Here is a 67517-nt window from a genome sequence, read left to right as displayed (position 1 = left end):
CCAACTGTCACGCTGTCACTGGGGTGGCCTGAGTTCTTTTCAGAGACTCCCACTCAGGCTGAACTGGGATCTGTGGTTTCTACTCAAAAAATAACTTTAGGACGAACTAATATGTAGCAGGGCTGGAGATATTATAAACAGGAAGAAAGTGGGGACTGGAGAGATGGTTCAGCCATTATGTGCACTTGCTGCTCTTCCAGAGAACCTAGATTCAGTTCTTAGCACCCATGCTGGGCAGCTCATAGCCACCTGTAACACCAGCTCCAGGGTATCTGATACTCTCTTCTGGCATCCATGGGGTACCATACTCACACACATACATGTACATGCACATATAAGTAAGCAATAAAATAAATATTTTTTTAAATGGAAAAAGACAAGGAGGAAAAGATGGCTTAGTTAGTAAGGACCAGAGTTTGGATTCCCAACATCTACATAAAAAGCCAAGTGAAATTCAGGCTTGGTGTGGTGGTGCACACTTTTAATCCCAGAACTCTAGAGGCAGAGGCAGGCGAATCTCTGTGAGTTCGAGGCCAGCCTGGTCTACAGAGAGAATTCCAGGACAGCCAGAGCTACATAGTGAGACTGTGCTACAAAAACCAAAACAGTCAACACAACAGTGTGCCTGCAATCTCAGTACTGGGAGGCAGAGATGGGGCCCTGGAATCGATGGCCAGTCTAAGCAAGTCAGTATCTCTAGGTTCAGTGGGAGACCTTGTCTCAAAAAAATAGGGCAGAGAGCAACTGAGAATGAAACCTAACTTCATACCTGGCCTCTGTACACACATGTACACATATGCATGCATACCGCTAGACACAGCTACTCACACAGATGTACATACCTGTGCATGAAAATACCCACACCGACACACAAAAATGAAATTAAAATTAAAAAATAGAAGAAAAGTATCTACAAAATGGAAAAAGTACCTAACAGTGGGGCTGCAGGCTTCCCAAAGAGCAGCTTCACCCATGTCCTAAATGAACCAAGAACCTTGAGAATCCTGGGCTTAGGGCTTTGTTCTCAGAAGGCTGGCACAAGCAAGTACACAGCCATACTTTAATGACATGGTGGTTTCTCTAAGTAGCTTTAATGTCTGTCCTGGAACTAGCTCTTGTAGCCCAGGCTGGCCTTTAACTCACAGAGATCTGCCTGCCTCTGCCTCCCAAGTGCTGGGATTAAAGGCGTGCGCCACCACCAGCACCGGCCAGAGCTGGTGCTCTTAACCACTGATTCGTCTCTCTGGCCCCAAGATATATATGTTAAAGACAGAGATTAACTATGTGACGCTAGCTAGTCTGGAATTGACTATGTAGAATAGGCTGGCCTCAAATTCAGAGATCCACCTGCCTCTGCCTCCTGGGTGCTGGAATTAAAGACATGTGCCACCACTGCCCAGCTAAGATTTTTAAAATGTAAAAATGAAGTGGCCAGAGGTTTTGTTAACATGTTTATTATTACCATTCTTTGAAATTCCATATTGTTTCTAGACATAAAATAGTGGCCATGAACACACGTGACACAGCTTCATGAAACCTGAGTGCACCCAGTGAAAACACCAGGCTGTCTCCTAGAGATGGTGCACAGGTTCAGTGGCCTGAGTGCACCCAGTGAAAACACCAGGCTGTCTCCTAGAGATGGTGCACAGGTTCAGTGGCATTAAAGATAGTCAGCAGCCTGACATGAGGAGTTAGCACACTCAACCCAGGGGCATGCCCTCGCAGACGGAAAGAAATTTCGTCATGGATGTCATTGGAAGGCAAAGGTTTTTTTTGTTGTTGTTGTTTATTTGTTTTTGTTTTTCGAGGCAGAGTTTATGTATCACTGACTGTACCAAAACTCACTCTGTAGACCAGGCTGGCCTCGAACTCACAGAGGTCCACCTGCCTCTGCCTGAGTGCTGGGCTTAAAGGCATGTGATGTGGGACTCACCTCTGTATGCTCTAAATACCACTGGTTAATAAAGAAGCTGTTTTGGGCCTGTGATAGGGTAGGCAGAGCTAGGGGGGGGGGGCGGGGGTGGGGAGTGGAAACTAAAATGAATGCTGGAGAAAGAGGTCAGAGTAAGGAGAAGCCATGGAGCCACCGGAGACAGACATGTTGGAACCTTGCTGGTAGGCCATGCCCCTCGTGATAAAATATAAAATAATGGAAATGGGTTAAATTAAGATGCAAAAGCTAGCCAATAAGAAGTTAGAGCTGATAGGCTAAGCAGTGACTTAATCAATACAGTTTCTATGTGGTTATTTCAGGAGTCTGGGTGGCTAGGAAATGAACAAGCAGCCTCATACAACAGGCATGCACCACCACTGTCCAGTTTAAGCCAAAAGTTTTAATTAAATTTTTTTTATTGTTTTATTTTGTGTGTATGTGTGTTTTGCCTGCATCTATGAACCATGATCAAGTAATGCTCCCAGAGACCAGAAGAGGGCTCCCTGAAACTGGAGCTTCAGACAGTTGTGAGCCAACACGTGGGTGCTGAAATGGTATCTCTAAAGGCGCAGCCCTTGCTCTGAACTGCTGAGCCATCATTGCTCCGATCCTCCAACTGTTAAATCGATTGTTTTGAGTATAGAATCTTACTATAAAGCTGTCATTTTGTTTGTGTGTGTGTATATATATATATATACACTCTTGTATACCAGGCTGACCTCGAACTCACAAAGATCCACCTGCCTCTGTCTCCTGAATGCTGGGATTAAAGGCATGTGCCACCATAGTTCGACTTTGATTTTTTTTTTAATTTGTAGCAAAACTTGGTTGTATTTTCTGTGTGTTGCTGGTAAATATAAAAGAGAAAAAGGAAGCTGGGTGTGGTGGCACAGGTCTTTAGTTCTAGCACTCAGAGGCAAAGGTAGGTGGATCTCTGTGAGTTCGAGGCCAGCCTGCTCTTCAGAGTGAGCTCCAGGACAGCCAGGACTACACAGAGAAACCCTGTCTCAAAAAAATTGAGAGAGAGAGAGAGAGAGAGAGAGAGAGAGAGAGAGAGAGAGAGAGAAAGAAAGAGAGAGAGGAGAGGAAGAAGAAAACAGCCAAAGACACCCACTTTGACCAGGCAGCACCAGCCTGACTTGAGTCCCTGAACTAGACATCACAGGCCTCTTCAACATAGTCATTTTCTTGCCATCTGAGTGTCCCTAAAGTCAGGGTGGCTAATTTCCTTCCAGGTGGCTTTGAGACCTTCCCAACCTGGATCAGACATCATCAGGCAATCCAGTATAGAGTGTAAAGACATACGCACAAAGAGGCTGGGCTTCCAAGCACTTATGAAATAAGATCTCCCCAAGTTTACATTTACTCCTTTCCGCCTTGAAAGTAATATAAGTAACTTCAGAATTAAAGAAGGGGAAATCAGAGCCCCACAAGGAGACAACAAGCTGCTACAGAACTGGAAAGAGGCCAGCAAAACATCCTTTGAGGATGTTAGCTTCAGGAAGGGCAGTTTGAGTAGCAGCTAGCTTGTCCTTATGTAGCAGATGGGAAAACCAACACTAAGTTCTTTTGGAAAGCAGAGAGGTGGGAACTTGATCTCCTATCAAGAGAGAGCATGGTGGGTGGGGAGCTGGAGAGATGGCTCAGTGCTTAAGAGTACATACATCTCCTCTTGAGGACCTGAGTTCTGTTACCAGCACCCAATTGTCTGTAACCCCAGCTGGAGATGGGGTAGGGGATCTGACCCCTCTGTAGGCACTTGTATTCGTGGGCATATACACACATCCATGCACATAATTAAAATAATAAAAACAAATTTTTCAAAAGAGAGAGAGCATAGAAAGCCCATACCATGTGTTTCTTGAGTCCAGGGAATGCTGCTTGGGGTAACTTCTTCAGCTTTAACCATAAGCAAGGTTGGTCTTTCCCTGGCTAATCATATATTATTCCATTTCAATCAGGAACAGGATATGAAGTTCTAGCCATGGTGTCTGTGACTATCATCAGGTAGTAAGTGGATCGTTGGCTAGAAAATGAAAGCAGGGGCTGGAGAGATGGCTCAGCGGTTAAGAGCATTGCCTGCTCTTCCAAAGGTCCTGAGTTCAATTCCCAGCAACCACATGGTGGCTCACAACCATTTGAAATGAGATCTGGTGCCCTCTTCTGGCCTGCAAACAGACACACAGACAGAATATTGTATACATAATAAATAAATATTTAAAAAAAGAAAATGAAAGCAAAGAAACCAACTATTTTGTAAGCAACAGTAGATGAAGAGGCAGCAGTTGTCGAGAAATTGCTCTGACAACCCTATATGAGCCCTCAAAAAGATTTCAGTGCTGGGCGGTGGTGGCACACGACTTTAATCCCAGCACTGAGGAGGCAGAGAAAGGTGGATCTCTGTGAGTTCGAGGCCAGCCTGGTCTACAGAGCTAGTTCCAGGACAGCTAGGGAGGGTTGTTGCAGAGAAACCCTGCCTCAAAAAAACAAAACAAAACAAAACAAAACGAACATAAAAAACAACAAAAAGGAACCTTCTTTTGCTTTTTGAGACAGGGTTTCTCTGTAGCTTTGGAGCTTGTCCTGAAACTAGCTTTGTAGACCAGGCTGGCCTCGAACTCACAAAGATCCACCTGCCTCTGCCTCCCAAGTGCTGGGATTAAAGGCATGCACCACCCGGCCAGGAACCTTTTCTTTTCTTTCCTTTTTAAATTTATTTATTATATATATAGGGTTCTGGGCACCAGATCTCATTATAGATGGGTGTGAGCCATCATGTGGTTGCTGGGAATTGAACTCAGGACCTCCGGAACAGCAGTCAGTTCTTCTAATCTCTGAGCCATCTCTCCAGCCCAAACCTTTTCTTTTATTAATCTCTAAGTTATGAGGGAGTTGTGGAAAATGACAGATGAGAGGTTACATGTCATTTGAGCCCTAAGTAAACACGACTGCCTTTGGATGGCTTCTTTGTGTCTGGAGGCAACCCTGCCTGTCACAGTATTCGAAGGTTCCTGGCTCTGTGATAGCCCCAAGGAAAGGCAAGCACATTCCAGAGGAAAGGGCGCCCTTCCCTCCGTGCTGTCCCTACTGTCTTACTTAAGTTTTTCCAGCCTCAGTATCTGGAGATGCTGCAGCTGCTTTGTGACCGTGAGGTCAGAAGCACAGAGACGAATGACAGCACAGCAAGGCTGATGCTGGGTTCTAGACTGGGCAATCGGTACAATGCAGGAAATGCACTGTAGGTTCGATTGGTTTTGAAAATGTATGTGTATGAGTGTTTTTGTCTGCATATATGTATGTGCACCACACGCATGTATAATGCCCTTGGAAGCTAGTGTGAACTGAGCTTGGAACAAGCACTGGTTTTTGTTTGTTTGTTTTGTGTGTGTTTGTTTGTTTTTGTTTTTGTTTTTTCAAGACATGTTTTCTCTGTGTAGCCCTGGCTGTCCTGGAACTCGCTCTGTAGACCAGGCTGGTCTTGAACTCACAGAGATCCACCTGCCTCTGCCTCTTGAGTGCTGGGATTAAAGGCCACCACTGCCAGGCTCAGAGAAAGTGTTTTTAGTGTTTTTAACTGCTGAGCCATCTCTCCAATCCCATGACTTGTTTTTTGTTGTTGTTGTTTAGCTGAACATTTCCAACAGTGGCGGTTCATGCCTTTAATCCCAGCATTTCCAGCACTTGGGAGGCAGAGGCAGGCAGATTTCTGTGAGTTCAAAGTCAGCCTGTTCTACAAAGTGATTGTCAGGACAGCCAGAGCTACAAAAAGAAACACTGTCTCAAAAAACAAAAACAAAACAAAACAAAAACCAGCTGAACACACCTAACACAGACCTAAGTGATGAAGATCCTTGATTCCTCTTTGCTCCACGTCAGCCAGAAGGGTATTTATTTAAAAGCTCATTTCATTTTCATTTTCTTTTATTTTTTTAAAGATTTATTTATTTAATGTATGAGTGCTCTACCTGTATGTACACCTTTATGACAGAAGAGGGTGCCAGATCTCACTATAGATGGTTGTGAGCCACTCTGTGGGTGGGAATTGAACTGCTGGAGGAGCAGCCAGTGCTCTTAACTGCTGAGCCATCTCTCCAGGTTGGCGTGGCTTATGTAGCCCCTAGCTCCAAACCTAACACTGAGAATGGGAACATAGGTCCTGATGCTTATGTAGCCTGCGTCTTAACCACTGACCCATTATCCCAGTCCCATAAAGAGCTTTCTAAAACCTCAAGAAGATCACGTTTTCCCTGCTCAGAAATCCTTGGTGCACGTCCGCACTGGAGCTGAAATTCGAGGACGTCAGCGCAGCCCTTGCTCAGCTGTCTCTCTGTGCACCAACTGTTCTGTTCTTCCCATCAAACCAGCGTGCTGTCTCAGGGCCTTTGTGCTTCCTGCTCTACCTCCAGGCCATGCCCCTTTTCTAGATCATTTCAGTTTACTCTTCCTACATTCCATCCTGTGTTCTCTAGTAAAACCCAAGCTCTTTTCCCCAATCCAAAGAAAGGGTGAAGCATGGATGGAATGCTCACCATTACGTTCATATTAGGAGAATGGGAGGACATGCAACAGCGGAGGCCTCAGCAATGATGCAATCCCAAGAGCATGCATTTCCGAGGCCCCTTCCTTGCCCCTTCCCAGTGGAACTGGATTTGCCTTCCAGGAAGATGCTTCCCCCATTCGGTTTTCCTCAGGATCAACTCTGCTGTGAGAGCACAGGTGTTTGGAATTCCTCTGCCCAAACAGGTTTGGGACTCACAGCCATAGGCTCTGGAGTCCTTAGCGACAAAGTTCCCTCAGGAATTTGGGGAGTGTTCTTTCCAGTAAGTTCTGCTTGTGACCACACCTTCCCTAATATGGATTCGCAGCAGCTTCACTGCTTCGTCCTGTGTCTCTGTCTCAATGGACTACACTGAGAGAGGGGCTGTGGAGTGCGTTTGATCCCTGCTGGTGTGGTGGTGGGGTGGAAGCGTCTGCCCACAGCCCCTGGGAACTGTCCTGGGCTCTTTGCAGCTGAATCCTTTACAATCTTATTGAGTGTTCTTTGAAGTTTGCTAAGGTTGGATTGGAATATGGAGTATCTTCCAAAGGCTGGGATATGCAAGATATGATCTCCAGTTGATGGTGCTCTTGAGAGTGGTAGGACCTTTAAGTGGTGGAGCCTAGTGGAAGTTAGGTCACTGATGCTGTGACATTGAAAGCAAAGTCTCCAACCATTCCATATTGTTATTTTCTGGCCTTGAAGAGAATGTTACATTAATATGTTTCCTGCCATTGCCACGTAGGACCCTAGCAGAGGCCAGAAAGCAACGAGTCTACATCATGATTTTGGACTTTTAAAACCATGAGCTAAAATAAGCCATGGTTTACAAGTTAATTATCTCAGTGGAAATCGAACATGGAGGCTCCCTTTCCAACACTGGGAGGCCAAACGCTCCCTACCCTCTTCTTGTTTACACACTGTAACCTGCATGAATTGCACACCCACTCACTCATCCATCTACTCATTTATCCTCCTCTCAGTCTATCCATCCTTTTGTCCATTTATCTACCTGTTCATTCCCTCATCCATCCACTTACTCTTCTGTTCATCCACCCAGCTATTTCCCATCTGTCAACCTATCTACTCACTTGTCCATCCATCCATTCATCTATCTGTCCAGCCATCTACCCATCACTTAATCCAACAGGTATTTTGTGCATTCTGTATATGCTGGACACTGATCTAGATGCTGTGATGTATCAGTTAAGAGAAAGAGAAACAAAGTGAGTTGTGTAGTGCTTGCCTACAATCAAAGCACTTGGGAAGCTGAGGCAGAAGGACCAAGAATTAAAAGGCCCCAATAACAAAGCAATTTTGAGCCCCCCCCCCCCCCGAAAAAATATTGCAAGACTGTCACAAACTATGAAACAAAAGGAAAACAAAACACAGAAGATAGAATACAAGCTTCCACTGCTGGGGGCTGGGGATTTCATCCTAGCAGAAAGAGACAATGGATTGGATAACAAAGAAGACAAAAGAAATTATACATTGTATTAAGAAGAAATTAAGACTTGAGAAATGCAGAGCAGGGTACGGGAGTCAGGAGAGGAGGCTGTAGCAACTTAAATGAGGGTGGAAGGATGACAAGCAAGTCTCACTGAGAAGGAAACAGCTGGGCACAGACCTGAAGGTGTGGATGGAACTACGGCCATACATGGCTCTTTCTACACCACAGAGGAAACAGCATGAACAAAGACTCCAAGGCAAAACAGGAGGTCGTTTCTGGGAATGGGAACTGGGATGGAACAGTAATGGGAGAGAAGGTCAGAGACAGTGGAAGGCCTCTAGGTTACTTAGGCACATTATGTATGTGAGGGGACAAAGCATCCTTTAGACCCTACCCCCTCCCCGCGTCCCTCCCTTAGACAAGGTATCATTACGTCTGTCATCAACCTCACACAGATCCACCTGTCTCTGCCTCCTGAATGTTGGGACTAAAATTGTGTGCCACCACACCCCAGACTCCTGTCCTTTAAGAAAATCACCTAGGTCCTCAGATGGGAGCTGTGCTCACATGTATACATGGACCGTCTCTCTACAGAGTTTCAGTGTGTGTACCTTCCTGGGACTTTCTCCTGGCACTAGCATAGCCCAGGAAGATGGAGTCTCATCTGTCTTAGGTACCTGGCTATTCACTGGTGCTCCCTGGACCTGAGGAAAGCGAAGGATCCCCACAACCTGCAAGAGGCTGATGGACAGTTATGGGTTGAATTTGAAATGACTCAGGGTCCCATTTTGAAAACTTGGAACCTTGGTGGTATCACCGTTTTTTGCAGGCTGTGTGCGTGACTTGGCTGGTGGAAACTGGGCACTGGGAGTCAAGGAGCACATGCAGGGCAGTAAACACGGAACTGGTGGGAGACCGGGCTGGTGAAATCTGGAGAATGGCATGGGATCCGAGTGTTCAGCCCCTCGCTGTGCGGATGAGGAGGCGGCTCCCTGGTGTTCACACTGCCATGAGCTGCCATGGCTTCTTCACCATGGTGAGCTGAACCCTGTGAAACCGTGAGTCAAAAGAAATCTTTCTCCTGTTGTTTCTCTAAGGTATTATGGTCACAGTGATGAAAAAGGCTGATATCTATGCGATGGCCTGCTTTCCTGAGTTCACACTTATTTTCCATAGCCAACAGATAATACATCAAAACTCTGATTCTCCAAGAGGATCTCAAATTTGAGGACAGTCTGAGCAACATGGTATGATCCTATTTCCTTTCTGTGGGAGACTCATTCCTCCTCTCATCAGCTCCACAGTATGCCTGGATGGAATTCTCCTGTTTCTTCTGCAGGGAGCAGAACAAATCTTCAAGATTCTTTAAGAACAAATCTGCCAGGCTCTTGGTCAGGCCTTGTAGACCCCACCCCCCTTAAACCACACATTTATCAAATCTCACCAATCAGATCTCTGCCTAACTCCATGCTCCCTGGCTCAGGTGTGCTCCCTGGACCCTGAAGATAAACTGCTCTGAACAACAAAGCTGCAACTTTGGTAGTGCTGGAGTCTGGGCTGGGGTTGCACTGACAGTGAGTGAGCTGATTCCCCCTTTTGGGGCCTGTCTTGGAGGCCCCTTAGTCCTGGCTTTCTGTTAAGCAGAGAGGATGCCAGCGATGGAACCAAGAGCCTTATGTACGCCGAGAAAATGTTCTACCCGTCAGGCTTTGCCGTACCAGAAGACTAGCATCACTGCCCACATTGTGTCCTGCTTAACCTGATTATCTGGGCTGCCCACTGCACATCAGAAGGGGCTGCTGGCCTGTAACCCACACTCGCCAGAGCCTTAGCCAGTAAATCCTCAATTAGTTTCTGTTAGTGGGGCAGGGAGGCAAAAGGAGTCTCTTTGCTCTGAGGGTGTTTTGGTGGGGATAACAGTGATGCATTCTTGGAATTTGTTCAGCAGGGCAACCCCTTAGCAACTGTGTGTGTGTGTGATTATGGTGCTGGAGGGCTCTGCCCGCCAGCCTCAGTGGAACAACCTGAGTAGTTCTGAGCTTTTTTTTTTTTTTTTTTTTTTTGAGATAGGGTTTGTGTAGCTTTGGCTGTCCTGGAACTCTATAGATCAGGCTGGCCTTGAACTCACAGAGATCTGCCTGTTCTGCCTCCCAAGTGCTGGGACTAAAGGCGTGCACCACCACTTAACAGCTGAGTGTTTTAATGTTTTTGTAAGTTCTCTGCCCTAAATCCTACATTGTTTTCCTGTGCTGGCTAACATCACTGCCGGTAGCCGGACTGACTTCCTAGAAATAGCTGCCTAAAGCTGAGAACATGCGATTGCTGATCAGTTTCCACCAAGTTGGAACTCAGGAATGATCCCATTGCTGGAAAAATAGACCCCTGAAAACTCACATGTGGTACAATGTGTGCCAGAACGAGCATGCACTGTTGCTCAACCCCCAGTAGAGGTGAAAGGTGGGACCTTTAAGAGGTTTCAGCCCTTGGGCATGGGTTAATCATTACTACACTGCTACTGTAATGTGTGTCCCCTTGCTCTTCTGCTGCCTGCCACAAACGGTGCAGCAAGAAGCCAGGTGTGATCCCTGACCTTAGACTCTCTAGCCTGGGGAATCCTAGAAGCAAACCTGTTCTTTATAGAATGTCCAGCCCTGGTTCTGCTGTGACGTCATATAGTAGACTAATATACAAGTGCTGTGACGATCACCTGTTTTGCCTCAAAGACCCGAGGCCACCACCTGCGGCTCTAGTCAGAGCCTCCCAGCTGGCTCGGGGTGTAGTGACTGGGGACCATACTGAAGACCGACAGAAAGACCATCAACTATTCATCCCGAGGCACTGAAAGAGAACCAGAGAACACCAATTTGACAACCAGAAAAGCATCTTTAATATCTTGAAGCCATAGGACACAGCTGAAATCCCTAAATGTGATCCTGGAGGTTGCAGTCAAAAGCTCAGCCCACAGCTGCACAGGATCTCGTGTACGAAATGTAGGGCATTGAGCTGGAAGTAGGACCCTGAGTAGAAGGACTTGTGGGAGGCCTTGAGCCAACCCAAGTCCTGATCTGAGGAACAATAGGTGAGTGGCCTGGTGCTCCAGGGGAGTGTTCCTGTTCTCAAGCCAGACTTCTGGATGTTGGCCATGTACCTTATAATTCAAGACAGAGCCCTATCTCAGTCCTTCAAAGGAATAAGGGAATTGCTAAAAACTTTATGTATTGTTTCCCAAAGTAGACATCTGATCACAAGAGCTGGGAACCATCTAGAGGACAGGGATTAGTTTTGGATCCTGGGCTGTCTAGCTGTATGGGTTGCAGGCTGGTGACTCCCCCAATCTGACCCTGTCCCTTCATCTGCAGAACAGGTCCAAGAACTGGTGTCTCTTGGGATTTTCATGAGAATTAAAGTAAAACCACTTTAGGGCCTGCAGTGTATACTAGCTACCCAAGCCCTGGTGGGTTAGGTCCCATTTAAGAGGAGCTGGCATGAGCAGATTCCCTGTGTTCTTGTTTTGGAAAACTTGCACTGCTCCTGTGTTTACCAATGTTGGGCCAAGAATCCCCAAATGACCAACTTCAGGGCAAAGGGCAGCTCATGTATCAGAGGCTAGTGTGGGACCATGACCTCTTCTAGGAATCCCTATAAAGCTGTTGCCCAGGCAATGAGGAGTAGGGATCCCAATGCTAGTTACCACTATTGTGCTGGGAGACCCGTCAGGCCAGGGGAGCCTTCAGAGCTTAGGCTCTCCTGAAGTGGCGGGTCCCACTATGCAGGTAGTACTGAGGACCAAGAAACAGGCTGGACACCAGGGAGGACCGCTTCCTACACAATCTATCTCTTCCCCATTCCTTCACTCTGGGGCTCCCTGACCTCACCTGTGCCTTAGTCTTTTATCAGTTACCAACAGGATCATGCAATCTGTTCAAAAGTCAGAAAAATGAGGGGGATGTAGGTCCCAAGACCAGCCTTGGCCCAGATACTACTGGTGGCAGATTGAGTAGGAAAGGCACATGAGTTACTGCCTGTGTAGACTGGGCAAGGAAGAGAAACCCCAGGGTAAAAACCGACCACAGCACAGACCCACTGAAGGAACATGAAGCCGAGCGACCAGTGGCTAACCATGGACTCCTGGAGTGAGCCGGGACACGGAGCAGGTGGGATGGAGAGGCAGATGGGTAGCACCAGAGTGGCCCAGTTGGGCAGTATTGGTTGGCCAAGAGGAAGAGGCAGAGATATGGTTATTGCTACACCGCAAGGCTGGGAAGCCTCCAGGACATGGGCAGTGGGACTTTAAGGCTGCCAAGGCAGTGAGGATGCCCAGGCCACCTGCAGGGACTTGAAACAAGTTCACCAAGGAAGCCTAGCCACTCTTCTTGGGTCCACATGAGTCAGGGACCCTCATTCAAGTAGTGTGGTAGACACACTGCCCTCATAGCTGGCAGAATACTGTCAGCAATGTCTTCCTAGAGGCCCAGGGTTTGTCTGGACCCGGAAGAGTTCCTGGCAGACAGAGAAGGGCAGGGGAGCTATGTTGGGTTATCCCGGAGTTCTAGGAGGCTGGAAAAGGAGCATCAAGAACAGGGTAAGAGTCAGGGGTGCAAGAGGTAGGGAGATGCTGAGGGTGGGGACCATGAAGATCCATGCCATGACTGCAGAGGTGAGTGAGGCTCAAGGGTTCTGAGCTTAAGGATTCCCAGTCAGGATGCATGGTCTCCTGCTACAGGTTTCAGCACTCCTGCAGAGTGGGAAGGTGGCTGGAGTGGCTAAGCAGCAGTGGAGATGACCAGAAGCCAGGAACACAAGAGAGGATACAAAATGGATTTTGTGTGCCACCTTCCCACCCATCTCCAAGGTGACCTTCAAGAAAGGCCTGGTAGTGCTGCTGGAAGGTCAGAGAGGGCCGAGGATACTGCACTGCTCAGCAGACCAATGCTGTCCTTTGAACTGACTCCAGCAGTTGAATCCATGGGAAAGCAGACCCTCAGCTAAGGATCGTGTTTCGCTGCAGAACCCACATGAGAAGCCAGGCAGTGTGGGTAACCAAGGAGAGGAAGGCATTCACCGTCACCTGCCCCGTCTCTGTGCTCATGTGCTGGTGTGCATGCCCACGGATGGGTCGGGGCCACAGTTCTCACACACCAGGAACACGTTCTCTGCTGCCATCCACTGCCTGTGCCAGGGCGCACAAGTCTGAGAAAGAGAAAGGGTTACACTGGTAGTGGCTAAGGCTTGGCATCCCCTCCTTGGGAAGCTGGCACATAGGGTTCCTGTTGTTCTTCTTGGCTCCAGGAACACCCTCCTCATTTGCAGGAAGGACACAGCTCCAGGACGTGGTGGCGGGGACTCTACCTCACCCTCTTGCTGATCTGAGCAGGGACCCAGTAGCCAGGCTAGATGGGATGTGCGGCTGGTGGAAAAAGGACCTCAGCAAAGCCAGAGGACCTCTGTAGGAAGGTCTTGGCCACTTGGCCTGCTCTTCATTCCACTCTGGATATCCACACATCCTCAGCCAGCAGCTGGTCCCCAGAATTCTGGACGAGGGCTGCAGATGAGTGTCCTTGCAAAAATAACTCTGAGCCTGTCCCCATGGGAACAGGTTCCTGAGAGCACATGAGCTGGCTGAGGCCCACGTGGAAGGCCCACAGGGTGCACTCCTGCACACAGTGGCCAGGGTCATGGCTGTAGGCGCTCCAGGTACTGCGGCAGGGGGTTTTCCTTGACGTATTTCTGGATGTACCAGCAGGTGAGGTGAGCCTTCAGGTCTTCCTCCACCACGAAGTCCAGGGCAGCCTGGACCAGCAGAGGAGAACAGTTGTTAAGAGTCGCAGCTTACTGAGGCCCACTGTGGTCCATGACTGGGGGCCATCAGCGTTCTCTGTTATTTCCCCAGGTTCCCCATGTGGCTACCTTCCCATTTTGCCTAGCTCAGGGTCTCGAGGTCTTTCCCTGGTAATTGGGTTAACTCACAGACCAGCTTGTGACCAGGTCTTGTATGTAAGGGCACAAGGCCCAGAAGGCCCCACAGTAAGGGAAGAGGCCTCCAATCTAGGAGAGTAAGGGAGTAAGGGAGCAGAGAGGGGAAGAGAGAGACACAGGATTGGGAAACCAGCAGAGGGCTTCACTAGAAACACAGGGGTGGGGGCTGCACCCAAAAAGCATTCTTTGTCTCACCTGTACTTTGTTCCCAGGCAGCCTGGGATTTTGAAGTGTTGGAAAGGCAGGTGGAGTTGGATTACCCGGGCATGCACCTACTGACTGGGACATTCATTTACTCTGCATCATCAGGGCTTACTAAACAAGTCCTGAGTGCCAAGTCCTGGTCTCAAGGTGGAATCAGGCTATAGGGACCCTATACTCAAAACAGTTGTCACCTGCCACAGAAGGCCTAGGAGCACACAATAAGCAGTTTCCAGAGTTCTCCCACTGCTAACTGCAAACTCTTGGCCAGATGGGCCTGTGAAGCTGTGGCCTAGACACTAACTAGAGTTAGCCACCAGTCGATCTTCCCTGCAAGGGGAGAGTGACAGCTGTGTCCTGGTCTGCTGTCCATCATACCTTGGCCAGGTGCTTGGCAATGCCACGCCCACGGTAAGCATCTGGAACCTCTGTGTGCTGCAGGTCTACAATCCGCTTGCCCACATACTCATAGAGCAGGACAGCCCGGTCATGACATCCTGGAGAAGGGGATAGGAAGAGCTGAGGCATGGACTCCAGGGGGTCCTCGGAGCTTCACAGGTGTGGAGGATAGGGTAAAGAATGGTATCTGGAGCCAGACCACCAGTGTGCTACAAGAGCTGAATTTTGAATAACCCCTGTACCTCGGTTTCTGTATCCCCAGAGTAAGGAGCATGATGGCATTCCTCAGAGGGCTGTGTGTATAGAATGCCTCAGAGGGGCATTCTCTGCTCAATGTGGTTGCTACTGTCATTCCAGGGACCCCAACCCTGTGTCCTCAGCTAATCCCTGCCTTAAGGTCTAGCATGGGACACAACAGAGCCTAATAAACCCATGACTTCAGTGGAGGGAGGATCAGGAGGCACTATCAGTCAGAGCACAAACCCTGCCCATCCCCCAGCCAAGACTCAAGCTGAATCAGACTCCACAAGACATCAACATTAGGCACAGGAAGCAGGAACAAATCGTTATCTACCCTCCCTGCCCTGCCAGGACAAGAGTTCACCAGTCTGCTAAAATCCTGCTGGAAATGTTCCTGGGGAAGCTGCTTCAAATCACAATGTGTAGTTCTCTGACTGCCTAGCCACTCATCCACCCAATGTTTATCAAGTCGCAAACAATTCTCAGGTGCTGAGAACACAGAAGGAAACAAGGATTTGCCCTCATGACTAAGGGGAGCAAAGGGAAGCAGGAAAAGCAGGTAGCGTGTAACGTATCAGCCGATGCTGGTGTGGCTAGCTAGAATGGACCAAGGGAGTGGGAAGTGACAGGGGCAGGTGCCTTCTTGGCTATCATGAACTAGGTCCTTAGTAGAGGGATGGAAGGTAACTCATAGTTTCACAGAATCTAGGGCAAAAGAGTCCAACGCAGCAGCCTACCTTAGTCCTGGTGGGAAGAGGAGGCCAGGCTACTCCAGAGGTGTCTACTCTGGAGGACTTGATGGCAGCTGAGGGATGCTCAAAGACAAAAGAAGCCAAAGGCAAACCCAACATTTTTTATTCGAAGGGACTGTCTGTGTGAAAGAAATGCTCAAGCTGGCACCGGGGAGAGGCAGAGTCATTATGGCAGGGGTTGCCAGGGGGCTCTCAGGACAAAGCCTGTCATCTGGGAAGGGTGCAGTTGTCAGAAAGAGGGGATCTGGCTTTTGTGCAAAAGACCTGAAGGAATGGGGGGACACAAGGCCCACTGAGGTGGTGAGCACAGCAGAAGCAAAGTCCTCATGATGCTTAGAACAACAACAAGGTCAGAATGGCTGGCCTGAGTGTGTCAGGGACAGACAGTGTAGGGAACCAGGTGTCAGGGATCCTAGGGCCACCAAAAGACCAGCTTATGCTCCCAGCAGTCTTGGGAGGCAGGGGCTGAGCTCTTGCAAACTTGCTAGTGTCTTCAGTCTCTTTTTGTTCTCAATTCCATGGAACCTACTTAGCCTATGGGCAACCCTGGAATAGTGCAGTGATTCTCTGCCTAGGCCTTTGGTGTTTTTTTCTTTTTCTTTTCTGAGACAGGGTTTCTCTGTAGTTTTTGGAGCCTGTTCCAGAACTAGCGCTTGTAGACCAGGCTGGCCTCGAACTCACAAGATCCACCTGCCTCCTCCTCCCGAGTGCTGGGATTAAAGGCGTGCGCCACCACAGCCCGGTGGCCTTTGGTGTCTTGTGGTCAGGACAATCACCACCTTCTCCCCATAGCCCCCAGAGTAGACACCCAGGAAAAGTCTGTCAAAAACCTACTTCTTCCCACCAGATGCATGAGACTAGAGGTGGACTAGTTGTATATGGAGCCCCGAGGCCTGGCCCCTGAACCTTCAGTGGGATCCCCAGAGAATAGCCAAGTCTCCAGCAGGTGTCTGCTTAGGCCTGCAGAAGTACACGGGCTTGCTTTCAGATATGCCAGCAGGTTCCAGCCACACCCTAACTGCAGCCCCTCCCTACAGCAGCCACTAAGTGTTTGATTAGCTGCTTGCTGGTCTTCCCACTTGCCACATCTATACTCAGAGCCTCCCAGGTGGGCACCGCCTTCTCATTCCAGGTGTTTCCTCATTAGGGGCTTCTCCTGACTGCCCACCGTCACAGGACACAATGTTCATGTGACACTGTCAGCTACAACAATCCCCAACACCCAGGCAATGGATGGACCACCTGGACTCAGTCTAGGCGAGGCTCTGAGTGACCCAGATCTCTGATGACAAGCATGTTGGGGACAATGATGGGCACCCAGAAACTGGAGGAATCAGCTGGGCTCAGTTCTAGCACTGTCTTCCTACTTGCAAAGTAGGGGGTAGAAAGATTCAGGGAGGGATCTAAGTGGGCCTTTTTGCCACTAGTAGCTGTCCCAGAGGTGGAGCGCTAGCTCAGCAGTGAAGAGGGCTTTCTGCTTTCACAGGGAACCCTCAGTTCTTAGCACTCATGCCTGGCAGCTCACACCTGCCTGTAACACCAGATGCAGGATCTGATGCCCTCTTTTGACCTCTACAGGCACTGGAATACATGGCATGTGTGTGTGCGTGCACGCACACACACACAAAACAAATCTTTAAACCACATATACACAGACTTGAGTGGCTGACCCTGGATGAGGTAAGGAAAGAGAAGGCAAGGAAGGGGCTGGAGGCAGGGGCCTTATCTAACTTCGTCCAACCTTTAGATGACAAACCCTCAGAAGACAGCCTGAGGTTCCATTCTGGACTAGCTGTTCACCAGCCTCCTGCCTTGATCTCCCACCTAGGAAACAGTGGCCACACATCCTGTATTTCAGAACTTCAGTTTGGGGGTCATATATACCTGAGTTCTGGTCTCCTCTCATATTCCATATCAGCAAGTTCTTGCCATTTCCTGCCACTTCTGCTCAGGACTTAGACATTTCTTCCACCCCTGCTCACACCGCGTGGACCAGGATAGTAGCCAGCTCCCTGCTCTATCATGCCCCACAGTGTGTTCCTCACTAGCCCAGCCTTAGGGTTCCTGATCCATGTCATCTGTTCTCTTTTCAGGGTCAAAGCCAAACTCATACAAACCAACATTTTCAGGCCCTATACTATTTGCCCCCTATGAGCTCAGTCTCACCATACACGCCCATAGTCGCCATGCTCCCCTATCCAGGCACTGCTCCTGGCTGCTCTGAACACACAATGGGGACTGCAGGATCTCTGCTCTCAACGGCTTCTTTTGTCCAGTGTCACTTCTCCCAAGGGCCTTTGTTTTATAAGACATTATGTAATTTATTTGAGACCCACTTCTCCCTATAGACTGTCAGCCCCACAAGTCCTGGGCACCGTGAAGGGTGCTGGTAAACAGTAGGTACTTAGTAAATACTAGTGGAATGAACCGTAGTTGGCCTAGGCTGTGCAGGAGGAGCGGAGGAGGGGCTGCCAGCCTTTAGGCACCTTGTTCCCCTAGGGCACCATTTGTGGTTAGCAACAGGGCAGCAGGTTCCACAAGGTTCAAGTTTAAAGCTGTAGTCTGCTCACAGCCAGCATTAGAGTGCTGTCCTTTTGACTGGACCCATTTGTGGAGAAAGGGGAAAAGAAGCCCAAGAGATCCCTGTTTTTCTCTTTGTGGATCTAATGGGTCTCCGGAATCACCTGGAGAATCATACACAGCCTCCCTGGAACTCAGAAAATTTCAGAAAAGAGATTCTGGGGAAAAAAAAACCCAACAAACAAAATCCAGACAAGGCCTGTCAAGTGACCAGGGCCAAGTGTCACTGCCAGCTGAGCCACCACCAGCATGATGACAGGATTTGTTTCTCTATGGAAAGAACATGACAGCATAGGGGCAGCTGGACCCAGATTTGAATATGACTCTGGTCTTGCTAAGGCTGGGCAAGTCACTTCCGGAGCCCCAGCCTCAGTTTACCCATGTGTAATGTGGGGCAGTATGTCACAACAAGGAAGTGACAGCTGCCTCCACTGTAGGTAGGAGGCACAAATGGGAGGCCAGGCCTCTTTTGCTTGTGACCAAGTGCAAGTCACAGAAGATTGGCTCAGAAACGCAGGACAGGTTACTCCATACCTTCTCTGCCGCACAACTCACTGGCGGACCTCACACAAGTGTGTCCTTTCATTGGCGCAGTGGCCTCTAAGTTAGGTCACAGACGAGCCCAGGGGGCCCAGATGGGAGGGGTGGGCTACAAAAAACTCAAGGTCCCATATTTCATAATCGTTTCCAGTCCCTAGGATCAATGGGAGTGTGGGTCTGCTGGGACAAAAGCTACAGAAGATTAGGCCTTGACCTAGCTCTCGGGTTAGAAAAGTAGCCATTTACCTATGTTTATCAGTACTCGCCGTGCACCGAATGTGTCATTCTGAACCTTTACTGCCACACTATCTCATCTCACTGCCAGCCAAAGCGGTGTTCACTACAGCTATCCCCACTGCAGATTCTGAGTGGCCGAAGCACACATCGACTGGGCAAGTTGGCTTAACTAATATCTTAGAGCCACCTACCCGCCTCCTCCTCCAGGCCATAAGTTCCCGGGGTTAAGCCCCAGGCCTGCGCAGGCTCCTCCAGGGCGGCAGGAAGCAACCGAACACTCGGGGTGGGGGGGTGGGGATGAGTGACAGGCCACCAGCGACCTGCTCTCTAGGATCCAGGGTGGCAGCCCTCCGTCCGCGATGCCGGAAGCCGGCAGCGTTAGCAGGTGCGGGCTGCCGGGGCGGGCGCGCTCCGGTAGTGCCTATTGGGGTTCGGGAGCCCTCCCGCCCCGGGATCCGTCCGCCCGCAGGTCCCGCCCCGTCCCGCCCGCGCGCGCGCAAACAAAGGCAGCGCGGTACCGTTGAGGCGCACGGAGAACTGGCGGCGTTGGCGGTCGTGTTCCACGCGGATGGGGCCGCCCTGCTCCAGCGCGCTCGGCGGGGTCGCGTGAGCCATCGCGCGCGCCGAGGCTGAGGACCGCGGACCGCAGCGAACTGACTCTCGGGCGGCGCGGGTCGGAGAAGGGGGCGGGGCCGGAAATCAGCTGTGAGTCACGTGCGCCGCGCGCACGGTCTGTTTGGATACATTCCTGGCGTCTCTTAAAGAGGTCGCGCCGCGCGTTTATCTGGCGGCCGCAACAATGATGGGCTGGCCCCTCAAAGATGCCGATTGTTCTCGGGTTTGCCCCAGGTTCATCTGTAGGACCTACATGGACCCATCTGAAAAACACGTAACTTCGACCCGTGGGGCACTGGCTTCACTGGCAAGCACAGATACCCAGACCCTGTTTTACTGGGACGGGCGTCAAAAGACATACCTAGTCTCCAGCTGGAACTCTGCTGGGACTGGCGCTGCGCAGTTCATCCACCTGAGGCAGTTGAAGCTACTGTTGAGAGATTACCCCCAGGCGTGTTTGGGACTGGGTGAAAAGTCACCTCTCCCAAAAGAAAGGCAGATTTACGAGGTCCCTGGGGGACGAGCTACCCAGGAACCAGTGTATCCCTAGAAACCACAGTATTTGTAACGACTCCTCAGCAAATAGTATTTGGAAAGCTTGCCATGGATGTTCACAGAATCACATTCTGTTAATTAAGGTGCAAATTTGATGTCCACATTTATAAGACCACCATACAGAAAGCTTGGTGTACCTCAGTGGTTAGAGTGCTTGAAGGTTATGTGTTCAAACCAACACAAAGTGTACGTCGGTGGTGGTGGTGGTGACGATAAGGAAGCACTTAGCAGCTAAAAAGAGATCTCCATGGGTCTGCTGCCAATTGGTGTCTTCCTTTGAATGGAACTATGCTCCTTGATTTTCAGCACTATTGACTGAACAGGTTTTTCCAAGAACATCCTATACAATGGAACTGCACAATATTGATCTTTTAGTATCTAGTTCATTTCTTTTCCCTGACCGTCCAGGAAACTGCTGAGTAGACCAGGCTGACCTTGAACTCAGAGACCCGCCTGCCTCTGCCTCCCAAGTACTGGGATTAAAGGCGTGTGCCACCACTCCCTAGTTTAGTATTTAGTTTCTTTCTTGGCATCCACTTGTGATCAGCCATGTTGTTGCTGCTATCATGTTCATCGCTGTGTCAGGTATTCCACGGTGAGCATGTACCAGTTTATCCATCACATGTTAATGGGTTGTTGTGTTGTTTTGGTTTGGGGCTGCTATGAGTAACATGTTGTGGATATCCTCTGGCCAGTATTCCCCTGGGGTAGTTCTAAGGAATGTGTTGCTGGGTTGTATAGCCGGTGTATGTTTAGTTTTGTGAAAAACTACAGGATCCTTTTCTAAATGTGCAGTTTTACATTGCTACTGATAATTTTGGAAGTTGCAATGGACATTTCATTATTAGTAGCAGAATTGGCTCTTGAACCTTTTCCCAGGCTGCCAGGCTGATGCCATTTGCACATCCATTTAATGAACACTTTTTTTGTCTGGTTTTGTGCCCACTAAATTTTCATTTCGATTTCTTCTGATCCTTCATATTGTTTGGTTAGAGGTCAGATGCATTACTGAGAGTGTCTTTTCTGAGCAAATAATTTCCTTAACAAGTGTGTGCTGAACCACAGCATTTGTAAACAAAAGCTGAGGTGGGTCATTCCATGCAAATGGGATCATGTGATAGGAGAGGGCTAGAGCTTGGCTGAGTCAGGGCTGGAGGCAACTGTGAACTAGGAAGATAAGGCCTGTGAGTCTCAGGTGACCTCACTCCCCAAGAATGTGAGTGGAGAGGGCCAGAGTACGTTCCTGAACAGTGTCTGAGCAGACCACTCATCTGCACACCACTGTGCCTTTGCATGACTGCCCTAGTGCCACTTCCTGGAGAAGCCCTCGTCTGCTCATGTCTACTGACAAGACGTCCCACCAGCCAGACTAGGGGAGAGTCTGGCCTGATGCAGGTCAGACAAGGGCACATGACAAGCTCACTTCTCTTGGACTCTTTTTCTTCCCTACGTGCTGGGGTCTGTGAGCCCTGCAGAAATCCATCTTGGAAGTTAGGCATAGTGTTGGCCTGTACTCCTCGCACTTGGGAGGTGGAGGTGGGCGTTCAAGGCAATACTCAGCTACATCCTCAGCTTGAGCTATGGGCAACCCTGCCCACCCAAACCAAAGAAGTAAAGTCCTTTCCAGAAAACAAAAGAATAAAATGAGTGCCGGGCGGTGGTGACCCCACGCCTTTAATCCCAGCACTCAGGGAGGCAGAGGCAGGTGGGTCTCTGTGAGTTCAAGGCCAGGCTGGTCTACAGTGCAAATTCCACCACAGTCTCCAAAACTATACAGAGAAACCCTGTCTCAGAAAACAAAACAAAACACAAAAACCTGAGCAATGAATGTTTGCTGGAGTCACTGAATGTCTGGATGACTCAGCGCTGGAAGCTGCTCATGGCCATGCCTGCCCGGGTTGCATGAGGACTGGAGTAGGGGTGGATCTGATTTATCTGGGTGCTCTTTAGTCTGCCAAGCATGTACTGAACATCTCCTGTGGGGCGGGGACTGTTGTGAGGACACAAATGAGCAAAGCAGATGAACCCCCCTGTCCCCACAGCACAGCTCCACAGCGGTGGTGCACTGACATCAAAGAAGGAAGGAGTGGGTTGATGGTGCCAGTGCTCCCCAATCCAGCTGGTTCTGGGTCAGTGCGCTCCTGGAGGCAGGCTGGCTTCAGGCAGGCTTCAGCTGAGATAGAGGCTTTTAAAGAAAGACTTGAAGGAAGTAAAGGAATGAGCTGGGTGGGAGAGGGAGAGCAGTCTAGGCAGCGGCGAGAAGGGCAGAGGCATGGGGTTAAAGAGCACTGGTGGGACCAGGCGGTGGAGGGGCAGACCGCTAATTCTAGTACTAAGGGAGCAAGAGGCAGGCGGATCTCTGTGAATTTGTGGCCAGCCTGGTCTACAGAGTGAGTTGCAGGACAGTCAGAGCTACACAGAGAAAACCTATCTTGAAAAACAAAACAAAAGCACTGTTGGGAAGCCACTGACTGCCACCGGGTCGCATCCGTACAGCAAGGACCCCTGACATGAGCTGGGAAGGAGCCCGGGGGGAGGGGTTGGGGGAGGGCTTGGGCATGATTTTATTTGTTGTTTTGAAAATTTTCCACATTTGTAGATAGAATAGTAAGTAAAATACAGTCCTACTTACCTGCCCAATTGCTGTTTGTCTTCATTTAACACACTTTAGAGGGGTGTTTACATTCAGTAAGAACCCCTTCTTGGAGCAGGTATTTTACAAGCCACTGAGCCACCACCCCCTCAGTCCAAAACAATGTCCTGCCCTGATACTTCTTTCAACCCCTTACCCACCCACCTGGCCAGTTTGCAGTCCTTGTCCTTTTGCCTTTGCTAGAGTGTCATCTAGGAACCTTGCAGCTTGTGACCTTTTGGCCTGCCCCCCATCATTCTGATGCCTTTGCAATTGACTAATACATTGTCCCTTCACGGCTATGTAAGATCTGAGAAATGGTTTTAAGTGCCCCTCTGCTAACTGCATGAGGATGGCCCAGAAGTGAAACAGGGATTAGGGACTCTGTAATGCTCCCAAGGACAACATAGCGGGGTTGTTCAGTCTCAAACTCTGCCATTTTAGTGACAGGAAGGAACGTTCCAGCCTCCACCCCCACCCTGTCTGTTGCCATGACTAAGAGGTCTTCTCAGCGCCCTGAACATTATGGATACTTTGTCTCTTTGCTGTGGTACTGTAACTGTCTGGGAAGGAATGAAGAGTTCTGAAGACACTGTTGTGACTATCAGACTGTTGAAACAATGTGCCCCAAAGAAATGGGAATTTCCCCAGAAATCTGCTGGGAGAAGGAAAGGCACTACCTACAGGGGAACCTGTTTCCCTGAAAGATTTCACACAGGTCACAAGCCGGGTCAGAGCACCTTACAGGATGAGGCTGAAGTCCTGACAGTGACGGTCAAGGATGTGCAGGACCCCCTTGACTGACACTGCTTAGATGTGCTCTTTCTCCGCCCTCAATTTAAATCTTGCTCTCACTTCAGGATTCCAAAAACTTGGGGGTTTTCTGGAATTGTTTCTCTCTCTCTCTCTTCGCAGTGTGGCCACATTATTTTTTTCCCCTCAAGACAGGATTTCTCTGTGTAACCACTCTGGCTGTCCTGGAACTCTCTCTATAGACCAGGTTGACCTTGAACTCACAGAGCTCTGTCTGCCTCTGCCTTCTGAGTGCTGGGACTAAAGGTGTGCAGCATCACCACTGGGCCATGGCAACATACTTTTTTAAAAACAATATTTATTTATTTATTTGTTTATTTATTATGCTACAATATTCTGCCTGCATGTCTGCCTGCAGGTCAGAAGAGGGCACCAGACCTCATTACAGATGGTTGTGAGCCACCACGTGATTGCTGGGAACTGAACTCAGGACCTTTGGAAGTGCAGTCAAATGCTCTTAACCGCTGAGCCATCTCTCCAGCCCCTGAATACTTTTTGTTGTTGTTGTTCTTTTCCGATTTCTATTTTTAATTTGGCTCCTTTGGTTGACTTTTTGAGGAGGAGTGGCCAGACCTTCCTTGGAGCACAGGTTGTGACCCCCAAGTTTGATAACAGCAAACAGAGGACACAACCCCAGGGAGGTAGACCTGATGTTGGAATCTGAACGAGCTGAAAACTCCCCTTGTCTTGCACAAGTCACTTGACTTTGTTGGATTCTAGAGTCCAATCACAAAGGAGGAGTCGCCCCAAGAGACCATCTCTCACACCACAGTTGATGTAAAAGCATGAGGATTTTTATTAATTCTATCATGACAGGGTCTTTTCAGCATTTGAGAGGTCAGAAAGACCCTGAATGGCTGGTACAGGCTACTTTTAAAGGAAAAAGCCACAGAAACAAGGTGGGTGTCTGGGGGTTGTTCTTTAACTATTATGATTGGCTTAATTAAAAGGGCTATTACCAATAATTGGCTGGAGAGCAGTTGCCATATCAGGTGAGGTAAGAGGGAACATCTGAGGATCACTTTGCCCCTTACCCAGGAATTGAGTCAAAATACCAGGAACTGAGTCAACACCTAAAGGTTATCTTGCCTCTATTTAATAGAACATTCACAAGGACTTAGGGAGATGATGGAAAGTTCCCAACATTTCAGTACATGCATGTGTAGGTCCTTGGTTCCTGGGATGGGGGCACTACTGCTGAGAGGCCTCAAAATTGGCCTCAGAGTTGTCAGAAATAGCTTTAGAGTTATTTTAGAGTTCTACAACTTGATGTGGGTATCATCATCCAGTCATAGGAGGGAGCTGAAGTTCCACCAGGAGAGGTGCCCACCAGAGGTGAGTACCGGGTCTTGAATGGACTCCTGGGTCTATTTGTCTCTAGTATCCCCAGTTCGTACTCCCAGGGCTTCAGTTTTCCTTCATTTGTGAAATGGGGCTGAGGCATATAAACTTGTCTGGTGTCCAGACATCTTGATGTTGGAGAGTAAGGATTGAACAAGACTGGCTCATCATGTTTCTGGCCTGCTGTGTGGTCTCAAGTCAGTCACAGGCTACCTCTGGGTCTTATTACTCCTTCACCAGGCTCCTGCAGACCTGGCTGTCTGCATTCCCCAGCTCTTGTCCTGGAACTCCCACCCCTCTCTCCTCCTAGGGCACACACCTCGGTTGGGCCTAAGAGACATGGGCATGCCAGGGATGGCAGAGTCCTGTCTGCCTGCTCAGCAACTCACTATTTTTCCAGTGAGCCCCTCACCCCCACTGCACCTCTCAATTCTACAACTATTTTCATTTTCTGATTAGACGCATGGGAGATGCTCATTTTAAAAGCTCATAAAAAAAGTAGGAAAATATTAAGAAGAAAGAAGTCTCTCTTGAATCCACCAGCAAGCCCGATGTGGCCCCATGTCTTTAGAGAGCAGCCTGGCCTTGTCACCCATCGCTTCACTTGATCCGCTCCCACTTGTGCTTTCTGAGCTGCAACTGCATGTCTGGACCAGGGGTGCAGTCCTCTGAGCTGCAACTGTGTGCTCTGGACCACGGATGCAGTCAAAAATGAGGCAAAGTGCCTGCTCACACAGAGACTTTGTCACGAATATTTTTTCCAAAAATGTAATCAAGTCCTATTGATTTTGCTGAGTTTTCTGTTTTTGTTACTTTGGCTTGGTTTTTGAGACAGGCTCTCTATAAAACCCAGGCTGGCCTTAAACTTGCAACCCTGCCTCAGCCCTCGAGTGCTCAGATCATAAGTATGAATTACAATGCCCGACTCATATTTGCTGTTTTACACCCTGCTGTTTTTCCATTTAACAATATACTGTGAGCATCTAACATTTATTTATTTATTTATTGAGTTTCTCTGTGTAGCCTTGGCTGTCCTGGAACTCACTTTGTAGACCGGGCTGACCTTGAACTCACAGAGGTCCATCTGCCTCTGTCCCTTAGGCACTGGGATTAAAGGCATGTGCTACCACACCCGACTTTCAATACCATTTTAATGAGGTCACTGCTATAGTTTAGATTTGAAGTGTCCCCTCCAAGGCCCACAGGCTGGAAGTCAGTCACCAGTTTGACATCATTGGGAGTTGGTGGACCTTTCAGGAGGCAGGGCCTATTAAAAGAAGGTTAAGTCACTGGGATGTGCCCTTGAAGAGGACTGTGAAGCCCTGGCTCTTTCTATTACTTTTTGGCCATGAGATGAGTGACATCCCCACAGTATACTGTCCCAGGCCCCAGATGAGGGGCCTCCACACCCAACCTCTTCTCTTCATATGCCGATTATCCCAGGCATTCTGTCACACCAGCGGAAAGCTGGCTAGCAGAGCAACAAAGTCATATTTCTTTTTTTAAAAAGATTTATTGTTTTTATTTTATGTGTATGAGTATTTTGCCTGCACGTATGTCTGTGTACCATGTCTGAGCCTGTTTGATGTTTGTGGAAGGCAAAAGAGTGCTTTGGATCCTCTTTGGAACATGGTCCAAGAATGGAGTCGTGTGAGACTTCTGAATGCTTGTAAGAAAATTCCAAGAAACCAAGGCAAGACTCTTGTGACTTCAATTTCTTCAAAACCACGGAACTGTTATTGGATTCTGCTTTCACATCCACCATGTGAAGCTTGCCCTTGTGATTGTACACTCTACTCATGAGACTCTTTTTAACCCTCAGAGTGTAAATTGTCGGATGCTCTGAATAAAGCTGACTGCTGTAAGAGACTTTAGTCTGCCTCACTTATTGACCCCACATTCCTCCATCTCAGAATCTCTAGAGCAGTAAACAGATCCCCTGGTACTGGAGTTAAAATGGGTGTGAGCCACCATGTGGTGCTGGGAATCAAACCCAGGCTGTCTGCAAGAACAGCCAGTGCTCTTAATCGCTGAGCCATCTCTCCAGCCCCCACAAAGTCATATTTCAAAAAATAAAACATTGCCATTTCTTATCTGTGAGGCATTGGCACAAATACTCCCTTGTAGACACCATGCCCACAAAGCCAATCTAACTGAGGCAGTACCTCTCAGATGACTTTAGGCTGTGTCAAACTGACAGTCAACGCTAACTATGATAGACCTCATATTTGCATAAAAATCTACCTTATAATAGAGATGATTTGTAATCCCTGGCATAGTGTAAATGTTTCAGAAATAGCTGCTGTGTTGTCCTTTTAGGAAAGAATATCAAGAAAAAAAATCTCTGTACATGCTCAGCACAGATGTCATGTCTTTGTCATGTGTGTGTGTGAGGGGGGTTGGGGCTGGAACCTAGGGCTGTATGGGCACTAACCAGGGCTCTACAACTGAACTACAGCCAGCCCCTGAATGTTTCTGGCCTACGGTTGGCTAGAAACACAAATCTGGAATTTATGTTCATAACAGTTCTGCAAGGTTCAGAACTGAGGAAAACCTCCCTCCCATTTTGTCTGTCATCTGCTTAGCTCTCCCTAAATACACACAATGAAATTTTTTTAAACCTCTTCCTTACATATTCTTCCAGAATGTTATACCCATACGTACAAGTTAGTACAAACCTATATTTGTTCCTCATTTTTCAACTTAACATTTAGTATATAATCATAAAGTGAAACCCACCCCTTAGCAGTCTTTCGTGGAGCTGCCCGAAGCACCACTGCCTTCATGTCCCCATTCTTCCATTGCTGTGAAGTGCTCCATACAACGTGGCCATCAGAGGCTGGCAAGGCTCCAGTCATTCATTTGAACAGGCTCCAATGGACAGCAGCTTGGGTCATGTCTAAATACAGCATCTCACTGGGTCTGGTGGGGCAGGCAGGCCTGTCATCCTAGCGACTTGGGAGGCTGAAGTAAGAGAAACACAAGGCTGGCATCAAATTAAAGAAATTAAAGAGGGCTGGAGATGTGGTTTAGTTAACAGAGCATGTGCACAGCCCACAGGAAAGCCTAGTGGGCTTTATTACAGTATTAAAACAACACATACATAAATAAATACATTTAAACATTATAAAGTAGAACATCTTTGTCTTAACTGTAAATTCTAGGTCACCCCCTAATTCGCACATCTCTGAGTGACTATGTTGCTATGTTTTCTTTTCCTCTCTTGAGAAGGTAGTAGAAACAGCATTGAGTCAGCGCTTCTCATGCTTAGCTTCCCATGTGCTACCTGATCAGCTCTGTTTGCCTACCGCAGAGTTTGGGGTCACGAAAGGAGGGTCATGGCCCGAGAGCCACTGAAGACTTTCCACAGGCCTCTTGGTGGCAGTGGGGACATGACCCCAGAGAGACCAAGTCCAGAATCTGACACCTTGAACAAGCATTGACATCAAGCAGCTGGCCTGTCCCAACATTCCTTGGCAAGAGCAGCATCTAAGGATAGAGAAGGACCTGGGTCCTGGGTAAAGGTGAGGTGCTGCTCAGAGGAGGGCAACATCTGAGGATCCAACAAGAAGAGCCATGTGGTCCTGTGAGGCTGCCAGCCTTGCGTGGGATCTGGTCACTGCTGCTGATTGTCCCATGCAGACTGTTCCAGTTCTTCACTGCCAACAGGAACTGGAAAGCAAGCTTTGGTATGGACTTTTTGTGCGTACACAGTGGCAATAACAACACAGCATGGTCCACATCGTGGCAGCTGAAGGAGGGGCAATGCCTGCTGGTGCCTCAAGCAACAAGGAGGCTATTCATTTGCCACACACACAAACCTTCTTTGGGGGATGTATCTGTTCAAATCCTTCATGTGGTTTCATTGCCTGGATACACGTTCTCACTCTCCAGTTGTAGGAGGTTTTTCACTTATTCTTCTTTTTCAATAATTTTTATTTTATGTGCATTGGTGTTTTGCTTGCATGTACTCCAGATCTTGGAATTACAGACAGAACTGCCATGTGGGTGCTGGGAATTGAACCTGGGTTCTCCAGAAGAGCAGCCAATGCTCTTAACCACTGAACCATCTCTCTAGCCCCATTTTTTTTTCACATATTCTAATACAAGTCCTGCATTTGAAATGTTTTGTGAAGACTTTTTTTCTCAGCTTGCTTTGAATATTAAACAAGGCCATTAGCACTTACTTAGTAAGTGGGTGCTGTTATCACAGTCAATATTGCCACAATTAGTTCATTGCTCCATTAAGACACTGTGGCTAGGGGCATGAGCCCTCAGCTTGGAGCTGCCAGAGGCATCTGCCCATCAGTTCTTCTTGGCGCCCCCCCCCCCCCAAACCTGTCACTCATGTTCCTCTAGCTAGACCTTCTTGAGGAAGCCAACAGCCTCCAGTGGAGCCTAAGGCCGTGGTTGTTTATGATATTCATTTATCAAAACCTGTCAGCTGGCCCAGGCTGATGGCTGGAGCTGTTCATGGGAGGAAAGGGAGGTCCTGAAACATTGCCCTCCCCATCCTCCCGCTCTGCCTGAGACATAAAGTCACAGTCTTCTCCAACTTTTAGCCCACACTGGCAGCCTGCCTTTGCTGGGTGCCCGAAGATAGGTCTTCTCATCAGAGCCCTGTCTTGCTCATTTCTGATTCCTGTTTGCTACAGGAGATCACTGAGGCTAAAATGTGGCGATACAAATTCCTAAAGCCCAGGGTACGGGACCAAGGTCTGCTCCAGGCACTATCACTGGTGGCATCATTCTCATTACTCCCACCCCTACATACTCCAGCCTAGCCATATAGAGACCCACTTTGGGTGAACACAACTGCAGGACGCCTGGCAGGCACCACACAGCAGACTCTTCCAGAACCATCACATACCAGGGAAGTTCCTGTCCTTGTGATTCTTCTGTCTGACAGACTAAAAGGTGGAGGGCTAGAGACCCAGAGCTTGACTGCTGGTTCATATGGGACCTGCCACGTACAACCCACAGTCTCAGAGGTGCCAGGCAGGGTATGGGTGCATATTTAGTCGTCATCACAACTGTCCCCAAGTCCCCAAGCCTCCATGACAGCCCCTATTATCAGTGCTGTATGCTGTCCTCCCCTATCCAAATCTCCCAGGATGGGTGCTTGTGTGGAGGGCAGTTTGACCTGATCTGTCTCTGTTCTGATGCAAAGGAGCTTTGCCCTAACCAGCCCCTTTCCAGGGTTGTCTTCCTGGGATGCACTCCCATGTTGTGAGGAGGGAATGTCTGCACAAGGACAGTCACTGTCACTGCAAGTTACTGGAGCCACCCAGATGCTGGCTAAACACACCACAGAGAGCTATCTACTACAATGTTAACAGTGGGGCCCCTGGGATTCTTGCCCCAGTTGCTGGATGTTCAGATGATGGGGCCTTTGGATAAATCCCAGTGGTACTTTGGACTTTGGGGGATAGAATAGACCCACCCTATTATACTAGCTGTTTTTGCTTGTTTTCTTTGAGACAGGGTCTCCCTGTATAGAACAGGCTGGCCTTAAACTCAAACTCACAGAGGTCTGCCTGCCTCTGTCTCCTGAATGCTGGCATTAGGAGTGTGCACAGCCATGCCTGGCTCTACCAGCTGTTTTGTGTTACCAAATGTAGTCTGTTTTGTACCAGGAAAGAGCATAAGCTAGGCAGTGACTTGAGAAACTCTCCCTCCTCATCATTTTTCCTTAACTAACAGACAGACGCCTGCTGTGACCTGTCAGAGACCGAAGCTGTTGGGGCAGCACTGGTTTAGAACCTGGTTTGGGTCAAACCCTAGCCTACAGTTCACCCTGCACAATAAAATAAGGGCAACACTATAATCAGGAACCATTTGCTTTGATCCCATCTTCTTCCTCCATATCCAATAGATACCATTTGAGTCTGGGGTTTTGAATCACTGAAAGAGATCTTTAAAGTCCCTTTTGGGTCCAACCTGCCTTTGAAGATCTTGGGTTGGTGATCCAGGAAGGCCACGTGGAAGGGATAGATTTGAGCTATACAGAATAGGCAGACTTAATTCATGTTTCATATATTTATGTTAAAGTACTATTAACATTATTTATATTAATCAGTTATGTTGATATTTAAATCCCAACTACCTGAAATATTCTGAAAATATTACATATTTCTTGCAGAAACAGCTGATGGATAAAGCTGAAAGAGAAATCACCAGGATGTGGTTTAGGGCTGGTTGGTGCTACAATGTGAGACTTTGTCTTTAAATGAAAGGAAAAACAAAAGGTAGGGAGCTATTAAGGAAGATAGCCAATGCTGACCTCTGACCTCCACATGTGTGTGCACATGCATGCATGCACACATGCACACACATAGACACAACTGTTGCGGCTGAGCTGCAACCTTTTTCTGTTTCTACCAGGCAGCCTCACCTTCCACAGCCTGTGGCCAGCTCCTCTGGCTTTAGTGGAGAAGACACTAGCTGGTGAAAGAGAGAGACGGATCATCCGCCAAAGAACTTCTGGCTAGTCGGTGAGGTGGAACACGCCTTTCTTGGGAGGTAGATTCAAGCCCAGTCAGGTCAATGCACTGAGCTCCAGGGCAGCCAGGACTCTGTAGAGAGACCTTTTCTTAAAAAAAAAAATGACTTCGGGCTGGAGAGATGGCTCAGCGGTTAAGAGCATTGCCTGTTCTTCCAAAGGTCCTGAGTTCAATTCCCAGCAACCACATGGTGGTTCACAACCCTCTGTAATGAGGCCTGGTGCTCTCTTCTGGACTGAAGAAAGAATACTGTATACATAATAAGCAAATAAATAAATATTTTAAAAAAATGACTTCATGGGTATAACTTTTGTCAGCTATCAACTCTCCAGCCTCTGAAGGATCCCTCCCTGCCTCCCTGTTATCACAGTGGCCCTTCTGCTCCTGGTATCAGCCCCTCCCTGGAGGTGTGGCTCTACCTAGAGGGGTAGTGACAGCATTTGTTCCTAAAACCTGTCAGTTCTTAGCTCTCAAAATTCTCAAAATAACAAACTCAGACTTTGGACAGCCCTCAGTACCTCAGTACAACAGATAAACAGTGTAAATCAGGAGGGCAAGGTGGGTGCTGCTCTCAGTATACCTAAGTCCTCTTAGCTACTCAGCTGATGAATGTCTCCACTCATCTGAGCCCTGTGTCCAGGAGAGAAAATTCATTTCCATAGAGACTTCCACCAGCCCCCAATCCAGAGGAGTTCTTCTCTCAGAACCATATGCATCCAAAGGCCAAACATGAGAACACGCTTCTTCCCTGACACAAGAAAGAACAACCCCGCCCTGTTGCCTGAGACCTGGATCCCAGGCAAGAGGAAGGCCCAGGGCTGGTGCACTGGGCAAAGAGATGGGGGTTTCAAGGTCTCCTCTCAGCAGAGGCAGTAGAAGATGCTTAGAGAAACCCCAGGAACTGATGTCACTTCTCCTTTAGTGCTTGCCTGGGTCATCGGGTACTCACTCCCAAGACAGATCTGTGACTTGACCTTGGGGTGTGTTTAGCTAGCTCTCTGACTTTGATATCCCTGTGAGACCCATCCCCCCAAGACCTCCAAGGCCTGGCTAGCAAGGCTGACTCTCTATGATTTAGGTCCAAGGTCATGTTCCCAGTTAAAGTTGAGGGGTGTAACTGGGAACCCTTTGGGCAGCTCCTTCTGACCGCCTGGCTCAGATTCCTCTTAGAAGGATGCTCTGCTGGGGAGGCTGGGTACCAGGGATACAGTGTTTCCTAACCTACTTTGGTACTGGGATGCAACCAGTGATATGCTTGGGATGGCCACCTGGCTAGAGGTGTGACTAGGTGGTTACAGCTAGTCACCTTGGCTCAAAGTGCAGAGCCCAAAGTAGTGATGGCATCTTCACCCATGCGGCTTTGCTGAGAAGCTTGTGGCTCTTCTGTTAAAGTTGCTTCTTAGTGTTAGTATACTTGAAGCTATATTTGTGCTAGATTTTATGTTCACTTGATACAAGCCAGAGTCATTTGTGAGAGAACCTCTGTTGAGAAAATGCTCCCATAAGATCAGGCTGTAGGGGGGCTGGAGAGATGGCTCAGCGGTTAAGAGCATTGCCTGTTCTTCCAATGGTCCTGAGTTCAATTCCCAGCAACCACATGGTGGCTCACAACCATCTATAATGAGGTCTGGTGCCCTCTTCTGGCCTTCAGGCATACACACAGACAGAATATTGTATACATAATAAATAAATAAATATTTTTTTTTTTAAAAAAAGATCAGGCTGTAGGCAGTTAAATCTATAGGGCCTTTTTAAAATTAGTGACTGATGGAGGAGGGCCCAACCTACTGTGAGTGGTGCCATCCCTGGGCTGGCGGTTCTGGGTCCTATATGAAATTAGGCTGAACAAGACAGTAAGCAACATTCCTCCATGGCCTCTGCATTAGCTTCTGCCTCCAGCTTCCTGCCCTGACTTTCTTCAGTAATGAACAGTGATGTGGAAGTGTAAGCCGCATAAACCTTCTCCTCCCTAACTTTGCTTTGGTCATGGTGTTTCATCACAGCAACAGTGACTCCAACTAAGACAATATTATAAGCATTTTTCCTGTGTTCATTTTTTTTTCTAGACAGAGCTTTTCTGTGTAGCCCTGGCTGTCCTGGAACTCACTCTGTAGGCCAGGCTGGCCTCAAACTCACAGAGATTCCCCTGCCTCTGCCTTGAGCGTGGGGATAAAGGTGCGTACCCCACCCCCAAGCCTGATACTCACTTTGTAAATGAAAAAGCACTGGGTTGGGCAACAATGCTCCCTGAGTAGCAGCAGATGGGCTTTCCCTTGATGCCCTGAGCAAAAGGACTGCTAGTCTAACAGCCAAGCAGGCTACCCTATGCCAGTACCAGCCATCTTGAATGCTTCACAGACACCCAGACCAAACTATATAGAGAGCATGGGTAACTGCCTTGGCTCCTGAAGGTGCGGCCATATTCAGGGATGTTTGGAACAGTCTGTGTCAGACCTCCCCTTATTATAATATATTATATTATTTTTATTTTATATGCATTTGTATCCCCTGGAACTGGAGTCACAGACAGTTGTGAACTGCCATATGGGTGCTAGGAATCGAACCCTGGTCTAGTGCTCTTAAGTGCTGAGCCATCTCTCCAGCCTCATCCAGACCCTTTTGTTTGGAGACAGGATCTCTAGCTCAGAATGACCTCATACGATCTTGAATTTCAGCTCTTCCTTGCCTCCATCTCCTAAACACTGGGATTAAAGGCCTGTGCCACCATCCCTCGTGCTGGGGACCGAACCTAGGGCTTCCTGCATGACGGACAAGCGTTCTACTGAACTACAACTACAAGTTGAACTACAATTTGAACTACAAGTTGAACTACAAGTCTCTGTACAGACTGCAATCCTTAGTGCTGCGGAGCACTCTATGATTCTTCAGTCATTCTCACTCTGGCCAGAAGGGGCGCAATGCCCTCGGTTTTCTCCTGGGGGGGGGGGACTGCGGAGGCTGGTAAGATTGGTCCAAACAAACGGCCCTGATTGGCTCAACTACGGGCAGGCTGCTTAGGCTCTCCAGACAAGTCTCCTGTGCAACCACCATCCCTGGCGTTAAAATCGGACCCAAGAAAAGGTTTCTTTCACGTGATCTTTCTAGCCTTGCTTTCAGTAGTGTGGGCTGAGCTGGTTGTTACCTAAAGAGATAAGAAGCAGGGACAGTAGCAAGCGGTGATTACCACACCAGAAGTCAGCGGAAGAGCGGCAACAAGAGGTAGCAGAACAGCAGTGGCAGTAACAGCTGAGTAGGTGGCGAGCTAAACTGTGAAAGCAACAAGGCAGCTGACTATCACCGAAAAAACAGTGGCAGTCCTGGTGATGATCCCAGTGGGGGTGGCAGTGGCCCTATGAGAAGGCCTTCTAGGTGTTCTGACCTCCCCCTCGCCAGCTGCCACAACTTCCCAGCAGCGGCTAAGTAGTGGAAGGAGTCAAGCGCCTTGGGGATGGCTGAGGGGCCTGGCAGAAGCAATAATGCCCGTGGATGGGAAAGAAAGCCCCATTCACGCACTAGAGAGGCTAAAGCATGAAGATCAGGAGTTCAAGGCTAGCCTGGCCTACATCTTGAGATGTTATCTCCCAAGACACAGACAGACAGATAGACACAGATACACACACACACACACACACACACACACACACACACACACACACACGAAGCACATGTGCACTTGGAGCAGAGACAAATGATTCACTCCAGGTTACTCTGCTGCGTTGTGGCTTAGGCTAGAGGACAGCCCTGTGCAGGTGGATCCTGTGATTGCCCACGTGGTAATGTTGATGCAGGACTAATATACTTCTTCCTCTCTTTTCTTGGCTGTGTGACTGTGGACAAGTCACTGGTCTCTGTTTTTGATGCTTCTCACCAAATCGTGGCAATAAGATCATCCTGGCAGTCCTGGGTTCCAGACAGCAGGACAAACAAGCACTCTGGTAAAAAGCCCCTATATGATACTTTGAGCCAACCTCCATCATTTGGGTTAGGAACTGGTTTCCTCCCTCCCAGTCATGAGACCTGGGCAAGATGCTTGGGTCTTAGTTCCCTCATCTGGAAGGAGAATTTCCAACTATGCCAGCTTTACCAAGGTGTGAACTTATGAGGCCTGCCATGGGATGAGTGTCAATAAATGCTTGTGTTTTGTGTCCTAAGAAGGAAGGGCCATGTTGGATACTTCTCAGCCTGGAACTCTTCCCTGCTGCAGCCAGAGGGCTCCACACTACCCTGCAAGGACCTGGGTAGTTCAGATCCAAGGGCAAAGAGCTACTATCTGTCTAGAAAGCCAAGGAAGAAACTCAGGGAAACCTGTGCAGCTCAGAAGAGCACTGTGAAACATTTTAATGAGAGCATAGGCAGAAAAAAGCAGGGGAAAGTGTCAAGATCTGCCAGATGGGAGTTCAACAATAGCCTGCCTCTGTAGTAGTTGTGTGTGTGTGTGTATATGTGTGTGTGTTCAGGCCTTCATCCTCTGCTTTCTATTGTGCTCTGTGTCCATGAAAAGGCACACCTCCTTGGAAGGGGTGTGCTCCAAGTATCCAGTGAGTGCCTGCTATGCACTGTGGAGGCCAGTAGCCAAGTATGCCTACTCACAGCTTGCCTCATAAGGAGTCCGCATGAGGGACGGACACACACTAGGGCTGTGAAAATGGCACTTGCTGTTGTACCGGAAGCATCATGTCACGTGGATGAGTTCATTATTTCAAAATGATGGCCATTTAAATATAGCAGGTAAAAAAGAAAAAAATAAAACATTTGGCAGGTATGTCTTGTGGGATATTTGTACACTGTGTGAAGATGCATTGTTGTGGTTGGTGTAATAAAGCTAGGCAGGAGAGGACAGATAGGATTTCCGGGGATAGAGAGGAAGAGGAATTTAGGCACAAGAGTTTTGCCAGTAGACTCGGAGAAGTGACAAGTCATACAGAGGAAAGGTAAAGGCCATGCAGCAAAATGTAGATTAATAGGAACAGGTTAATTTGAGTCATAGGAGCCTAAGCTCAGGGCCAAGCTTTCATACTGAGTAGTAAGTTTCTGTGTCATTATTTTCAGGCTGATGGTCCTGACGAGGAAGTACTACTACAGAAATCTCCCCTGCGGTTTTTCACATGGCAGAAGAAGTGCAGGAACGGCAGAAGTGCGGGAAGCTTCAGATGAAGGCAGTGAGGGGCATTCCTGACTGAGGGAACAGCCTTTGCAAAGACAGGATCAAAAAGGAAAGCTTAGTCTGGAAGTATCTAGAGATGTCAACAGGGCCAGAGTGTTGGAAATTCCCTACCTAGGGAACCAGGAAGTGTCTGGAGCTTGGCCAGCCCTGTTTCTGAAAGCTTCCTCTGAAGCACTGGGAAGACTCTGCAGCAGCCAGCACAGAAGTGAGACGGCTGGATGGTTTATTCTGTGCAGGGCCCCCACAGAGCACAGCCACACTAGGTCTGGTCACCAGAAGGAACCCACCCCAGGTCAGCAAGCCCTGGAGGCATTGCAGGCGGCAGGAACTGAACACACAAACAGAGCTGCGCGTGACTGCTGCTTCCGTGCAGCCATGTTACATGCATACAAACACTTGTGCACCTCACGAGTATCCAGGTGTGCTGGGGGTGTATGATCAGCACATGGGGATGACATGTAACAGCATGTGGAAGGGCTGCGGCTAAGGGCGAAGAGGGCCTCTCACCTCTGACTAAACCCGGTGACATAACCGCCCTGGGGCTTTTGCACTACTATTCCCTCTGTTGGGAATGATTACCCTTTCTCTTGCCTCCTCAAGCCTCTGCTTCCATCCCACCTATAGGGAGGCTTTTTCTGACTGTCCTCATTAAAACAACACCATCACCTCTCTACATACTTGTCTTGTTTCTGTTTTTTTTTGACAGTGTTTGTCAATCTGAGACATCCTATCAAATTAACTTAGGCCAGAAGTCCATTTCTTCCTGAGAGCAGAGTTATACCTGTTTTGTTCAGTGTTGACCCCTACAACGTTAGTTAGGCACACAGTAAGTGCTCAGTGAATGAGATTCACTGAGGGTTGGGTTTGGACCACCCTCTTTCTACAGCTATCACTCCCAGTCCTACCTACCTCAAGCTACATGCTAACACAGGCTGAACCCTTCCTACCCTAAGCCTCGGTTTCCCTGAGTTTGCAGAGGGGTCTGCTCCCTTAGGAGCTAGAGTAAAAGACTGGGGGCTGGCTCCAATGCTCTGGTCAGTTTCTGGGTGGCCATGTACTTCCTTTAGCAACCGGAGGGCAATGGATGCTGTTGCCAGAGGTGGTCTGAAAGAAAAAGCCTCGTGGCCTTCTGTCATGCCCCTTACCCCAGCAGCTGACTGGCTTGTAGGTGCAGCCTAGCTTCACGAGCAGCTCCCCACTGCCTGAACTGGCTTCTTTGTTCTTCCAAGAAGGGTCTCTTATCTCTCTGTCTGGCTACTGGTCCATGAAGGTCACCTTCCTTGACCCCACCCAGGTGAGGTAGGGCCTCCTCTTAGGACTTTTGAATCTATTTATAGCATCCCACATGGAGTTTGTGATTCCTGGGCTGTTTGTCAAGTTCTCTGACTAACCCATTAAACTCCTCCTGTTTGAGGACTTGGTCTGAGTCACCCTGGTGTCTGGGAGGCTGGCACGGGACTAGAATCACTTTACCCGTGTCTGTGGCATGCTTTCCTACTTCCTTTGTTCATTCCTCAAATAGTTCTTAGGTACCTACTATGTGCGTGGCTCTGGGCTAAGCCTTGGGATACGACGGGATGAGACAGTCAGGATTCCTAATGGGGAGGGGCAGGTAGCAACCAAGTATGCAAGCAAGGCACTGATGGCCTGAGTGCTGGCCAGAGAGCTAAGACTCACTCGGGCTCTGACAGACTCCTTGACCTTGTGCTTCTTGCCCTCACTACGCCTGGCTTTCCATCAGATCCCAGAGACTCCTGGCTAGTGTGAGGACAGAGGCTCAGCGACCGACCGACGGCTGAGATGGAACCCCACTCAAGGCTGGCTAAAGGTATTTCAATGTTTGGAATGACACCTTATTATCTGAGACTACCCCAACCCTCGGAGTAGAGCGGCCATAATGCTATAATGCTACAACCCAAACAGTTACTTTGTCATTAGGCACCACCAGGTTAGCCACTGAATCCCCGCGCTCCCTAAGTGCCGGCGTGTCAGGTGCTCGTGGCTGCCGCCACCACTCGGGCTTAAACGCGTGTAGGCTCAGCAAGGCGCAGTAAACTATTTCCCACAGTCGGTCAGCACTCACCTGGCACGCGCCGCCGTGGGATCTCGTTTTCCCTCGCTGCCCTAGGAGGCAGGCTTGAGGTCGCTGCTCTCTACAGGGGAGCACATGGAAGCTCACCCTCGGAACGGTGCAGTCACTTAGGAGTCCAGTCTCACTGAAGAAGCACTTTTAACCCCACCAACTGCATCAGCCCGGCCCGGCCACCCTAGGGAGCTTCAGATTTTCCAGATTACGACCCGCACACGCGGCGCCGTAGGGGGGCACAGGTTGGGGCACCCAGGACCACGCTAGTACAATCCTGCGAGTGGGTAGGGCTGTCATCTTGATAGGCAAGAGGGCGGAGCCGGGCTGGACTAGGGGGAAAGCAGGGTTGGATTCCGGCTCCTGGAAGGTGGGACTTGTGCGTGACAGTCCGGTCGGTGTCTGATAGGCAAGGGCCTTTTCAGGCGGGCCAATCAGCGCGAGGGGCGGGGTCTGCGTGGCGCCGTCGGCCGGCGTCCGGCGCTGCCCAGTGTGGCTGTGGCGCCGCCCGCCTCGGACGCCTGCTGCAGTCTCCTCTCTGCTCTCCGTCGCCTGTCGTCCGCCGCCCGCCGCCCGCCGCCCGCCGCCAGCAGTCATGAGCGCGCCCGGCCCCGGTGTAGTCTGCTGTCCTCTAGATTAGTGCTCTCCGCTGCGACCGTCCACAGTATGGAGTCGCCCGCCGCGAGCCCGCCGGCCAGCTTGCCTCAAACCAAAGGTAGGCGCTCCCGCCCTACCGCGCGGCCGAGCCATACTCAGTTCGAGCCAGTCCGGGACACTGGACTCTCTTCCGAGTCGGGCATGGGCACCGGCACTCCAGCCCAGGGCTGAGTCCAGCCCAAACCCGGGACCTCACGGGACCTCATTGGAATCCGGATCTAAGGCCGTGGGACTACACCCAGGCAGGACCTCATTCTCTACCCCGCTCCAAGTCTGGAGCCTCCACAGTGAGCTCCTTGTTTAGGCTTCCGGGCTGCATGCATCCTGGACCCAACCGGGATTTCACTGATCCCTGCTAGAGGGTCCTTGGGCTGCACCAGCTCCTCAGGCCAGGCTCCTGGATTGTGTCCAGGCTGGAATTTACTCTCCTCTGGACCCCAGGGCTGTGTTCTCAATGCCGGAAACCTGCCTAGTCCAGAACTCAGAACTCTTCCTCTCCTCCAACTCCATCCTTGTGAGTCTTCCTTGGCCCATGCCTTTCTGGCCTGCACACTGGCCGCCTGCGCTCCTCCCTGGGGCTGTCTCTGTAGAACTTCCTGGCGTCTCCGCCTCGCAGCTCAGCCCATGCTACCTGCTGCTCCTTGACTCAGTTGCAGTCTTCTGACTGCGCTTTTAGGAGCCGACCTCCTCCTGCACTTAGTGCTTCTTGGTTGGCTGCCTTCATTGCTGCTCTTTGGTACTTGGGTTAGCTGCTGAGCCGGGGGCTAACTGTACAAGTCTGGGACTTGTCTTCTCCAAGTAACTAACTGGCTTTCCTGGAAATTTCTGTGAGGTGGCAGTGGTGTTGCGTGGGTTGCAGCGGCAGCAGCAGCAGCATTTGTCATGGGAAGTGAGGGGGACCAGACTTGGAAGGCAATGAGTGCTTTTTTATTTTTCCAGGAAGAGAGCAAGATTTTTTTTTTTTTTTGACTTGTCAGATACTAAGTACGTTGGGCTACAGAAAAGAGAGTTCCAAACTGCACCTACAGCTGTGAATGGGTTGACCCTCAGCATTCTGAACCTGGCCAGTCTCGTGCCATGTCTGGGCCTTATTAATGAACCGGATATCAGGGGTGTGAGGTGAGATTGAATGGAGAATGGATTGAAGCAAGCATGGGCAAGATGATCAGAAGCCCAGCCCAGCCCAGCACATAGTAGGCACAAGGGGAAAAAGTTGCTGCATATCCTTGGCTGTTCCCAGCTTTTCTTGTTGGAAAGAGTTAGCCCTGTGGGGTCAGGGCCCCGCTTTGGATTGCAACTGCGGAGTGCAGATGACAGGAATGGCGGGCACTTAGAGGGTGATTGGGCAGTGGTAGCCTTCTCTCCTTCTGACCTAGGAAACCTCGACCTTAGAAGTCCTGGTGCTGGGCAGGCTGTCCTGGGCAGGCAGGGGCCTTTTCAGTCCCCTGCAGCTGGCTTCCATGGCTGTGCAGGAGCCCAGTGGGCGGGGTAATTGCATCTTACATAAGTGGGAGGCCAGATCCCTGACCATTGCCCAACTTCTGTGAGTAACTAGGGAGGCACTTGTTGGGGGAGGAGGCTGGGGAGGGACTTGCTGTGCAGACCTCGTGGAACTTGAGAACCAGGAAATTAGATGCTGCTCCACTCAGGAAGGGTTTGGAAGCAGTATTTGTTTTGGAGGCATTTCAGCTCTTCCAGGCAAGAGATGCCCCCTCAAAATAAAGGTTGCAGTTGTAGGTTACGAGGGAGAGAGATTGTGGGTGACATGCAAAGCACTGATTGGAGGTACTGTTGACCCTCATGTGCTGGGTGACTTGAGTCCTGGCACTGGACTCTCTGGGCCTTCTTTTCTGAGAGGGCCAGTATAAATTTGCAGATTGTAGGTTAGATAACATGATATTGGGTGGGCTGGGTGGAGGTCAGACTCCCTCCAATGCCCAAGATCCCTGTAGTCTTTTAGCGGTCTGGAGACATCTGTGGTGGCAGAATGACAATATCCATGCACCAAAACTCTCGAGTTGTCACTTACCAGGCTTTTTGCCACATGCTATACATTGTCTTGTTTATTCCCCATAGCCCCATTTGCCCATTAACAGAGGCTCAGGGACACTAACCATTTACAGAAGCTACACAGTGATGGACAGAGTGTGGCTACAGCAGGACTCTAAGATGATCTCCCCAGTGTTCCCTCCATCCTATTCCTATATGAGGTGCTTAGGGGGACAGTGGGACACTGGCATCCTGGCCATCACCCTCCTGTCCACCTGACCTGGAGGCCTGTTGAAGCAGAGGACCACCTATTATGCATGCAGTCTTTAGTAGTGGATGCTTCCCCCAGCGTAACCCTGCAACAGATGCAAAGGTGCAGGTGGAGGCCCTGGTGAGTCTGTACCAGTATGAACCATGGCAGGAACTCTTTGCAGAAGACTTTAAAAAAATTACACTTATATATGTATGTATAGATACATGCATGCCACAGCATAGCACCTGTATGGAGGTCTCTCTGGAAGTCAGAATACACTTTGTGGGAATCAGTTCTGTCGTTTAGCCATGTGGATCAACCTTCCACCATGTCAGTTTTGGGCATAGAGCTTAAGTCATCAGGTTTGATAGTAAGTACCCTTACCTGCTGCGCCATCTTGCCAGCCTGTTTGCTGAGGACTTTGAACAGAGCAGGGAGTGGTAGCACCCGACCTTTGGTGGGGAATTTTATCTGTGAACTTCCCACTGCACAGTTGACAGCCTGTCCTTTGTGCCCAAGCCTGGGAAGTTCTCCCCAAATGTGACAGGCCCATAGGTCCCTCAGCTTTGTTGACTCCTGCCTCCTTGCTCATTAGTGGGCCACTGGCTGCGGTCAGAGGCCAAGGACAGTTGATACAGGGCACATGTGCTCAGGGTGGTCTGGGGAGCGCTGTATGTATTGTTAGGGATGGCCTTTGGTACTCTGTTGGGATGTTATCTCTGGAGCTCATTGGTGTCTGGTGCCTCTGGCAGCCCAGCGAGGTAAATGGAGCCCTGAATGTCTTGTCCTGGCCCTGCCTGCTATAGTTATAGCTTTCCTCCTGTCCAGGGAGTTGGAAAGACTAGAGGGTGGCACCTTGGGGACTTCCCCCAGTCCTAGTGTGACGCACAGGAAACTCTCTATCAGCCAGCCTGTGGCTCAGGGCCTGAAGGCAGTAAAGTTCCCAGTCAGCCTGTGTGGGGAGAGGCAGCCAGGCTTCCGGTGGGTGAGTCAGCAGGCGCTGGATGCTGACTCACCACAGGCATGCCAGTCACTGCCTATAGCTTAAAGGGGCAATGCCTGGCTGGCAGTGGTAGGGGGGTTACATACCTGGCCCTGGTGGCTGCCCTGACCCTGAACTGGACACTACAGGTGGTCTGTTCTTGGGCTGGGCTTGGATTCTGGGCAGGTCCTCCTGTCCCATCCAGAAACTTCCTCTGTTAGGTAAACGACTCTTGCTTCCTCTTGCTTACCGCTTAGGAGTAGGTGGCAGCTGCTGCTGACTGCCCCTGGCCCAGGGAACAGAGCCTGGGGAAAGCCAGGAGCAGTGGCCTTGCAGGGTCAGCCAGTTTGAAATGCCTGGGGTCAGATCCCCATTCTGCCCATTTTGCAATGTGACATTGAACAAATTGTATCTGGTACATTCACGATACTTTGTGTAGGTTTCAGTTTCATGGGTCTGGTCTGCCCATCTTTCAGAGAAGAAGCCAAAGGTCTGTCCCCTTCCCCCCCAGCAAAATGAGCTTGTGAATCCTGCCTATATGGATTCAGATAACCTTATCCAGTGGCCAGGTGTCAGGTTCTAGTCATTGCAACTATAATGGACCTAGGATCTAGTCCTGACTCCATTCCTCACCTGGGCAAATGGCATGTTCTCTTTGACTCCCAGTCTTCTTCAGCAGAGGGAGGAAGCATCTCTCCCCTCCAGGGTGGTAGTAAAGATGGGAGATAGTGTTTCCCAAACAGATGGCATCTGTTATTATTTAATTGGTGGGATTGTGGCTGCTTTTCATTGGGAGGTGAACACATAGCCTTTGATGATGTGCTCATAGGATCTGTGACACAGACTTGCTATGCTCTAGGACAGTGGTTCTGAACCTTCCTAATGCTGTGACTCTTTAATACAGTTCCTCATGATGTGGTGACCCCAACCATAAGATTATTTTCATTGCTATTTCATAATCATAATTTTGCTACTGTTATTAATCATAACATAAATACCCATGTTTTCTGATGCTTTTAGGGGACCCCATGAAAGCGTCATTTGACCCCCAAAGGGGTCTCAGCCCGTAGGTTGAGAACCACTGCTCTAGTCTGTCTTTCTCCTCTTCTTCCTAAGCTGCAACCGTAGGCTGTTATTTCTGCCTGGGCATCCTGAGGAAATTAAGAAGGGATTACAGAACCAAGGTGGTTGGGTCTTTCTGCAGTCTGTCCCTGTCACTCAGCTTTGTTGTCCAGTGCCATTGAAAGGATAAGTTGGGGAAGCTTGGGAAGTGTGGGACTGACCTCAGGGTAGAAGCGTCTGGGCTAGTTTCTTAGGGGTTAGGATTTCAGGTGCCAGCCTGGGGAGTGCAGGGCTCATTCTGAATTCCCTTGTACCTCCCCTTGATTGTCTTTCCATGTTGCACATATCTGTCAGACCTGTGTGCCCGGCAGCCCCTGTAGACTTTTCTTCACCATTTCACTTAAAGAACAGAGACAATGCTCTTTCTTACTAGGGCACATAGACAAGCCTAGCCATACTTGGCCCTGGGAGAGTCAACAGCTTCCTGCCCTGACCTTTCTTCCTGCCTGCTGGATTGCGTGTCTTGGCTGAGCTGCAGTTCTAGGGCTGCCCTGACTTCTCAGGGATGCTGTGTCCAGCAGCACCCACAGATAATCCCTATCCCTGAGTGACTCAACTGGACCCTCCTTCCATGGACAGGCCCAGGTGAAGCCTACTCTGGGACCCCTCTTGGTTAAGCTCCCTTTTCTTCCCCCCTCTTCCTCACTTTCCCTTTACTCCCCATCTCCCCAGCACTGCTCATTTTTCTTTTCTTTTCTTTTCTTTTCTTCTTCTTCTCTTCTTCCTCCTTTTTTTTTTTTTGATGTAATTAAGTCTCATAAAACCATTCCTGGTTTTATGTGGTGTTGGGAATCAAACTCAGGGTCTCTGGGGATTCAGTCCAGGATCTCATGCATGCTAGGAAAGCACTCTACCAATTGAGCTACATCCCCAGTACCTTCATTTGTTTTTAAAATTTGAGTTCACTAGCTTTCCATTGGTGGAGGCAGGAGGATCAGAAATTCAATGTTACAGGTAGGCATGGTGGTACATACCTTTAATTTTAGCTCTTAGGAGTCAGAGGACCCTGTCTCAAAAAGAAAAATTCAGTGCTATTCTCAGCTGTATAATATACAGTGAGTTCTTACATGGGACTGCCTCAAAATACATAGATAAATAAAACTGAGCTTTGGCATGCCCAAGGTGTGTTTAGCTCTCTGTCCTACTAAGACGAGGCTGCATCCACACAGGATACAGGGCAGCCTGGACTACAGAGCTGTGGACTACAGGAAAGCTCTGATGAGAATGGGAGGAAGCTGAAGTCAGCTGGCTAGGATCGCAATACTTCTTCACTCTTGGCTTTGGCTTCATTTGTTCTGGGACCTCAGTGGAAGGGAAGTTCAATGTGCTGGCTGATGAGGGTGCTGGTTTATGACAGCTCAGAGTCTATAGGGGTGAGTGTTTTTCTCGCTACCGCAACTTGTGTGGTACCTACCTGTGTGGCTACATTGACAACCTTGGCATTGGTCACCTGCATCACTGTAAATGTCACCAAGTTCAGAAGCTTGTCTTGAGTCAGCAAGTGTGCTGTGACAGGCCAGGCCCCTTGGGGACAGGCCCAGGACTTCTCCTGGAAACCAGATGCCATATTAAGCACTGGTGGTAGGGGTGGGTGGGGAAAGTTAAACAAGGCATAAATGTCACTTTTATCACTGAAAATGATGGGGTGAGACTTACTGTCTTATGGTGCAGGGCTCTCTCCAAGTGGTATGCTCTCAGGTTATCCCTGCTGATAATTGGATGTTGGAGCAAGCCAGCCTGGTCAGGATCATATCCATACCCCACCAGATGCTACAATGCCCTTTGTCAAGCCATCTCTCCTTGTCACCTGACTTGTATTGTGGATCAGTGAAAAACTTTCCCTCATGGAGGCACGTAAAAGGGGGTGTAACGTGGGTGGTAGTCTCAGATAGCTTCCTCTTATCCTCTGTTGGGCACCTCAGGGTCCTGGGAGGTCTGCCAGTCCCCTACACATCATAATGAGAGGGCATAATCATTTGTCTAAGAGTGCATAGCAGAGAAATGGCAGAATGACAGTTGAACCCAGCCTCTTGGCTCCAGAGTGGCCTGTCTGGGAAAGTGTATGTGAGACGTGGCAGTAGAGGCCAGGAGATCTCATGGATGGCAAGGGGACTAAGTTGCAGCCATCAGCTGGCAGGTTCAGGTACCAGACTGGATGGGTTGGAAGACAGAGAGAATAGTATATGCAAAGAGAATAATGGAAAGCAAGGTGGTTCATTTAGGGAGGTGCGAGGGGGACAGTGGTTCAGGTGGGAGGAGATGGGGCCAGAAATCACCCTCATCTGTGAGTGCTTTGATGTCAGTGGTAGAATCTCGGTTTAGTGGTTGAATCCTTCTCGCCTCAGTTTCTTTACTTCTTTCCCAAGGAGCTGCTGTGAGGTTGGAGTGAGCTACGTAGATGCCTGGCACTAGGCTGGCCTGCACAAAGGACCCTGCGATCCTGGCAGACTTGTGGTTTGCTCATGATGGCCAAGAGCCTCTGTTTGTTGTGGTGACAGTCACCACCTTGGGCCACACCTGGGTAGCCCCAGGCTGCCTGACCATCTGGGCCCAGCCCTGACTTTGGCATTGGATAGTGCCAGTGGTGTCTGGTGGCTTGGGGCCTGTTTCTGGGCTGTCTCCATGGTGGCCTTGCCCATTCCCTTTGACAGATGGCATAGCTGCACCAGTAGCTCAGGTTACTCCTAACATAGGCTGCTGGTCCTGTAGGGTAGTTGGCTGTGTGCTGCCCAGCCTGGGAAGTTAGGAGGAGCTCACCCCCATACCCAACTGCAGGTATGGGCATGACCTTGACAGATGGGGCAATTGAGGCCTGACAGAGGGCACATCTCATAATACCTCCCAGTCCACTGCAGGAGACACAGGAGAACAGAAAGTGGAGATGACGTGGGCGGTAGGGCTATGAGCTCCACTTAGGCAGGTTTGCCAGGGCTGTGGGTCAGGCTATGACTCTATATGTTCCAAGCAGACTTGTACATTTTATTACAGAACACTTTATATTTTGGTTGCAAAGATCCTCATATCAGAAATGAAAACCAGATAGTACAGGCCAAAGTGTAAAGAGATAACTTGCACACATGCTCATCTGGGTACTTGCAGAGTGAGCTATGTAGCAGCTGCCTAACTCTGCCCCTAGCACATGTAGCCAGAGGTCATACCTGGCGAAGATTTGGACCCACAGGTGCATGAGACCCAGGGGCTGTCCCCCCAGCACAGGGATACACCCCCTCCCCAAGGAGTCTGCAGTGAGCCCAGCTGCCCATCTTGTCCTGGTCAGTGCTTTCGAGAGTCACTCCAGACTGCCCTGAACACCAGGCCTTACTGCTTGAGGCACATCCCAAGCTCTGGATTGTCTGTGGCTATGACCAACTCTGCTAGAATCTGGCTTAGACATGGCTTCAGAGTCTGGGGTCTCCTGAGCAGGTAGTGGCAGTTTGCAGGAAGCTTCTGTGAAAGGCAGGCATTTGGTCAGTGCTGGTCTGTCCTGTGTGACATTAAGGAGACTTGTTGCATCTTCCTTTCTTATCCTGCTTTTCCCTGGAGTTTTCTCCCTGTTTGGGGTTCAGTGCCTCTACTGTCTGGAGAAGCTGAGGCTGAGAGAGTTAATGCTTGCTGCCAGTGGTGGGCACTAAGCCCTGTGTGGGAGATGGAGATCCTGGGGTAGTCCATTCAGGCTGTGCACCAGGTCAAGCCCCCCACTGCCCCAGTGGGTGTCTATTCTGGTGTGAGGCTCAGTGAGCAGGGGCCTGAATGGAGCTCAGTCTCAGTCACTCCCTCAACAAGGTTGATCCTAGTGGAAGAAGGCAGGACACCGTGTGGCAAGGGCTGTTGTTACAAAGTCCCACTGAGCAGGCAGCTTCCGCAACAGGAATTTGAGAGGATGGTGCATTCCCCAGAGGCCATGCAGGAAGGCACCACCTGTGCTTTCTTTCAAACCTCTCTCTGACTTAGAGGTGGCATCTCCTGTGCCTCATTTGGTTTCTCTTTTTGTACCCCAGTTTCCTCTATTATAAGGATACCAGTCGTCCTGGAAGAGCACTTACTTACCTGGCAGGCCAAAAGCTCTAGGTTTCACCCCCACATACTTCTGTGTATGCACATGTACACACACAGACACACTCACCAGTACTGCCACACTGGATTAGGGCCAACTCTAATGACTTCATTTTGATTTAATTAACTCTGTTTAAAAAAAAAAAACCTCTATTCTCCAAATAAGGTCACATTCTTGGGTTCTGGGTGTCAAGACTTCAACATCTAACTTTTGAAAGATACAGCTCAGCCCATAACAGAGACCTAGGACATGAGCTTTTGTGTGGTTGGGAACATTGGTACTGGGCAGACTACATTCCATTCCTGGTGGTAAGAGGCCTGGAAACTCATGCATAATTGAGTATTTGAGTGTGTGTGTCTTATAGGCACAGCTGTCTGGTGCCTCCCAGCTGCAGGGCAACTCCTAGGAGGGTGGGGCTTGGTTTTGCCATTGTGGTAGGGAGAAAGCCTGAGTCTGACCCGCAGCCTGAGTGAGACCATGCTCTGTATACCTCAAGGCCCTGAGGCTCCTCTTGGCCTGTCTCTTGGGTATCTATATCTGGAGGGACAGGTAGTGAGGACCAGGGGCCTGAGTCACCTCTCCCCCCAGCTTTGCCCAGCTCAGGACTAAGGGTTGACCAGATCCTCGTCTTCTCTCCTCTTTAGGAAAATCCAAGAGGAAAAAGGATTTACGGATAGCCTGTGTGTGCAAGCCACCTGTGCCCAACCCCACGTGAGTCTGCCTTAAGTTTCTCACTCTGTTCAGACTTGGAGAGACTTCTGAAGGAGGTCAGGAGTGTAAGAAGTAGGGACGTGGGTGTCAGAGGTGGGTGAGAGAGCTGTTTCTTCTCATCCTGTCCTTGGTGGCTCCAGTGGAGACTCGGGAGCATTGGCTGTTTGCTCCATGGCTTCCTTCCCAGTCCTTATCTTGGGGGCTCTGTCAGGGCCACCTGGCAACACCATTGCATGTATACCTAGTAGACATTCAATAATCAGTGAAATGAGGTGACTGTGTAAGCTGCCTCCATGACCAGGCTACATTCCACCCTCATACCCCATTATTTCTTCTCCCAGAGAAGCTTATGGATCTGCTTTCTCCACAGACCCCCCCGGAACCTAGACTCCCGGACCTTCATCACTATCGGAGACAGAGTAGGTGACTGGACCCTGGGAGGCCTCCTACTTTATCCCACAGTGCCAGTGAGAGGTGGCCATGGGTGGTAGACAGAGCTGGGCTCTGGGGAAGAGCTTCTTTGCTGTCTTGCTGGTTGTTGCCCTGGGCCACCTGCCCTTACACCTCCCATCTGGGTGGAGTACATTCCACCTGCCTTATAGGGCTGTGGGGAGCCCAGAACTGCCTATCTCAGAGGGTGGGTTATGAATCTTTTACTTCTGTATCACCTGCAAACAGCATGTTGGAGATGCAGGCGTCTGGGCCCCCAGACCTCAGGTCAGACCCTAGCCTCTGTGTTGTTCATTCCTCCGAGTGCCTCAGAGGACTGCCTGCCATTGAGAAGCCTGACTTGGGGATATGCACCAGGGCAAAGCATGCCGGGAGCCTCTTCTTGGCAGATCCTACCTACCCAACCCCTGTCACTGCTCAGTGTCCTGTTAGTCTGATTGCATAATCCCGCGTGTCTCATTCAGGGGAGGGAACTCACCGAAAGGTTCAGTAGATGATTGACTGATGCCACCCTCTGCCGAGATGTGTCTGAAAGAGGGAAGGGCTTCTCTCAGTCTCCAAGTCTTTGGTTTTGAGCCCTTTTTATAGAGACCAGCGGCAGTCTCCGCTTGTCTAGGTGATTTCCACAGGGTGACACATAGCAGCTTCAGGCTCAAATCTGATTAGCTTGTCCTCTGCTCCTTTTTTCTGGGTAAGGGAGAAGAGCCAGTCTCCAACTTGATGCTCACTAATCACCTCTTCTCTTTGCCCCTTAAGAACTTTGAGGTGGAGGCTGATGACTTGGTGACCATCTCAGAGCTGGGCCGTGGAGCCTACGGGGTGGTAGAGAAGGTGCGGCATGCTCAGAGTGGCACCATCATGGCTGTGAAGGTAAGCAGGGCTTCCTTACCTGGAGTAGCACTTAAGGAGGCATGGACTGAGCTGCAGGTTGATACCTACCTTGTGGCCCTGTCCCTTGCTGTCATCACCAGCGTTGAGGCAGAACTTCTCAGACCAGGCCAAGCCATGAATCCCCAAGGCTCCAGCACCTCATGGACTAGGTAAGGGGTGCAGTCTACACATGATCCTGACACGCTTCCCTCCTGCAGCGCATCCGGGCCACTGTGAACTCACAGGAGCAGAAACGCCTGCTCATGGACCTAGACATCAACATGCGCACAGTTGACTGCTTCTACACTGTCACCTTCTATGGCGCCCTCTTCAGAGAGGTAAGAGCCTACTTCTGGCTCTGCCCACCTCTTGCCAGCCACTGCTGCCATGCCACTCTGAGCTCCCTGCCACCTGAGCTTAGATGGCATCTTGAGAGACAGGCTTGGGATCCGGGCTTCCCTGTTCTTGGCTAACTCTGTGCCTCAGTTTCCTTGTCTGAAGATGAAGCAGGTGTTTGAGCAGATCTCTTCAGGTTGTGGTCAGGGTCCTGGTCTGGGGCCTGGCACTCAGTAGCAGCTGAGATTTATGTTTGTGGCTATTTGCTTTCTGCTAGCACCTGAGTGAGCATGCAGGGTGAGCTCCAAGGGGGAAACAGTGTGGAGGGATGAGGATCTGGGCTAGACTGTAGGTGTGGAGGACTGGAGGCTGAGGCAAGGTATAAGATCTAGACCATAGAGCTTATCAAGAGCATGGAGCTGCCCCCTGAGCCAGCTGGAGGCATACAGTGTTGGGAACAGTGTGAGGTGAGGTGCTAGAATGATCAGGGCTTCCCATGGTTACCGACTATCTTGGAGCTCTTGAGTGGTCTGTGATGTTTCTCCTCCCTGGCTTTCCTTCTGGACCTCTCTCAAGTCCCAGTGGTGGCTCAGACCCCACTTTGTGCATCTCATGTGGTGGGCTGATCCCCCCTTTGCAAGTGTCAGCCAGCTCTGTGCTCAAGAGGTCCTGGATTGGAGGCCTGAACCTCCCCTGGAGGCCGTCCCAATCCTATGCAGGTTTTCTGGGGAGAAGAGAAGTCATTTGCTAGTGAAGAAATTTGGTTCTTGTCCCTTTGTGTCCTGACTTGAAAGTCTCAGTATGTACTAGGCTCATTCTCAGGGAACACTATTGCAATAGGGCACAGGTGGAGGAGACTAGGGCTGTGTGGTGGACTTCATGGTGTGGGGCCAGAAAGGCAGGCAGGGGTGGTGAGGGGCTCAGGAACATCTGAGGTGTGTGTGCGAGTAAGGGGTTTATCATGTCCCTTCTAGGTGGAGGCTAGACCTGGTACTCAAAGCCATGTTGTTCAGGGCTGGGGAGGCCACTGGGAGCCTGTAGATTGTCCAGGGCTGGGTAGCATTGGTGGACCAGCTAAGCACTGGATGTTCTCTTAGGGAGATGTGTGGATCTGCATGGAGCTCATGGACACTTCCCTGGACAAGTTCTACCGGAAGGTGCTGGACAAGAATATGACAATTCCAGAGGACATCCTAGGCGAGATCGCTGTGTCTGTGAGTGACCTGGCTCTGCCCAGCATGCACAGAACCTTCTGTCTGATTGAGTCTTGGCAGAACAACCATCCCCTGAAGGCTCAGTACTTCTGACTTCTTGGAGCCTTACCTTACCGGAGAGGCCCCAGGCTGGAGCTCCTTAGGCTTGGCCACTCCCTGTCTCCAAGACTTAAAACAGTCCTCAGGTTCCTGCCCATTTTGAAGAAAGGAGTTTAGGATTGTCTCTTACTAAGACACCTCATGTTAGCTCTCAGAGGTCCAGGCCACCTTAGGGAAATATTGCCTTCTGAGTCTACTCTTTCTAGATGAGGGCAACAACTCTTATTTGAGCATTGCTACGGCTGGGGAGGGGGCATTAGAATCAAGGATACCTTTTAATCCTGTTTGCACCTGGAAGCGTTTAAATCATCCCGTGCCTCCAGCCCCCTTTCCTTGTTCCCAGAGGTAGCTCGACTAGGGGAGTGAGAGGAACCTGGGGACCTGATAGGTCTTAGTGATGGCCCTTGGGTAGCACTACTTGGGATTTGTGGAGTGAGAGGAAGGGTAGGAAGCTGTTAAGTCTGTCCTAGGACAGCCAGGATGATGGGCACATCTGGAGTGTGGGCAGGAGCTGGGTGAAGGGGCTGGGACGTGTTTAGAGGGCATGAGGTTTGCTGCTTTGTTTTCATTGGTGTTACTTGGAATAACAGCCGTCCTGCCTCTCCCACCCCATTCAGATCGTGCGGGCCCTGGAGCACCTGCACAGCAAGCTGTCTGTGATCCACAGAGGTCAGTGTCCTCCACCTGCACTGAGATTGTACCTGGGGGGGCATGGGTCACTTCTCATTCCTATGTACAGTTATGTGCTGTGAAACATGTAAATTGTAGCATGTCGCTCTGGGATTCTGATACAAGCTCTTTCTTATTACTCCCCTTCCCCACCCTCTTGAGCTTTTCTGGGCTCTTTTTGCCCTTGTGGCCACTAGTCTGATTTTTCCCCTTCAGGGTTATAGTTATTAAGATTAGTCTCCTGCCTGGTAGTGGTTGCACACGCCTTTAATCTCAGCACTTGGGAGGCAGAGTCAGGTGGAACTCTGTGAGTTCAAGGTCAGTCTGGTCTACAGAGTAAGTTCCAGAACTGCAAAGACTGTTACAGAAAGAAACCCTTTCTCAAAAAAACAAAACCAAAACCCAAACAAAACAAAACAAAGCAAAACAGAAACATAGCCTCCCATTAACTTGGTTGCATTGCACTTAGAAAATGAAGGAGGCCATATAGACTCTGCTGCCCGGTGCCCATCCCAGTCCTGTCCTCAAGTTATCATTGTTGGTCCTTTGGCATGGAGCCTTCCTGTCCTTTTCTGTGTATCTTTGTCTTTACACGTCCACAATGACCTTTGCTTGGAGGGTCTTGCTTCCTGTGAGGCAGGGATGGGGCTCCTCATTTGCACACACAGACCCATCCTCACACCTTCACCTGCCCTATTGATCACCGTCTTCTGCTTGCTAGATTTGTGTCTAGAAGGTGATGTGCATGAGTAGCCCTTAGGTGGTGTCTCCAGAGCTCTGATGTTTCTCTTTGGTGGGGACAGGCTGAAGTACATTCTGATCCCTTGTTTAGCTTGATGGGGCCTGGTGCTGCACATCTTCCTGCCTCTGTTTCCTTGTCCTATCCTTGGGGCATCAGATGACCTGCTGCTGGACCACAGGGCACTGAAGGGGCAGCATCTCACTTGGCATAGGCTGAGAAAGGTATGCTCCACTTGTAGATGTGAAGCCGTCCAACGTCCTCATCAACAAGGAGGGGCATGTGAAGATGTGTGACTTTGGCATCAGTGGCTACCTGGTGGACTCTGTGGCAAAGACAATGGATGCTGGCTGCAAGCCTTACATGGCTGTAAGTGGGGGCATCCTGGCGAGGTGGAAGATAGAACAAGATTCTGCTTCTGTGTAGTGGGCAGGATTTTTCCAACTGTACCTGCCATAGGGCTCCTGCCATAGGGACCCTGCCACCATTTACCTGCACTCCAAGATCCTTGTTTGGATGAACTTATAGTCTGTAGAACCTGTGATCCCTGTTGTGAGGAAGGCAGGTTCCTTAGGACTGGGGGCCTGGTGGGAAGGCAGGGATTGGGTCTGGCTCTTGCTGGCCTATATCATGTGGGCAGGGGAACCTAATGGCATTCTGTTTTTTAGTAGAAGAGGAAAGGTCTAACGGAAGGGGGTCTTGGCTAGTTGGGTGTTCAAGCCCTCTAGTTTCTCTTGCAGCCTGAGAGGATCAACCCTGAGCTGAATCAGAAGGGCTACAATGTCAAGTCTGATGTCTGGAGCCTTGGCATCACTATGGTACTGTCTGGGCTGGGTGCAGCACTTGCTGCTCCAGCGGGGTGGGGTGTGTCTGTGTTGGGGTCCCCGGGCTCCAAGTCGTTTAAATCCCAGAAGAAAGAGTTGTTTTTAGTGTTCGGGGGGCGGGGGGGAAGGGAAGCACCACCATCAAACATTCCTGTTTGGGTAAGAGGATATTTGGAAGTTATAGTACCCCTTTCCTGATGGCTCAGTTTAACCATCATGACTGTTCTCTGTAGTCTGTGATGTCAGCCTTTTACTTAGAGCCATTGGTAGATCACAAAATCCCAGCCGATGCTGAGTTTAGTTCTTGCCATGCAAGTGATTTCCAAGTCACAAAGGTAAACTCTTAGCTGGGCATGGCAGCACCCTGCTTGGATGTGACTCCTGTGGTGGCAGCACCCTTTCGTAACGTGATACTTTGGAAGGCAGAAGTAGGAGGTTATCCTCAACCTCATAGTGAATTTGAAGGACCCTGTCTCAATACCCTTCCCAACCCTAAAAAAGAAAAAAAAAGTAATTGAGGTTCCCCTCCCCCACCTGTTGCTATAGGTTCTGGTTGTATTTCAGTAGGGTCGGTGAGGCTCTGGATCCTGGCTTTGTGGAGACTGAAAGGATCCTTGTTTTGGAGGGGAGGGACAGGAGCCAGCCATTAGGATTGAGTTGAACCAGATAATTCTGAGTCCAGGAGTAGGGATGGACCTCTGCCTTCTTGAACTGCCTGGCAGAGAGCTCTAATTGACCTATTGATGCGATAAAACACAATGACTGAAAGCAACTTGGGGAGGAAAGGGTTTACTTTGGCTTACAGCTTTCAGGTTATGCCCCTATACTGGGGGAAGTCAGGGCAGTAACCTGGAGGCAGGAACTGAATGAAGCAGAAGCCATGGAGAAATACTACTTACTGGCTTGCTGCTCCAGGCTCGCTGAGCCTGTTTTGTTACATCAGCTAGGACCACCAGCCCAGAGGTTGAGTTGAATCCCTACAGTGAGTGGGGCCTCCCCCATCAATCATCAATCAACAAATTGCACAGGTTTGCTCACAGGCCAGTCTGTTGTGGGCCTTTTCTTAAGTGAGGTTCCCATCTTCCCAAATGACTCCAGCTTGTGCCGAGTTGACATGAAATCAGCCAGCACAGTGTTACAAGGAAGCTGAATTCTTTGAAGATCGGTGCACTTCTCTACTGCACATGTGTGGGAAAATGCCCTGGTACCTTAGTTCTTGATATAGCAAGAACAACTATCTGCCGTTGTGATGCCCTTTAGCAAAGAGACCTTCTGACTGTCAGGAGTCACAGGTACCAAGATATGCTGCCCGTGTTATTGGTTACCTCCTGTCTAATTGTTTTGAGATGTCCCAGATTGAGCTCGTGACTTTTGAATGAGACATTTTGTCATTTTTAAAGAGGCTTTATGTTGAAGGCCGAGATCAAAGTTTCACAGTAGCTTTTCAGGCTGCAGAAATAGGAGCAAGGCTTGGGCTGTCTTTTAGATTTTCTAGAACCTCTTCCCCCAGGGCCACCACTCATGTTTTTCTTCAGCCCAACATTTCCACTTAAAATGCTGCCGTCCTTGGAACAATCACCCCCCTCAGTGGGCTCTGGCCTCGGGAGCTATGGGCACACACATCTGTTTCAGAACACACGTTTTCTGTGTATGTTACCAGACATTCAGCTGTTAAAGGGGGATCCCTCCTGGGGGTGGTGGGTCTTTTTCTAAATAATTTCCTGTGATAAGTGACTGCCTTATGCATCCTTGTGCTGAGGTAGTTTTATTATTTTCTAAGCTCTTTAAAAAAGAAGATCGCCGGGCGGTGGTGGTGCATGCTTTTAATCCCAGCACTTGGGAGGCAGAGGCAGGCGGATCTCTGAGTTCGAGGCTAGTCTGGTCTACAAGGCTCTAAAGCTACACTGAAAAACCCTGTCTCGAAAAACCAAAAAAAGAAAAAAAGAAATGCTGAGGCAGTTTTGAGTCTGCATGGCTCTGTCCTGTGGACACATACTTCCCTCCCACCATGATCTTCTCATGTTGGCTGGAAAGGCCTGGAGATGAACAGGAAAGCCCCTTCCTAGCTTAGTGTTTAGTGCTTCATTTGGTGCCAATTATATTTGTTTGAATGGTGTCTCTTCCATTTCTTATGGTGGCTACAGCCTACCATACCAATCAGGAGGTATTCATGCGGGAGAGTCTGCTATGCTCTGTTGTCCCCTCTAGTAAAAACAACAGCTGGATAGGTGGCCCTGAAAACTAGAACATCTGTGTTGGGGAAGTGTTGGAGAGGGAGTAGCTGCGCCAGAAGGCCTTGGACTTGACATAGTGAGCTGCTGACTGCTGCCTTGTGGGAAGGTGTCCGTGGCTGCCACTCCTTATGTCTGGCACACTATCTGGTACCCAAGTTGTTAGATAAAATCTTCCAATTTTAGATTGTTTGAAAAGACAGTGGTAGTCAAACCTGGTCTAGCCAGGGTTAGACTTAGTCTGAGCTAGCTCTGCTAACCTGGTCAGAGGAGCTTAGTACTGACATCCCAGTACTTGACCTACTGCTAGATGTGAGGGCAGTCAGGGACAGCACCGCTGGCCTCGGGTACTGGGGAAGGATGGCCAGGTTCCTTCCACTTCATGCTTCTGTATACAAAGTTTGGGTCATCTGTTGTCTCTGCTATCCCTACTGCAGATCGAGATGGCCATTCTGCGATTCCCTTATGAGTCTTGGGGGACACCGTTTCAGCAGCTGAAGCAGGTGGTGGAGGAACCGTCCCCGCAGCTCCCAGCTGACCAGTTCTCCCCTGAGTTTGTGGACTTCACTAGCCAGTGGTGAGTGTCTGGGCTCTGTCCTCTCCTCCTGTGTGAAGTAAACCCTTGAACCACATGGTATCAAAAGTTAGGAAGTGGTGACAGCCCCAGCGTGAGCAAAACCTGAGTCCCAGCAGGAGGTCTCATTTAGACTTTCCTGAGAAGGATGAATCAGGAATAGTCTGTATGTGATTATATATTATGGAAGATTACAATGCATAATGAAGTTTGCATTTATTGGTGCCTAGAAGTTTTTATCAGATTACAGAATGTTCGTGGAAGCTTTATAAAAATCATGTTTAAAGTTATAAAAGAATTAAAAAAAGCAATTATATAGACCATGTTCTCTAACCATAATTAAATAACCATAGGGAAAGTAAAAGTAGATTCTTGTAAATGACTCTGGGAATACTAGAGAGATTTAGAAAATACATTTTTAAGAAGAAACTAGTGAGGGCAAACCAATTTTGTCTGTTGTGGGCCAAGAGGTGCTCAGAGAACAAGACAAAGCCTCTCGCTAGAAAACAAAAACTGAAAGCAGATGAGTCCAGTAGCAAGGCTCATTGATTGGTCAGACCCTTTCTGATTGGACCTTCCTGCTCCAGAACCATTGATTGACATCTTCCCTTCTGATAAAGGATAATTTAGTATGTGGTCATTAGGCAGAACATATCAGGGTTGGTATGATGGACATAGTCTGGATCAGTATGGAGACAACTGGACCCCCTAGAGGCAGGGAAAGTTGCTGCCAAGACTGTAGTTTGGACCCATGGACCCCAAGCCACTTTGTGAGACTTCCAGACAGTCTCACTCCTTCTCTGAGCCCCAGGAGTGTGCCGTTTTAACGGGGGCAAGCCCAGCCTGTCTAGATTCGCTTCCTCCCTGTGAGCCTTGCTTCACTACCCTCTTTCCTAGCCTAAGGAAGAACCCCGCTGAACGCATGAGCTACCTGGAGCTGATGGTGAGTGTGCACGGGAAGTGCTTGCCCTGTCCGTTGGGCTTTGCAGTGGCTGGGTGGGGCTATGGAAGAGGGCTGAGTCTGAGGGTGGAGGGGTAGCGCTTGTCCCCTGCACACACTTGTGTAGTTTCGCCTTGGTTCACACGCACACCCAGGCCTTGTAGAAAGGTGCTCAGCGCTGTGACAGTAGGGCGGAGGAGTCAGTGTGGCCTCAGAGAATGCTTCCTAGAGGAGATGCCTTTTGAACTGAGCCTGGAAGGGCAGATATGTGCTTTTGCCGGTGAAGGAAGGTGGAGGGTCCAGTAGAGAAGAGGCCTGGTACCCCTGAGGAAAGAGATGCTTGTGTGGTGGGAGGGATACCACAGGAGCTGGCCAGGCAGGAGAAGCATGCCGGGGTGGATCAGGCTTGCGTGGGGGGACCTCCCTTTATACCTCCTCCTGTACCCCTTCACCCCCAGAAATTGTGCCTCTGTTTCCTACCAGGAACACCCTTTCTTCACCTTGCACAAAACGAAGAAGACGGACATTGCTGCCTTTGTGAAGGAGATCCTGGGAGAGGATTCATAGAGACTGGCCCAGGCCCAGGACCCCATTGATCTGCCAGCCTCCCATACCCCTCTGTTGGGGCAGCACTTCCCTACAGCCATAAGCTACTGCCATTCTGGTCCTGGGCATTCCAGAAGGAATTGAGGGGGTTGTTCCTGTCTGGCTCTGCAACTAGCTCTTCCAAGTGCCAAAGAATCAGACCTCAGGGGGGCTCCTAGCCAGGCCCATATGGGCCCCACAGTGCCTCTGCTGTCGCTGCTCCCAGAGTCTCAGGCCTCCAACCAAAGGATGAATTTGGAGAGGTCTGTGTACCGTCCCCTCCCCACCTGCAGTTGCTGTTGCCTCTTGAAGAGGAGGCAGCTGGTGCTTCTGTGGATAGGCCATAGCCTTGGTTCTGTCCTGGATGCTACCCAGGTTGTATATATATTTTAAATCACAACTTAATGGACTCTGTACACTGGCCTGGATCAGGGACATCTCTATCCTGTCTCGGGTGCTGAGGACACACTATGGGGATGAGCCATGTGAATCCCCTAAAGACTTTCCTGGCCTTCACCCAGCACTGGCCAATGGTCTCTTGGGGGTACACTGACCTAGCCCCTAGCCTCCACCTCTAATGGTATCTGCCTTTATTTTTAAACTATTATCCTTGTTGCCTTTTGCTTTATGGGTGTTGCTGGTTTTTCTTGCATGGTTTGAAGCTGGTCACTTAACCCTAGGTACCAGCAGTATCACAGCTGCCCCTGTGCTCAGACTGGAGTCTACAGGATGGCTCAAGCTCTTTGCACAAGGCCACTGGGGGAGCCATACCAACTCTCCAAGTGTGACCAGCTCATTGGAGCTAATAGGTTTACTTTGGTGGTGTTTTTTTTTTTAAAAAAAAAAAAAAAGAAGAAAATATATTTTTGTGAAGAAAGGCCTGCCTATCCCAGCCTTTCCCTGGGCAGGAACCTATTGCTGTTTTAATTAAAAAACAAACCAAAAAACTGTGTGGGACTGACTTTGGCAAGCCTGCTCTTTCTTGGGAAGTTGTGGGGCCCTAGGCAGAATCCTTATTCTGGGAGTGTGGTAGCACAGCATGACTGGAGCCTGGAGGCTGCCAACCCACCGGGACCTTACACTTGCCTGGCCACAGCCACAGGAGGACACAGGTTCCTAGGGCGCTGTCGTTAGGTGCTTCATGCCATGGCCACCCAAGCTAGAACCTGTACAGGCCACCTGACCACTACCAACAAAGTCTGCAGATAGCCAGAGGTAGAGAGAGTCTGGGTAGGAAGTGGCAGGCTCCACATTGATTGCACTATGTTGTCTCAGTTTACAGATGAGAAAATGTGCCCAGAGAGCCCCGCACACTTACTCAAAGCCAGCTGAGGCTCAGGCAGGTAGTGGTGCCTAGAGGAAGGCTCTGAGGGTGCTGCTTGGCATAAAGCCCTTCCTAGGGCAGTGTAACCCTGTCCTTGAAATATGGACTAGGACAGAGGCCACCCACAGGCCCTATCCTCCTGTGTGGTTCTAGGCACTGGTGTATTCAGGTGCTTGGTTAAAGGACTGTGTCCATACACAATTCTTTGGCGGGGGGTCATTAGAATCTGGTGGCTTCTCCCAACTTGACAAACGTAGGTCCTTACCGTCCTCTGGAGGGTTAGTGCTGGCTGGGATGGAGTCATGTGCTCATGCCCAAGCCAGAAGACGAGTGTGGCTTCAGACATAGGTGGAGCATGGGGAGAGTCAGCACATCGCAAAGGTGAGGGCAGGGCCTTGGTGTCTCTGGGAGAGCATAGGATCTCATGGGAACCTCCACCACCACTCTTCCCGGGCCTCTGCAGTGACTTCCCTGGTTCAGCTTTCATAGCTTCATGGAGCATCCTGCCTTTAGACGTAAGGTTGGTTCTCATCCCAGAGGTCTGCATGGGTCACCCTGTCCCATTTTTCTGTCACTGCCTTAGGGAGGCCTTACAGGACGGCCATGACTTAAAAGAGTGGCCTAACCAGACTCAGCGTCATCAGGGCAGATGTGACCCGTCACTGTGAGAGGAAACTGCCAACCCCTAAGGGGACTTTGTTAACTTTTGTTGAATAACAAGCGAGAATATCATGGCGGTGTGTAGTGAAGTAGTGAGCGCCCACAGGATAAAGCTGGCACGCATTTGGGCTCGCGCATGCGCAGGTCCTTTCTTGCGGCTGTCAGTCTAGCAGTCTAGGGCGCGGCCGGATCGCATTTCCCTGGCCGCCAGGAGGCGGCAGAGCCTCGACCTAGTCCAGCCCGTCTAGGCTCTGTAGGTTCTGCAGGGTGCTTGCCAAGTTCAGCGTAACTGATGGAGGGCAATCTACAGGCTCCCGGTCTGCAGCTGGCAAGTCATTCGGCTTCTAGAGGGCAGCACTTTACAGCGCTCAGCGGCCGACCGACCAAACAGGCTCTGCAAAGCAGATAAAAATTTGCAAGCCTCTGTGGGCTTCCAGGGGATTTACTAGTTTACTAAGCACTTAACAGTTTGCTTGCTGAAATCTGGCTAGCACCTCACAGTATATTCCTCTAGAACATATCGTACTGCAAATAGTGGTTTTGGTCTCCTTACGTTTGGAGACCTTTAACCCGCCATCTAGTATGCAAATCACATTGACATTGCAAAGCCCCCATGGTTACAGTGACGTCCCACAGCAGGCTCCCTGCTTAGTGGCAGGCTCCTTTTGTCTGCATTTCCACTCCTTGAGTCAGGGTCAGGGGACTAGGAACCTAGTAGGGCCCTACAGAGACCCACTGTCTCTGTTTTTCATCAGGCAGCTGGTGGGACCAGAGGGCATCTTTAGGTCTGGGGTTAATGTCTCTGGACTGATGAACATAGAGGCTTTTCTGTTTCAGTCACACCACAAGGGCCACCAAATGACTCGAACACAACACTATAGTGCTTAGGCCTGTTCTAGAACTGCTTCTGAAGACACGTGTCTCCTAGACACTGCTTACTGGAGGCCAGGGTGGGCAGCGCTGTTAAACACCAGCTGTCTCTCCTCCCTCAGGACCATACTGCAGCTCTTGCTCAAATCTTCGCGGTAACATTTACTACTGACTGTTGGCTTCTTGAGTCATCCAGGAGACAAACCAACAGGCATGGCTGTGACAGTTTCTGGACAGTTAACTGAAGTGGGTGAGCCCTACCCTCAATGTGGGTGGCACCATGCTATGGTGTAGCCTCTGGGACCAAAGGAGAAAGAGAAAGCAAGAGGAACCAGCATCCATCTCCCTCTGCCTCTTGACTGTGGATGATGCACTGTGGCCAAATGCTTCAAGCTCTGACCACCATGGCTTCCCCACCACAATGGACTGACTGTACCCTCAAACTGAGCCAAAAGTCACCCCCCAAACTGCTCTTGTCAGGCATTTTGTCCTAGTAACAAGAAAAATAGCTAGTCTCTTCCAGGTGTCCCCGCTGGTTCTGCTGGCGCTCTGCTTCTTACTTCTCTCTTTGTTTCCATCCACGCAAATACGCTCTTCTCCACCTCCCCCAATCCTTTCTGCGGAGATCTGCTCAGAGACGCACTCCCCAGAAAATCTGACTGACAACCTGTAGCTTGCTTCGTTTCCTTAATGACTGTTTGTTGGCATTCCTGTCCCTCCTCTGCCTCTGGGACTGGACCAGGAGGGTCTGATTGCTCAGAGCCTGGTTCAGTGCCTGTGTGAGATGAAGGGTAGGGTGGGAGACACAGACCTAAATGAAGGTCCTGACAGAGGCTGTGTGAAGTCTGAACAGCCCTCATTTGGAGTCAGCCCCACCATGGCCATCTTCTGTGGGGTCTCCCTGTACACTCAGGAGGATCCAATTAATTCTGTGTTGGAGGCTGGGCCAGGAAAAGCCTTTTGCTCACCTGACTATGTGGCTGCCAGTATCAAAGACCCAGAACTTGCCAGCTCCTCTCCCCTCCAGTCGTGGAAACCTACACAGGCTGCCAGGAGCTCCCTCTCCTCAATCTCAAGCTGTTTTCTTGTTTTGTTTTATGGACAGCAGGATCCAAGTTGCCCCTTCTCCCAAGAAAGGTAGAAGTGGGTACCTATGACTGCCCGGTCACTCTCACACCCATGGAGACTTGAGCATCAATTTTTACCTCTATACCCCTGACCCCTACCAAAGAGGTCACTCCATGAAGACAAGCTTTCATAAAGGTCCTGGTCTGTTTTCTGGCCCTATTCTGCTTCCTGAAACCTGCAACATGTGGGCTGTGTACACACTCTGGCATGTGAAGCGATTGCTTCTCTAGCCCTGCTCCCCAGAGCACATGGGAGAGTATATACACTAGCTGCCCTACATTTGGTAGAGCCCCCTCTGTCTTCACTTCCTGGGCAGCTGGTTGTAGGGCTCTCCAGAAGCTCACAGAGGCGCAAACAGGTTCTGGCCACTCAGAGAGAGCAGAATCAGGGAGGACTCAGAAACCAGATGTCCTCATGATCCAAGCTCTGCACCATTGCTACTGGGCTACCAAGCAAGCCAGCTTTAGCCGGTCACAGTCACCTCCTGTGGCACAGCAGGAGCCATGGACTGCTCTGTTTCTTTTGGATACCGAAAGTGATAGAGGGGACTTGACGTGGGAGACTTGACTTGGGGAGGTAGCAGAGCTGCCATCTCTGGTTAGGGATGGAGCAATTGCTGTGTTCATTCATCTCCCAAACCTTCCTTCCATGGTGCTCTACTGCCCACGGCACATAAGAGAACAAAATCTCTATAGCAGGGGCGTCTGTGTGCTCTGTGGGGCTGGTCACATGGTAGACGCTATCTGAGCCCCTACCGTGCAGCCAGCAGCCTTCTCTCCCTGGAGAGTCATGCTGGACTGAGCCTACTCTCAGCCAACTCAGCCAGCGTCTCAGATGTCACTGTCCCACCTTTCTTGTCATCGTTCCCCAGGGAGAAACATCTGGTTCCATTCAATTAATTATTGCGTTCGTTACAACTAATGAAGCTCAGTTACAATTCAGACATTCCATTTGATTAATTGAATTATTTAAATTGAACTTAAACGCTCCCAGGTGGGAGGGCTCTCACTGGCACCGAGAGGACGCGGAGTTGAAAGACAGGTGGCACTGGCTCCTGTGGACTACGCAGAGGGTAGATTTGATTTCCAAGGAAGGGTTTTAGAGAAAGAGACACGTGACAGGATTGCTTTGTGCTTTGTCCCTGTCTCAGCCAGATGACACGGTTTTGCCTTCAGAACTCCACTCTGTGTCCCTTACTCTCCACCCCTAGGGCGGATAGCCTTGAGTCCCACGCTGACCTTGAAGATGTCCTAGCATCTTTCTGAAGTTTCACTTCCTCTGCTCCAAACCGACCTCTCCTCCAAATATCGATCCTCTAGGACCGTGGTAGCTTCCAGCAATACCCTACAAAGTGCAAAGACCCACTAAAGGCAGCCAGCTGGGCACTACATTCCTGTGCTTGTTCCTCTAGTTCATGTTCCTCTAGACCCCAGTTCACTATCCCTTTCCACAGCTGCTGCTGACTGAAGCCTTCTGTGTGGAGCCAGGCTTGCACTTTAAGTCTTCCTCTCAGTGTCTGCTGGGTCACATAGGACAGGCCTTCAGCAGTGTAGGAACAAGGATAGAAGCTTGATCAGGCCCCCACACTCTGCTGGGGCTCACTGAGCGTGGTGACCATTAGGAAACTTTAGTGAGCTGCCACGCATCTCAGGGCTCAGTTTTGCTGGCAGAGAGGCCTTGTGCAGCTTGCCTCAAACGTGGCCTCACTCTGGGGAAGTGCCTTCACAGGACACAGGCCAAGAATCATTTGGGCCATCACTTCCTCCATCACTTCTCATCTAGCCTTCCTGTCAAGCCTTCAGGGTGTTTGGGTAGAGAGCTTCTATCCAGACGAAGATGAAAAGATTGTCTTGGCTTTCAGGGGTTCGAGCATCTGCAGGCCTGTGCTCCAGATCTGAAGCCTCAGAATCTCAGATATGAGCCTGGTCCTTTCAGTTCTTGCAGTGGAGGGAGGACATTGCCCACCCAGGACCACACACAGGAGGGTGCCTTCGCCAGGCAAGCTTTGGATGCTGGGCAGTCAACCTGCCCAACACGGATTCACCTGCCTCTTCCTGCCAGTGAAACCCCACTTATCCTTCCCTTCCCATGGCTCTGCTGTCCCCTTCCAGGAGCAGCTCCCTGCATCGGGCACTGTGGTGCCCTCCTGCCCTAGGGCCTGTGCCTCTTGAAGATGTGGCTGCTCAGCTTCCTAGCCACTCTACCCAGAGCTGTCTCTGGGCCGGCGCTGCTTGCGAGAGTGGGAAGCAGGTCAGCCAGGAATTGATGTTTCTCAGAAGCATCCACAGGCAACGAGAGCGGTCTTGGTGGCTGTGTTCTGGGCTGTCCCTTCAGTTTTCTGAGCTGCAGGAGCTCCATTCATCACAAGAATGACTGTGCTGGTCACGTGCCTCTCGCCAGCTTCTCACCTCTCGGTCCGGATACTCTATGTCCTCTTATTCTTGAATTCACAGCAGTGTTCTAGTATAGCGGGGACCACATGAGACAGTACCTCTAGGGACTGGTAGAGCAGCCACTGGCACCCTGACCTACACATCAGCCCTAGAGAATTTGGGGTCTTTCCTCCCAGGGTTTCCTCACAGCTTAACCCACTCTGTAACTTTATTTCACCCTCTTCCTGTGCACCCAGCTCCTCCATGCTAGCTGAGTTGGGGAAGTCCCTGTACCTCTGTGGTTCTGGGCTGGGGTGTACTGCCAGCACGGGCTACCCGGCAGCTGAATCCCAGGACCCATGGTGTCCTCTACCCATGGAGGCAGGTAATGTAGCGGTCTCCTGAGGGTTCCAGTGGAATGTTCACCTTTGGGGGCCAAGGTGAACAGGAATCAAAAAGGACCCAACTATGAGGCTTCCGGGTTCCTTGTGTGTAGCACACCACGAGACCTTGTTTCTGGGATCCCACACCTAATCCCAAACCCTGAATCTCAAACCAACTTTAGCGGGGTGACTTGCCCCAGGATGAACCCTAACTCCTTTAGGGTTCATCTTTAGCAGGATAGAGCTGTTCCTCACTTCATACTTGATTCCCACTGGGGTATGGCTCTCAGTGAGGTCTCTCTGTGCAAGAAGAAACTGTGCCTCCAGCTGTGCTTCTGGGAACCCAGTCAAAGGTAACCTGTGGGTCTAGGTACCAGGATAGGTCAGTAAAGCCAGAGAACTCGGTATGGTCTAGGCTTGGCTGCTTACTGGAAAGCAAAGCAAACCCACCTGAGTGGTGGTTTAAACAAAAGGTGCTTATTCTGTCTCACTAGTTGGAGGACCAGAGGTTTGTAGCAGTCGGGGTTATACAGGGCTGTTGGCTACTTCCCTTCTGATGGATTGCTTTGCCTTTCCTTGAGTGTTTGATTCCCGAATTCACACATCCCAGGTGATTGCAAGAGCAAGCCTGTCTTGTGTGTGGCCGTTGGGAGAGATAGAAACCAGCGTCCCCTTCTGCTTAGAAGTGGGACATGTCATGTCATGGGGCTTAGAGCCCCCTGGTCGTCTTTTAGCCACATGGCTAAGGAAGTCTAGGAAGTATAGTCTTTCTATTTGTAGCTATCTTCTGGCTATCCTCCTTGGGCTCTGTGGCCACAAGAGAGGGGCACAGACATAGGAGCTCCCTTTCCATGGAGGACACAAGAACCTTACTGTAGAGCAGGAAGATTTGTTTTCCATAGGGAGACTATCTTTGTTTAAGGAAACGTGCTGAGGACTCCGTGGGTGACTATGCACATTCTAGGAGGTGTCTCATGTCTCAAGTCCCAGTCAACTTCCTGGAGGAGGAGGCACAAGGCATGGCCAGTGAGGAGTTCCTGGGCAGAGACCCTCACTTTGAAACCTAGCCTTGTGAGTCTGGAGTCTCAACAGCCATGTGAAAGTCAGGCATGACAGTGTGTGCCTGCAGCCCCGGTGCCGACAGAGGGTCTTTGGAGTTCACTGGTCAGCTAGTCTAGCCGATTTCCAGGGGATGTCTAACATACAGTGGCTTGTGAGAGGAGGGGAAGCCCCAGGAAAGGAACAGGAGTGAAGGCATCCAGGACTGAGACAACTTGAGAATGTAATGTGGTTGGCACAGACCCCTGGCTGGTGTTGGAGGTTAGGGAGTCTATAGGCCTTCGTGTGTGGGTGTGGCCATGCATGCGGGGTAGAGGCTGGAGGCCAACACTGAGTGTCTCCCTCAGTCACTCTCCACTTTATTTTTTGAGACAGAGTCCCTCCCTGAATCTGAACTGGCTGACCAATGGGCTCTAGGGATCCTTCAACTTTGCCTCATCAGCACCAGGGCTGCAGGATCACGCTGCCAGGTGTGCCTTTTTACATGGGTGTTGAGGACTTTATCAACCAAGTCATCTTTTTAGCTCCCCAGAAGCCTTTTGAGAACAGAGGAGGCACAGTGAGCATACATCAGCTTCCCTAACTGCTCAGCTTCTATCTGACCCCCCCAGTGCTGCCCTGTGAAGCTGGGACCGGTTTCCACTCACACTTCTGGGGTTGACAGAACTGGAGTCACGTGGGGTTCACAGCCATGCCTCCTCACCTCCCAGAAAGTCTGAAAACATTCTATTCACTAATTATTGTCTTAGGTGTCTCCTCATCAACCCAAACCTGGTACGTCATACCTGGGCTGGTTGGTCTCCTGCCTCCAGGTTTCCCAGCATAGACATCCTGTGCACGCAGAACTCAAATGTGTCACAGAAAAGACATGTTAGTGGAATCACATCTGCCTGTGAGGGTCACAGCTTGTGTGAGCATGTGGCTTCAGGGCCAGGTTGAGCCAATTCTTCCATGTCCTACAGGGTCAGAGAAGTTTGTGTGTGGTTGAAAAGTGGATTTTTAAAGAACTGTAGAATAGCTGGTGGTGGCACACGTCTTTAATCCCAGCACTCGGGAGGAAGAGGCAAGCGGATCTCTGTGGGTTCAAGGTCAACCTGGTCTACAAGAGCTAGACTCCATCACACCCTGTCCTGGCTCCACCACACCCTGTCCTGGCTCCACCACACCCTGTCCTGGCTCCACCACACCCTGTCCTGGCTCCACCACACCCTGTCCTGGCTCCACCACACCCTGTCCTGGCTCCACCACACCCTGTCCTGGCTCCACCACACCCTGTCCTGGCTCCACCACACCCTGTCCTGGCTCCACCACACCCTGTCCTGGCTCCACCACACCCTGTCCTGGCTCCACCACACCTACTTCTCCTCCAATTATCTGGACGTCCGTGACACTCATCTCAGACATGATAATTTAATCTTCAAATATTCCAGTGTATTTCTGGAAGATTAGGGTTTTTAAAATAACAATAGCATTATTTAGTATTCATACTTATAACAACAATCCCTCACTGTTGGCAAATACCTAGTTTCTGTTCAAATTTCTAATTGTCTCATTAATGTCAAAATTAGTAAAAGAAGTGAAATAAGGCCCCTGATATGGCTCACAGTGCAGCTGGCTGGCACATCTGCTCAGTGTTTTCCAGATACGTTTCTGAATGTTCTTCCTTAGAACTGATCTGTTGAAGAAACCAAGGTGTTAAATACCCACACCCTGTGTTTTCTGAAAGTTGTTAGCAGCATCTGCAGAGTGACCAGGTTCAGAGCCAGGTGTGGTGTCGCATGCCTTTAACTGCAATGCTCAGGAGACAGATACAGGAAGATCAGAAGGCCATGGTCATCCTCAGCTCCATAGCTAGTTTGAGGCCAGCTTGG

At 49.9% G+C, this 67517-nt stretch overlaps 2 protein-coding genes and 1 long non-coding RNA gene across 4 annotated transcripts; 1 reads left to right on the top strand and 2 right to left on the bottom strand.

Moving 5' to 3' along the window:
• Positions 1–10783: 10783 nt before the first annotated feature.
• Positions 10784–19527, bottom strand: Natd1 (N-acetyltransferase domain containing 1). The gene is made up of 3 exons (XM_048448139.3): positions 19364–19527; positions 14476–14594; positions 10784–13710 (listed from the first exon to the last, which is right to left on the bottom strand). Exons 1-3 carry the CDS (start codon positions 19458–19460, stop codon positions 13594–13596), a joined length of 333 nt encoding a protein of 110 aa, XP_048304096.1. The 5' UTR covers positions 19461–19527; the 3' UTR covers positions 10784–13593.
• Positions 19528–25935: 6408 nt separating this feature from the next.
• On the bottom strand, positions 25936–38869 carry LOC125409279 (uncharacterized). The gene is made up of 3 exons (XR_007234741.3): positions 38552–38869; positions 27541–27765; positions 25936–26068 (listed from the first exon to the last, which is right to left on the bottom strand). It is a non-coding gene; the product is annotated as an uncharacterized LOC125409279 (long non-coding RNA).
• Map2k3 (mitogen-activated protein kinase kinase 3) lies at positions 38227–58800 on the top strand. Of its 2 annotated transcripts, none has more exons than XM_048448138.3 (12): positions 38227–38296; positions 48253–48319; positions 48690–48738; positions 49526–49639; positions 49858–49977; positions 51073–51189; positions 51906–51957; positions 52938–53065; positions 53437–53514; positions 56189–56328; positions 57223–57268; positions 57749–58800. In XM_048448138.3, the coding sequence occupies exons 1-12, from the start codon at positions 38269–38271 to the stop codon at positions 57830–57832; spliced, it is 1023 nt and encodes a 340-aa protein (XP_048304095.3). In that variant the 5' UTR covers positions 38227–38268; the 3' UTR covers positions 57833–58800. The 2 variants fall into 2 exon arrangements, with proteins under 2 accessions (XP_048304095.3, XP_085551160.2); XM_085695034.2 differs by lacking the exon at positions 38227–38296 and adding an exon at positions 39048–39266.
• Positions 58801–67517: the final 8717 nt, after the last annotated feature.

Source organism: Myodes glareolus, chromosome 9, assembly GCF_982192425.1.
Source record: "Myodes glareolus chromosome 9, mMyoGla1.1, whole genome shotgun sequence".
Taxonomy (NCBI): Eukaryota; Metazoa; Chordata; class Mammalia; order Rodentia; family Cricetidae; genus Myodes; species Myodes glareolus.
The sequence above is the reverse complement of the archived record's forward strand: the minus strand, read 5'-3'. Positions and strand labels throughout refer to the sequence as shown.

Coding starts and splice junctions, on each gene's coding strand:
- Natd1 (XM_048448139.3), bottom strand. CDS start 19,460: ATGGCTCACGCGACCCCGCCGAGCGCGCTGGAGCAGGGCGGCCCCATC. Junction 14,595..19,363: donor GTTCTCCGTGCGCCTCAACG/GTACCGCGCTGC, acceptor CCCCTTCTCCAG/GATGTCATGACCGGGCTGTC. Junction 13,711..14,475: donor TTGCCAAGCACCTGGCCAAG/GTATGATGGACA, acceptor CTGCTGGTCCAG/GCTGCCCTGGACTTCGTGGT.
- Map2k3 (XM_085695034.2), top strand. CDS start 39,218: ATGGAGTCGCCCGCCGCGAGCCCGCCGGCCAGCTTGCCTCAAACCAAA. Junction 39,267..48,252: donor CAGCTTGCCTCAAACCAAAG/GTAGGCGCTCCC, acceptor TCTCCTCTTTAG/GAAAATCCAAGAGGAAAAAG. Junction 48,320..48,689: donor CCACCTGTGCCCAACCCCAC/GTGAGTCTGCCT, acceptor CTTTCTCCACAG/ACCCCCCCGGAACCTAGACT.